Below are 72,089 nucleotides of genomic sequence, written 5' to 3' on the forward strand. Positions count from 1 at the left end.
TTGATTATAGCCTGAAAAGCCATCCATAAAGGAAAACAGTTCACTTCCGGCACAATCATCAATAATTTGATCGATATAAGGCGTAGGATAGTTGTCTATAGTCCCTATAGTCGATACAGATTCTTATTGTTCCTTGTTTCTTGTTAACCGGAACAATATTCGATACCCAATCCGTTAACGGGATCGGATAAATGAAACCTGCTTTCAACAGCTTTTCGACTTCTGCTTTAATCGCAGCCGCTTTTCGAGGGTGAATCTGACGCAACCGTTGCCGGACGGGTTTAGCATCCGGGTAGGTTTTTATTTCATGAACAACAATGGCAGGATCAATTCCTGGCATTTCCTCGTAAGACCAGGCAAACACGTCGCGGAATTCTTGGAATAGGGCCTTGTAAGTTTGGATTTCATCTTCTGTACAAGCGGCACCTATATGAATGTTTTCCTCGATTCCGGGCTTCACTGAAATATCAATGGGAATAGTACGAGAAATATTCCCTAAATTCAACTCTGAATCAGAATGTTTCGTTGGATCCTGAGCGTCTTTGACATATTCAGCGGTAAAGATAGATGAAAAATCATTTTCAAATGCATCATCCTTAGGTAAAAACGAAGATCTGTGATGGAGATCCTCCCATGGTAGATCATCTACACTTAGGATTTCGCGAAGTTGTTCGTCAGATGACACGACTTCGGGAAACGCTATCCGTTCTAAGGTTGAGGTGAAAAGTGATTCTTCACTGACCACATTCATTTGGTCGATTTCGGTTGAATGCGAGTCGGTAAAAGACACGACAGCTTCATAAGCAATTTCATACGGACTCAAAGGCATAACATCACCGAATGAGTCTATCTCAGAGTCAGATGGGACAATCCAAGGATCGTCATAAATAATGTTTTCTGATGTAATCATATGAATTGTTGCAAATGAAGGGTCTACGTTGAGTGGAGGGAGAGGAAAAGTTCCCAGTAAACCGGAATCCTTAACTAAACCTACACCAACGTCCCTATAAGGGATTGTCGTCTTACCGACATGCTGGATAGTCTCTGAAGAGGCTGGGTCGGATGAAAAGTATGTCAGCTGATCAATAGTCACGATCTTACCGTTATATGGAAACTTAATTACTCTGAAGACCGATGAAACGACCGCTGTCATAGCATATGACCAACTTCGACCCAAAAGAAGGTTGTAGTCTAGAGGGGCATCAACCACTTCCACATCCAGACTAACGGTTTTACCTTCTACCCCTATAGGCAATTCTTGTAAAATACCAAACGGACGGAACCCACGGCCATCAAAGGCCTTAAGGATGGTGGGGGATTGGTTCAACGGAGGAGAACCAAGCGATCTCCAACATTGAATCGACATAATACACGTAGAAGCTCCCTCATCAATCACAGTCCGATGAATAGGCCTGTTTTTGACTATCACTGGAATTTGGAAAGCCATTTGATGGGGGAGACGTGGCGTACTATTTTCTAGATCAAAGATCATTAGGTTCGGGTCCTGAACATCGACAGCTCCGATAGCCGACAAAAGCAATTTCCGTTGTGCTGGACATGATTGCAGCACTTCGAGTGCCGACATTGCTGAAGGTGAAACAGCTAAGTCCTCAACAATGTTGTAATTCTGGGCTGCTCTCGCATGTGGATTGAAAGCAGACCTTCGAAGTACACCCTTGGCGGGCGGCTTAATCACTAAGTCTGGGTTAGGTTTTTCGATCTGTAGTGGATCGGAACCAGGAGCTGAGGTTGATGGGTTAGAGTGAGAAGATTCTGCTTCCTTACCATCAACAGGAGCCTTACTACCATAATCTTGCGATCGAGTCGCAATCCTCACATGAGACATCATCAAAATGGGTTCTTCACTGGCATTCGAAGAAGAACCTATCATCTTATTCTCCTGCTCCAGAAATGGATTCTTTAACACAGCAGGAGTGGGAGAACCTTTGACTATTTTCACAACCTCGGCCCGATGAGGGCAATCTCTCGTAAAATGATCCTCTTCACAAATAAGACAAGGATATCGAGGTTTGCGTTTTTCGTCATTGGTTTCCGACTTTTCAGTTTTCTCCTTTGGAGCCTTGTCTGCTTTAGCCTTCTTCTTTCCTTTCTTCTTTCCACCGTTTTTTGATTTGGCCGTAGATGATTCTACAGCGTGAATGTCGGCGGTAAGTTCAGGAGGAGAAGACTCTCCTGTCGGAGAATCAGGCAAAGTGATAATTGGAGTATTGGAAGCCTTGGAAGACTTCTTCTTGCTCTTTGTATTCACGATACCAATCATACCATCAGCGGCATGAGATCCCGAAGGAGCAGCAGCGATTTGATTCGACTTTGGAAGATCCGGAATCTTCTCGTGTAACGTACCCGACTGAGTGTAAACTAAGTCAAGGTATTGCGCTTGAGCAATGACTTGCTCCTCAGTAACTACTCCGGCCTTAGCTACATCTTCAGTAATCTTCGGTAATAATGATTTGACAAACCATTCAGCTAAGATTTGGTCCGGGATAAAAACTTTCACTAACCTCCTACGACGTCTCCACTCATGAATGTGATCAGAAATGTACGTGGACGTCGATTGTTTTAGCGAAGTTAATAATTCCGTGCCGTTATCGTATCTGACCGGCAACTGAAAGTGAGTTAGGAACGAGGTAGCTAACTGGCTAAAGTTGTAAAAAGAGGCCCGTGGTAACTCAATGTACCACTTGGCCGCGAGACCAATGAGTGTACGTTGAAAAAGACGTAAGCGGATGGAATCATCTGAGATAGAATTCGAAGCACACCAGAGGTGGTAAGTCATCACATGATTGGACGGATCCTCTCCAGACTTACCTTCGAACTTGGGTATATCGTTGGGCAACTTATTTGGCATTGGCGGCCAGAACTGAAGATATTGAATTGGATCGTTCGTTAGGCGCGTCAAGTCGAGTAAATCCAAAGTTGCGATAAATGGTAACTGCCGATTAGGATCTCTAAAACTCTGGGTCACAATACCAGCCCCAGGAGGAGGATATCCAGGATAACTAGGAACAGGAGTCGCATTTGGGATATTATATCCTCCTGGAAAACCAAGATTAACCGGACCGTACTGGGGTTGTTGAGGTTGTTGATAAGTGTACCCAGGATACGGTTGATACTGGTAAACCGGTTGTTGGACAGCTTGCCCATGTTGGTACTGTCCCTGGTACGGAGGTTGAACAAATTGAGGTTGAGTAGTGACAACCGTACTTATACCAGGCTGACCTACAGGCATCTGGACCGTGGTTTGAATCGTAGATCCAGACAACGGTAAAGATGTCTGAGGTGTGGTAACAGGGACAGTAGAAACTGGAGCCGTCGATACTCCAGAAGTAAGTATGGTAGATGTAGCGGTAGTTGCAGCAGCCGTTTGAGATGGAGTACTAGGTGCAATTGACGGCTGAGTAACTACCGAAGTTACAGAAGTTTGAACATTTGGCTGGACAGGTTGCGGTTGCTGGGTTGGACCAGAAACTACGGGTTGTCCAGCTTGAGGAACCATCTGTACACTTGGCTGCAACACCTGTTGACCCTGTGATGGATCCCACACTAACATTCCAGGGTATTGACCCATAACAGGTTGAGGATACTGAGATCCATAACCAGATTGAGGGTAGGATTGATAATTGTAAGGTGCAGTTCCCATACTTGGAACATATGACTGACCTTGAGGCGGTTGATAACCTTGACTTGAGTATTGACCTTGAGGTTGATAACCTTGAGGTAAATACTGATATTGGGGTTGACCTTGACCTTGAGGTTGGTACCCTTGAGGTTGATAACCTTGGGGTTGATACCCTTGAGGTTGCCATCCTTGAGGTTGCCATCCTTGAGGTTGATATTGATACTGAGGTTGACCTTGGGGTACATATTGAGGCTGAGGTTGACCTCGAGGCACATATTGCACCATAGGTACATACTGACTTTGAGGTTGTCCCCCAGACACGATTTGTGTACCTTGAGGTTGCCCCCCAGGCGTTAACTGCGGTTGCCCCCCAGGCGGTAATTGGCCACCTTGAGGTTGGGAAACGGGAGCTGAACCTGACATCATGTAAATGTCTGCTACACCCAATGGTACATTACCACTGTTTCCGGCAAATAACCCATGATCAACGGGTTGAGGAGATGCCCCCGCAAAGGTACCAGAAAGTGACTGATACCCAGTGGGAACAGAAGGACCGCCGTGTAAAAAAGATTCAGGACTTTGAGTAAACACGGATGACTGACCAGACATATTTACAGGAGTATAAATACCTCCAGGTGGAAAAGGAGTACGAGGTGTAGAAAAACCTACTGAGTTGTCTAAAAAATTGGTTAACGCAAGGTACCAAGAAGTACTTCTAGGAGGACTGTAAAAGATGGATTCACGCTCCCTTAGATCAATAGTAAGTTGACCTTTAAGGTGAGAGACACCTATATCCTCTTCTGGAGCAAGTTCTTCTATAGCAATCAAACCAGAAGGAAGATTTTCAATGATAATTCTTTCTATTCTCGGTGAATCAGGGACACTAGAAGTTGGAGTAACAGGTTCGGAAATTTCAGGTTCTTCGCCTGTTTCACTGGCAGATCAAAAACTACCAGCAAGCTCGGAAACTGTAACAGTTTCGGGATTGTAACCTGTTTCTAAACTTTGGTAATCTGGATGGACTACCAAGGAATATTCTCCTTCTTCAAGTGAACCTACTCTACTGTCACTAGGAGGAGTTACAAGGACCTTTAACCCTTCGTACTAACCCGGAATGTCTTCAGGAGATTCACCCCGCGATTTACGGAGTTTTCTTAACAAATCTATTCCGGTAACAATCTCATGAGACTTGCCCCGAAGTCTACGGGACTGTCTCGGTAATTCCGCCACAATTAAAGATTTTTAACTACAACACACGAAAACAAAGTAAAAAATTCAAATCAAACCACCTAAAGTCTTCTAAAGAAGCAAACAAATTTGAAGCACACGCCTAAATAATCTAGAGCGTCAAACCAAACACAAACAGTAGTCTTTCGGACCAAAAGAGCTAGTTGGTGATTAGGCCCAACCTCGCAGGATTCAGTACAGAAATGGTGGGTGGAACAGTTACCCCGGCAACCTGCTTAATGAATAGACCGGCACAAGTTCCTCCACTTTAACCATCTCGAAGTGAAGTGAACCCCCTGGAAAATCCAAGTGAGTATAACCGATGTCTGCTCCAGGTACAGTGGGACCTTCCCTCCACCATCACCTCGGTAGAACCCTAAAGATTATGGTCACTAAAGTTACCAATCACAACAATTACACCCGGGGGAACAGTCTAAACTCCGACAGCACGCAAGGGCAGAGTAACAAGCTCAATCCCCTTACCGGCTCCTTGACAATAATCCAAGGTTTACCGATAAGTGACCCCTGGCTCCTCGACAATGGTTAATCCGAGGTTTACCGTTTGTAATACGTACTGTCTGGCGTCGTTCCCAACGAGGGGGGAATGATCCCCTCACTGGTTCGGACACGAGCTCGTGCTTCTCCTTTAAGAGGAGCTTTCCCAGAGTGTAACTGAAACAATTGGATTTATTCTACTCAAGATAAACTATCTGTTTGGTTTTGTAGTCTTGGAGAGTTAAGTACTCACCTACTCCAAGACCCTAGCCTAAGCTATGTTGGTGTTTCAGAGCCCTAGAAAAATAAAAATTACTAGATTGATTTTAATTTAAGCGTTACTTTTAAGGTTGTTTCTTAAGTCAAAAGGTGATGGAAGTGAAACCAGTGGTGTGTTGACTCGACTCGAAACCACTACAAAATGCACCTAGGATGATTTACCGACTACTTTACTTTTTCGATGAATTGCTTAACTAAAAAGTTGAGAGAATGAAATCTTTATAAAAGCAACTTCTTAATTGAAGACAATCAAAGAAACAATTCGTTTGTCTTTTCCAAGCATAAAAACATGACCGCTCTTTACATGCACGAAAAAACTCTTTTTCTCTTTCAAAAACAAAAAGCTACTTGAAACAAGACTTTTAAAGAAGATGTTTTTGTATTTTTCTTTTAATAAAGCAAATTAATCTAAGGTAACAAAAAATCAATCTTAACAACTATTAAAATCTACGAAAATTCACTCATAAGCAAACTAAAAGGTAAATTTACTCTAAGCAATCTTAACGAGGCCAAAACTAACAATGATTATTCTAAGGTGTTTTACTTGATCACAATCAAATCAAGGACTAGCTTATTGCAGAACCAAAAACTAGTCAAAACAAAACTCTAATCTTTTTGTTCTTTTGTAAAATGGAAATCAACACTTTATAAACAAGTAATTCGAAATTTGACCCAAAACAACTTAAATGGCAAGCTGCTCACACAAGGAGACTTTACGACAGGCCCGACTTCTAAGAAGGCTGACAAACCAGAGAGATCTAAGGCTGGACAACTTTCTACCGTCAAAGTCACTACAGGACCTATCCAAAAATCAAACCCTAGGCCTAAATTTTGTTGAAATCCACTAAAACACTCAAAGCTCACAAAACAAGTTCAGGTGAAAATTTTTGACAGGGTACTAAAGGATCTGGGCAAAAAACACTAAGAAAAATCAAAATCTAAAAGCAATTAAAGCAAAAAATGGAATTTTCCTAAATTTTACAGGAAGACGCAGGCAACCCGTTATAACAGGCGCGGGCCCGCTCTGTGCAAAGGGCAACAGCGCGTCCAAAGACGCACTGTGTAGTACTCAGAGGGTGCGTCCTTCTGGAAAAGTTAAGAAAAACCAAATCTAACTAAATCTAAAGCTAAGCCACCCAAATACTAATTCTCACAGTCAAAAACCAGAAAATAAAAATGATTTTCTCAGAGCAAAGTTCACACAAAGGAAAAGACTTTCTCATTAATGGATTCCCCAGTATGGTCGCCAATTTGTCGTGGCGGAAAAAGTCGTTTGTGCGGACACAACTGACCTCCCTAGGAGTCTAAACTCTCTAGCGACAAACAAGACAAAATGGAGTGATCTTTCTCTAAATATACCTTTTAAAACATGAAAACTACAAGTGTTTAGGCTTACCTTATTCCAAAACGCTGTTGTTGTAGTCCGTCCTTGCCGATCCGGATGAGCTCCTCCTTCACATCAATTCCTGCAACCACAAACAATCAAACAATTACCAAGCACTTGCATCTCATATAATAAAACATATATTCAACATGCAGACCAAGGAACACATGAAATAACTCATTAACACAAGCTATTGAGAAAAATAAACCAGTTTGTATTAATAACGAAACAAAGAAACTCTTACAACCTGGCCTTGGTGTTGTGCAAGTTCCTCCCAGGGTCCATCAAGGGTTTTCCTCTACTTTGACAAAGCTCACCCACTTCCAAGTAGAATCAAGCAAAGACAATCTCTCCTCACAAGGTTCTAAATGGGAGTCCTAATTCCTGCAGCATTTACCCAAAGAAAATGTATAGCTTCAACCTCCTCTCCTTCTGGCCCAATGCCTTATTTATAGTGCTGTAAAGAGGTTATTCAGGTCCACCATCAATGGGATAATCCCCCTCTTTGGGTGGGATAGCTCCCTTATTGATGGGATAAGTTCCTCCTTAATAGGGATACATGAACCAACTGGAGGCGCATCCATTTCATCAAACCGACCTCTAGAAAGTTCTAGAAGTAACCACAAGTAACTTTTTTAAGATGAAACTTGCGCATTTTGCCTTTTACAGAAGGACGCACCTGTCCCTTAACATACAGAGCGTCCAAGGACGCAGCTTTTGTGAACATTGTGAGCGTCCCCGCAGGTAAGGCTAGAGAGAACCTGCGTCCCCAGAGATAAACACATTTTTTACAAGACTTTCTCTCTTCTTTGAGTTTGAGATGGATAGCAGAGGCATAAGACTTGCCTAAGAGGGTAGCATGACTGTTGATTGAGCCATACTAACTGTAAGTAGTCATGGTGACATTTTTTAGTGTAACAGGAATAGGAGGTGATTATGTTCCGTTTAAAATGAATTTTATTATGACGACGCTTTTAGACACAACTTGCTTTTTCACTTTTTAAGAGTCGAGAAAAAGCTAAAGATGACTCTAGTCTCCTTCGATGTATTAACGAGCCCGAAGTGACAAATGCTCGGATGGACTTTTTCAGTTATAGAGTTTGAAAAAGGCCAAAAGAAACTACTCTGGAGTTCTAGGCAAGGGTGTGCCAAACCTTTCGCGAAACCACAGAATACGTTTTACGGTACGAGTGGTCGATCTTCGTGAATGCTGTGTTCACTGCATCGCGATCAGTAGGGCGGCCGACACGGCTTCCTATGGATAAAGGCTTTGTTCCTATAGGGGTCCCCCAATATACGCGACGGTACGCGGGGGCACAAGTCCGTATTAGTGCTATCGTCCCTCAGGAGGAATCACCCACCTTCGTAGAGATCGAGAGTCACTATGTTTAACGACGCCGGTTCGCGTCTCTACCTAGACCTCTATTGTGTTTCGTTATGTTTCAAAGCGTTGTTAGATAAATTCAGTTCTTTTTAGGTTGATCTTGCTTAGCAGTTTGCCTTTATGGATCACCACGTGATGTATGATACAACTCCTAAATGCAGTCTAAGAATGATAACCAAGCTTTTTCAATTCTTTCAACTTATGAAAACCTTAACTACTGAAGGAAAAGAAAGACATCATCTTTTCAAACAGATCATAGAGCACACACTGATGCACTTTTCCTAAATCGACATGCAAACTGTCAAAATGCACATGCACAATGCAAGTATTTCTTTTCTTCTTCCTTAATGTTGGTGTATTACAAAAAGAAAGCTGTTGTATAATTTCGAATTCGATTTCAAGCATAAGCAAACAAGTTTTGTCCAATAATCAAAAGAACACCTTAAGATTCACTCGTTTCAACACAAGAAATACTGAAATTCGAACCATATAACGAAAGAAAATGTTCAAGCAGCTATGAACAGCAATAAACTAGCTCTTAGAATCAGAACGACACTTTCTCACAGGTCTAGATCCAAGAGGTCATAGCAAGACTAGTTCACTTTCGCTATGGGAAACTGTGAATGACAGCAAGAAATACAATAAGAACAATCACGGTTTCTTCATACAACTGAGGCCGGAATTTTGTGCAGAGAATTGCTGTTGGTTTACAGTTGAGAGTATTGGGTGATTGCTTGAGGGAGGTGAAGAAGAGATTTCTCTCCGTCGGGAAGGTGATGCTGGATTGGACCTCTCATGGTTGTATCACCGCCTGAACCTTACTTCCATATATTAATAAAGCATTTGAGGTTTCTTCTATTCGCATGTGTTTCAACAGTGTATTGTCTTACTTTCGTCTTTGATTTATGCTAATCCTTGAATCGATTATGAATGCATGCTTCTTGTAGTTTCCTTTTCTTGTCTTATTTGCAGGATCTCGTGTAGCCGGGCCCGTGAAAAGACTTGGAGCTGGGAGCAAGCGGCAATCAAAGGAGATTGGATCGACCATTTGCGCAAGACATCGGTAAGTGGATCTCTTCCTTTTATCTCTTGCATGTCATAAAGAAGAAACTTTAGATAGATTTTCTTTCAGCTGTTGCTAAGGAACTGTCACCCTTAGAGTGGGATAGGGTCATTCCGCACACACTGATCATAGAGCACACACTGATGCACTTTTCCTAAATCGACATGCAAACTGTCAAAATGCACATGCACAATGCAAGTATTTCTTTTCTTCTTCCTTAATGTTGGTGTATTACAAAAAGAAAGCTGTTGTATAATTTCGAATTCGATTTCAAGCGTAAGCAAACAAGTTTTGTCCAATAATCAAAAGAACACCTTAAGATTCACTCGTTTCAACACAAGAAATACTGAAATTCGAACCATATAACGAAAGCAAATGTTCAAGCAGCTATGAACAGCAATAAACTAGCTCTTAGAATCAGAACGACACTTTCTCACAGGTCTAGATCCAAGAGGTCATAGCAAGACTAGTTCACTTTCGCTATGGGAAACTGTGAATGACAGCAAGAAATACAATAAGAACAATCACGGTTTCTTCATACAACTGAGGCTGGATGAAGGCAAAGAGAAGTGGTTTCAGCTGGGTATACAGGTTGACAACAGGCTGCAAAAAACAATACTGAAAACTGGGCAACAGACAGTGGGGAATCCCAGTTGCACAAGGCAAAACCGGATCAGCACAGGTGCTGCACTGTCAATCTGCGATGCAGCGCAGGTAGCCCCTTCGGGACCTGCGATGCAGTGCAGGTAGCCTTTGTTGCAGCTGCACTGATGAGACAACTCTCGTCTCTCTTAGATTCCGGGTCACAGTTTGCTCAAAAATCAACAATTTTTGGCCAAATCAGAAGCTATCAGTCAAGTATACTCTAGAGGACGATTGAGGAAGATGAACACTATCACAAAGAGCTAAAAAGAGTCCTTGTGGATCAGCTCTTTAAATCATGAACATGCCCAGCACTGGGCTAGAGTAGCTGCCCTCTACTTTGCATTCGAAGGATTCGAATGCAGTTCGATTCGGTACTCCCTTTGTTCAAGAGATAAATAGCAAGAATACACAAGCTACCAACAAGACACGATTCCCCAGCGGAGTCGCTAGTCTGTTGTGGGGAAAAGTATCCAACACGGAATGACCCTATCCCACTCTAAGGGTGACAGTTCCTTAGCAACAGCTGAAAGCAAAGCTATCTAAAGTTTCTTCTTTATGACATGCAAGAGATAGAAGGAAGAGATCCACTTACCGATGTCTTGCGCAAATGGTCGATCCAATCTCCTTTGATTTCCGCTTTCTCCCAGCTCCAAGTCTCTTCACGGGCCCAGCTACACGAGATCCTACAAATAAGACAAGAAAAGGAAACTACAAGAAGCATGCATTCATAATCGATTCAAGGATTAGCATAAATCAAAGACGCAAGTAAGACAATACACTATTGAAACACATGCGAATAGAAGAAACCCCAAATGCTTTATTAATATATGGAAGTAAGGTTCAGGCGGTGATACAACCATGAGAGGTCCAATCCAGCATCACCTTCCCGACGGAGAGAAATCTCTTCTTCACCTCCCTCAAGCAATCACTCAATACTCTTCACTGTGAACCAACAGCAATTCTTTGCACAAAATTCCGGCCTCTAGATCCCATGGGATGAGATCCTTATATAGAGTTTTGGAGTGAAGATAAGTCAGCTTGATGTGTGACTTGTTGTCCTCTTCAACTCCAGTTGTTCTTCAGTCCTTCACTCAGAGTTTCTGCCATCCACTTGGAGTTTTAGAACCTCTTAACTCATCATTAGGCGAATCTTCTGATCCAAGTGTCAATTTAGAAGCTTCCTGGGCACTGGCACATTGAGAAAAGATTCCTCCACATGTCCAAGTACGCTCAGCGCAGGTAGCCTTTGTCCTACTTGCTCTACAACGCAGGTAGCCTTTGTTGTACCTGCTATGCAGCGCAGATGCCTAGTGGAGCAGCTGCAATGATCCAAAACTGACCTGTTTTTGAGTGTTTTTAGTGGAGAACTGAACTGTAGTGCTGTGGTTTGCTGACCTTGTTCCTCTAGGGGTAGGAACAACATGTTTAGGGACTTTGGATCCCTCAGATTATTGACATTTCATGGTCTATGCTGTAAGGCACAAAAATGTCTATAACACATGTGGAGTTGTTGACCTTGAAGATAATGCAAGCATCCAACAATTTCTTGAGTTCCTTTTAGATGAGGGGTTCTAACGCAGGATGCACCTTCCTCAATTTTTGCTGAAATGGTTTGGCCCCTTCTTTGGTAGGGATGACATGTTGAATAATTCGAGTATCATACATCTTCAGGTCATCATATGTCCAAGCAAAAACATCGCGGTATTTTCTAAATAAGCTGATGAATGCCTGTCTTTCCTCTGGGGTGCACCCCACCCCCAAGTTGACATACTTGGGGTCAGACTTGGTCCCAAGGTTGATTTTCTCATGCGAGAGAGTGGAACTATGAGTTTTGGTATTCAGAGGACCTCTGAAATGCTCTAGAGGTCAAACAATTTCTCTAACATCACCACCCCCTTAGGTAAGGGGTTTCGTTTCCGCAAATCTACTTCTTCTTGTAGCGATCTCTCATGTTCCTCTTCATCAATAGTTGTGTCTTTGAACACTTCCACATTTGTCATGAACTCCAGAATTTGTTGGTCATCATTGAAAATGCACAAGTTAGTTATGTTGTCGGGCACTACTGGTTTATACATAATTTCAATAGAAAATCCATCTCTAAGGGGTGTGAACCTAGCTGCAGCATTAGCTAAAGTGTTAGCAGTAACATTATTAAATCTAGGAACATAAATGATATTGAAAGCTTTAAATGAATTTATAAGATGCCATACCTCTTGTTGGTAGTTCTTGAGGTGCAGGTACAAACAGTGAATGGTATTGCGTACTTGTCTTGTAATGATTTCAAAATCCCCAATTACTTTCAGACAGTCTACTTTTGGGTCAATGACCTTTTTGAGGCCGAGGACCAATGCCTCATATTCTTCAGTGTTGTTGGTGCATTGAAACTATAACCTGCAAGAGATCAAGAATCTGTTCCCCTTGGGGCCTAATAGGATGCACCCTACCCTTGCTCCATCGTGAGTTATAGATCCATCGTAATATAACATCCATGTCTTGGTATTGAAGGAAGGTAAACTTACGTATGTAAATTTAAGGCACAAACTTTGCTATCGAGGCTTGGGGCTTGCATGGGGATTTCAACCTAGGTATCCAGGGGAACGGTTGATGTTTGAGGCTGATAGCAGCCGAATAGGGACTCTATGAGGCACACTCGCAACTCTTGTTTGGCATAGCTAATTAGTTCATTAGAGCCTTCCAGGTCAGTTATGGTGTGTTTCATACAAGGATCACTATTGACCCTAATTTGGTTATTTCTTCCCTTGTAAGGTAGCCACAAATGGGACCAGTCTATGGTGAAGTAGCCCTGAAGCTTACAGGACCAATCTCTATTGAGAAGAAGGTCGTAGGCTTCTGAAATTTCTACGATGATTATGTCAATACACTGGTGAACTCTAGAATCAGAAGATAATTGCATGATGACATTATTTAATTCTCCTACAGCCGGAACTTGAGACTTGTCGAGTTGGATGATTTTGGCATCGGTTTTTTCTAGTTGAATATTTATCTTCTTGCATATCAACCAGGGCAGGACGTTGGTCGACGCACTAGAATTGATGAGGCAGTTGTGAACATTAAAATTGAACATCTCGAAGGTTAAGAGGAAAGGAGGATTCGAGCCTATCGATTTTGTGTTTGCAGCGTTCACTATAGCTTGGAGGTCGACCACAGCTAGGGATCAACCTGTAGAGTTCCCCTTGTTTGATGTGGAGGGTTTTGTAGGGGTAGGAGAAAAGGTGAAGGCTTTGGCAATTAAATCACGTTGACTAGCCAACTTGCATAACTCGTACAAAGAGATATTAGCTCGAGTTTTCTTCAAATCTGCGATTGAAGGTTTTAACCCCGTACATAAATTACCTACATACGAATTCTAAAACATATAAAATAAACAATGCAAGAGCATAACACATAAAACACATATACACAGAGATTTTCCCACTGGATCACAAAACTGGGACTACCAGCTTGATTTTTCATTATATTCCTTTCAATCTTACAATACATATTTATACATGCCGAAGTATGCAATACCATGGACCGAAAACCATCATGTCCAAAACCATGGACCGAAAACCATAGGTAGGTTCGCCCAACCTAATATAGGGTCCAAGAAAAAATTTCTCGGGGCGCTGCCTCGGACCCGTAGAGGGGGACTACCTGCCCCCCTCAAACCCCCTGTGACCCCCCCACTGCGCAATCGGCACAACGAAGGGGGGGATCCGCCCCCCCTCTAACCCCCCAGTTTACTACGTCTATTAGTCGTGGAAATAATATAACACAACCCAAAAATCTCCCACTTGTTGTTTTCTTTCCACAGGGGGCCACAGGAGAGCTTAGTCATTTTTCCAGCCCTGAATTGCCCATTGTTTCTCTACACCAAGAGAACTTCTCAGAGCTCACAAATTTTGTCAATGCATCTGCAGTATTCTTCAAAGTGTCCACCTTTACCAGCAACACCTTTTTTTCTTCTATCATATCCCTCACAAAGTGATATTGAACATCAAATTGCTTTGTCTTTGAATGGTAAGCAGGGTTCTTTGCCAAGAAAATTGCACTTTGGCTGTCACAGTCTATCCTTATAGCTCCCTATACCAACCCCATATTTGAACACAATCTCTGCAACCAAACTGCTTCCTTGCTTGCATGAGTGGCTGCCATGTATTCTGCCTCTGTAGTTGATAGTGCCACTACAGATTGTTTCTTACTCATCCAACTGATTACACCTCCAAATAGGTTAAACACATACCCACTTGTAGATCTTCTTTGATCCAGATCTCCAGCCCAGTTTGCATCAAAAAAGCCACGAATATCCAACACTCTGTCCAATCCTGGTCTTCCTTGGTAGCACAAACCATAATCACTAGTGCCACGCAAATACTTGAAAACCCGCTTCACTGTTGTCCAATGCTCCTTCCCTGGTTTTGACATAAACCTGCTCAATACTCCCACTGCATGTGCAATGCCTGGTCTAGTACAGACCATTGCATGCATCAGGCTACTGACTGCACTTGCATATGGAACACGGGACATGTCCTCTTCCTCTTCTTGTGTCTTGGGACACTGTTCAGCAAATAACCTCACACCTACAGGAATAGGAACCTTCACCAGTTTACTATCCTGCATATTAAACCTTTGTAGTATTGTCTCGACATACTTCCTCTGGTTTAACCAGAGCTTCCTCTTTGCCCGATCTCTTTTAATTTCCATGCCCAAAATATAGTTTGCAACACCAAGATCTTTCATGTCGAATTTGGAGGACAATTGGGTCTTCATATCCTAGATAATTTCTTTGTCATTTCCAACCAGCAACACATCATCCACATACAAGACTAGATAAATAATACGGTCACCAATTAATTTAAAATACACACAGTGATCTACTTTTCTTCTGGTGAAGCCAAGTCCCTGTATAAATGTATCAAATTTCTGATACCACATCCTTGGTGACTGTTTTAACCCATACAGAGACTTCTTTAACTTGCATACCAGTTCTTTCTTACCCTTCACCGCAAAGCCTTCAGGTTGCTTCATGTAGATTTCCTCTTCCAAATCCCCGTGAAGAAATGTTGTCTTCACATCCATCTATTCTACCTCAAATTCAAAATCAGCAGCAACAGATAAAAGTAATCTAATAGAAGTTACCTTGGCAACAGGAGAAAAAATATCACCAAAATCAATTCCCAGCACTTGGGAATATCCTTTTGCTACCAACCGAGCTTTGTATTTCTCCACCTTCCCTTCTGCATTTATCTTCTTTTTAAACACCCATTTGCTGCCAATGGGTTTCCTTCCAGCCGGCAACTCCACCAGATCCCAAGCCTCATTTTTGTGCAAAGATGCCATTTCATCAATCATGGCCTCTTTCCAGAGTTTTGCATCCTCTGAATCCACTGCTTCCTTCACAGTTCTGGGATCATCATCAGTAACAGACAAAGCAAAATTTGAACAGAAAGCAGATGAAATATACCTTTTTGGCTGCCTTCTTTCTTGAATTGATCTTCTCACAGACGAAGTTTGTGGCTCTTCATCTTCTAATTCCTCCTTTGCTGCAGAGTCTAATTCTTCCTCCTTTAGTTCAAACTCTATCTTCTCAGGTTCCTTTGGTTGGACTTCATGTTTAATAACATCTTTCACCTCTCTGAACACCACATCTCGACTGTACACAACCTTCCTTGTTACTAGGTTCCAAAGCTTATAACCCTTTAAACCATCCTTATACCCAATAAAGATGCACTTTTCAAATTTACTATCCAACTTGGTTCGTTTCTCCTTTGGAACATGTACATATGCATCACATCCAAATACCCTCAGATGTGAAAGAGAGGGTTCCTTACCAGTCCATACTTCTTGTGGAGTCTTATCCTCCAACGCTGATGAAGGTGACCTGTTGACCAGGTAACATGCAGTATCCACTGCCTCTGCCTAGAATTCCTGTCCTAACCCGACACCACTGAGCATGCTTCTTGCCCTTTCCATCAACGTCTTGTTCATTCTTTCTGCAACTCCATTTTTCTGAGGTGTATATGGAGTAGTCTTCTGTCGTGCTATACCACTATTCTTACAAAATTCTTCAAATTCCTTGCTGCAAAACTCTCCACCATTATCTGTCCCCGGCACCTTTATCTTCTTCTCTGTCTAATTTTCCACCAGAGCCTTAAATTCTTTAAATCTGTCAAAGACTTCAAATTTCTTCTTAAGGAAATATATCCATGTATTATGTTATCACTCAGGTTGTCCTTAAGCTCCGGAAAGGATACGGCCGAGGTAACCACTAACCAACTTTGGACTGCAGGTTCTAGCCCACCTGCAGTCAGAGAGGGCTCTCTCTTTCAGATTTAGCTTTGTTGATGATGATTTTAGGCTAGGTATTGGGTTCAAGGGGTTTTGGTTTGTAATTTGGTGGGAAGGAGAATGCTTTCAAACAGAGAGGCAGAGCATACTCTGGTAATTTCAAACCATTGGGCGTGGAGTCAAAGAGTAAGACTGTTGGTGCGTTTTCTTGGTCACAAGACAAACATGGAGCAAGATAGCTGCATATGAAACAACATTTAAACTTAAAGGGATGGAGTGAGAGCTAAGGAAAAGAGAGGCAATTAAGAATCTCTCAATTAAATTAGCAGAAAGAAGATGAATAAACCCTACCTAGGAGCAGTTAAGAATTCCTAGTCAACAGTCATTCATTTGTGAAATAGAGCAAACATGAGCCATAAAGGAATTCATGTTTATGCCTAAATCAAGAAGAAAACATTAAGAAGTCACAGAAACTGAGTATAGAGTGCATTTAAGCAAATTCTAGACTAATCTTTTGTTCTGCAACTTGAGCATACATGAAATTGAAATACAGAGGTAAGAAACACTTATTGATTCATATCACAGCACATGAATTCCATATTCATTTCTTCAAAACCAGTAACAACACATCAGACAGTCGGTACTCCAAGCTTTAAGCAATCTTTGATTATAGAAAATAACAGGTATACAGTGCGAGTCTCTGATGAAAATTATCAACCAACCAACCCTTGAAATAGTGCAGAGGGTGGTATATATAGAAAAATAGCTACAGAATCCCCTTGAACAGGTGTCAAGGGGAAAATATCTCAAAAAATATCTCTCAAAACAGATCAAAGAGATCTGCACAGTCAATGTCATTGATTCTAATCTATGCTGGAAATAAATGCATAAAACATATTAAAACAGCTACCCATGAGGCAGTAGCCTTATAAAAGGGGGAACAGTGGTCCTCGAGCCGTGTGTTAGCCTCATGGCCATAACTGAGCATGGGTTGAGCAGTGCTACCCAAAAAGTGGCTTCATACATTGCCTTTGCAATAAATCTGCTTCGAAATCCTTTCTCTGTGTTTTCAAGTGGTCCTGCTGCTTTAAATGGCAAGACTGCAAGTAGGTGAGCCATTATAGCTCATTGATGCCTTGCTAAACCTGCTGGGGCCCCTTCTGCCTTCATCTACTTTGAAAAGAAAAACTGATACTTCCCGCCGCTTTCCTAATGTTCTTTGGTACTGAATCTGGGCCTTTCTCCCTACTGATACTCTTTAAACTGTCCCATCGACCCATTCTGCCTATTAATGCAAAAATTACTGCTACAAAGGTTCCCTTGGCCTTTGGAATGCTATCAGTGCTCTGGCCGATCAAAAATAGCCTTAAACTTTGAAAAATGGTGCAAAAGGAGGAATAAGTGTTATTGACTGTGCCGAGGTCGAGACTGGCCCCTTGGAGAAAAAACAGGGCTTGGAGCGATCCCAAATGGCTTAAGGATGTATGATTTCCCTTATTGGTTGTGGTGGGCGGGAGTGTTGCACACAAACCTTAAACAATGGCCATTTTAACATAATACGAAAATACTCTCAAAACACTGCGAAATAGTGAAAATTGGGCGCTTAAGTGGACACTGTAGCAATCATTAAATCCTAGCCGCTGGATCCGGCGCGGGCTGATCCAACGGCCCAGATCTCATCGCAATATCGCATCGGGGCGGACCATTAGTCCCAAAACATAAAGCCTCCAAAAACCTGCGGACCCGAAATGCTAATCGCGCTGCGCTTTTCGTTATTTTGGGCTCCGCCGGATGGAGCGATACATGGGGAGAGCCGTGAAGAAATCAGGACCGTTGATCTGGGAGCGCGATCCGACGGCTGAGGTTGAGTCGGAGGTTCGCAATCGGCGGGGACATGGGGCTGCCACATAGAAACGCCGAAACCCATCGGACCCAAAAAGTTATACAGGCCCTTTATTAAATGAAATCGGGTCAGGCCAGGGCTTTCGGCAATACACCATAGAATAAACACATTTCATCGCCCGACCTCCGACAGCGATATCGCGTCGGAGGGAGGGTACATGCCTTCGGAGAAATGCCAACTATGCTTGTTACATGCCACTTCCCCCTCCCGATAGCGATATCACATCGGAGGGGGAACAAATAGATCCTTTTCTCATCGAAGCATGCATTTTATTAAAATGCAAAGGAAAAATGAATTCGGAGGGGTAGCCTTTGGTGTTTCGGATGGATTCTAAGGCATCGGAAGGGGTGTGATAGCCAAAAAGGGAGAATTTTATCATTTTTGAAGGTTTTTCATGCTTTGGAAGGAGTCCAAAGGCAGTCAAGAGGAATGTGATGTGCTTTGAGAGGTTTTAGTGGCCAAAGAGGGTTTCATGCCTTCTAAAGGCAAACCAAGATCAAAGGGGTGATTTTTTAAACATGTGAAGGAGAATTATGCAAAGGAATGAGTCCTTATGCACTTGGAAGATAGTTAGGGGGGGATGAAGGGTTCTATTCATTAGAAAGGGTCCAAAATGCATGAGAAGATGGTTTGAGGGGAGCAACGAGGATTCTTGCTGAGTTTCAGATAAACTTAGCAATTTCCAAGGATGTATATGGTTATTTTTCAACCAGGGGGAGGGATAAATATATAGGGGAGTTATATACATAGTTTTAGTAGGGGAAGGGTAAACAAATAGGGAGTTACATAATAAAGTTAGTAGTTAACATGACAAATGATCAGATAGCGCTAAGTATGCAGATCTTAGGCTATTAAGGGGGAAAATGACTCATAGAAGCAGTATGGACATTCCTTGAGTGAAGCAGATCTTCACCAAGGTAAATGATATGGAGAATGATGAAACTAAGAGGTACCAAGCAGATCTTGACCTATTTTTAGGGAAGTTAGTGAGTGATTTGGGGGAGAGGAAAAAAGGGGGAAGTTAGACATGCATTTCTTGAAGTCCTCCAACTGAAAAACCGCCTTCAACTTGTGATATGATAGATATAACACTTGACAATATGAAATGGATCACAAGCCATGATTCTGCAACCACAAAGCTACCTACCCGACCTACTCACCTAGCATTTTCTCTTCTTTTTGGTTTGGGTGCACTTGAACTAGCATACCCAGCTTTTCACTCTTTTCTTCTTGCTGTGCTCCTATCTAATTCTACACTTATTTCAGCCAGGGGCTCAGATTAAGCTGTTGAGCACCCTTGTTTCTCTACCTATCTACAAATCTGCCAAGATTAAGCTGTTTGGACAAATATTTATTCTCTATATTCTACAACATGAAATTGAAACCTAGGGAAGCCAAGATTAAGCTGTTTGGCCTCCCCATACTTGAAAACTGATCAAAATGGATTACTCATCAAGACTGGAACAAAGCAGTGGCATTTAAATTAGCTTACTTTCACGGATACTTCTCTGGCCATCTGTAGCAAATATGGAGCATTACAGCAAACAAAGTATGAAATATTTGGCATGTAAAAATGTCAATCATGAAAGATGATTAACCTGCTGCAGCAGGAGGCTAACAGTGGCTCCACTTGGGGATGGCTTTTCCTTGTGAAAATCCAAGAACAGCAGGTCAAACTGCATTGATCCTCTATAGTTGCTGTTAACTGGAAATTTCTTCTGTGCTAACTGCTAAATGACTGGAACTTTGAGATCTGAACAACATTCTCCTTCAACTGAAATATTGTGAAAAATAAAGCATCGCCTGCTTTCTTCTGCGTGCTTGATATTGCATACACTTTTGCTTGAGAACTGCCTGTTGAAATAAACACAAAAAGGGAACCAACTGGAGCAACTCCTCTTAATCTTATCTTTGGACAGGCTGTAGATGTAACACTAAAAAAAACGCTCCTCTGTTTTGATACTATTGACTGAAGAGCAGGAAGCCTGAATGCAGCTTTTTAATTGAATTCGTTGTTATAAATAACAGCGCTGCCCCTTTACCATTGAGTGTATTTTAAAATATATCAAAACCTGCCTTGTGCACCCTTTGAAGTAAGATCATGACCGGGGCAAAATTGATGTGCTTCTCTTTGAACTTCACTTCAAAAGAACAGAGGCTTCGAATGTCACGCTCCTTTGGCTCTTTTCTTCGGGACTGCGCTCTTTTCCCAAAATCAATGCAAAGACAGAGCTTTGAAATGGGGGATTTGCGTGGGCTGCGCCTTCAAGCTTTGCTGCGCTGCTCTGCTGTAGTCAATGCTTATGGTAGATTGTTAAAACAGAGGACTTGCACTGCTTGGTTCCAAGAAATCGGATTGCTTATACAAACATAAAAAGAAAGCGCTTATATGTACACACATTAATATACAAATATATACACCAGAACCCTGTATCCCTTAGATCACTGGATCAAGGTAATGCTTCAGCATGCGGCCATTCACAGGGCCCTCTTCAACTGCGCAGGCATCTAGAGTTTTGAGAAAATATGTATTATTGCCTTGAATAGTGCTGATGACAAATGGGCCTTTCCACAGAAAGTCAAACTTGGCATGATTTCCCTTGTCTTCTCGTCGTGAGTCCCACCTTAAAACTTTATCGCCAATAAAGAAATCCTCAGCCTTGGTCCTCTTGTCAAACGCCTTCTTCAGCCTTTCTTGTAACATTTGAGCTCTGTCATACACCTGCTCTCTAGTTTGTTGAAGATGAATAGTCTGATTGATCCTTCGTTGAATATCATTTGGTTCAGCTTGAACCTCCTGCAACAGCTTGATAACAGGAATGCCTAAAGAAGATGGAAATCTGGCCTCCATGCCATATACTAGCTCATAAGGGCTCATCCCAATGGATCTCTTTGTTGAAAGTTTGTCTGCCCATAGGGCATTGGTGAGCTTTTTGTGCCAGTTCTTCTTGTTTTCTTCTAAGGTCTTCTTGATAATACTAATCAGGCTCTTGTTAGATGACTCAGCTAATCCATTACCTTGAGGGTAATAGGCTGTGGAATGGCCTAAAGTGATATGGAATTTATGGAAAAAATTTATCATCTTTTTGGATTTGAAAGCAGCGGCATTATCAGTGATGATCTTTTCAGGGCAGCCAAATCTAGAAAGGATATTGCACTCAAGGAATTGGATAATGATGGTGTCATTGGCTTGCCTACATGGGATGGCCTCAATCCACTTAGTGAAATAGTCGGTGGCTGTTAAGATCCACTTATGCTGGCCTGAGGAGGAGGGATGGATTTCTCCAACGAAGTCAAGACCCCATTGTTGAAAAGGCTTCTCGGTTGAGATGGGTTTCAGAGGCAAAGGGAGAAACTTTTTCTTTCCTTCAAAGATTTGGCAATTGTAGCATGAGGTGGCAAACTTCTTTACATCTGCAAACAAAGTGGACAAATAGAAACCAGCTCTCAAGATTTTATCAGCTGTGGTCTTCCAATATAGATGTCCTCCATAGTCACCTGCATGAAATTCTTTCATGACATTGTTAGTTTCATTCATGGTTAAATAGTTAAGAAATATACCTTCATGATTTCTCCAAAATAATGCACCATCTACAACACAAAATTTCAAGGCCTTCATTTTCAAAAATCTGTTCTTTGTCCTGGATAATCCTGGGGGAGCACACAGGTTTAACAATACAAAGCATATATCAGTGTACCAAGGGCATTGCAGAAATATTTCACTGACCTGTGGAGTCACCAGCTCCTGTTCATTGTCCAGTTGGTTAATGTCTAAGGCCTGAAAATTTGTTTCGGACATTAGTTTAGCTAAACCTTGTCCCTTTATCAGCTTGGTTGGTTTTATTTCGATGTCATATTCAAGGATGCTTGTGATCCATTTGCCCCGTTTGCCTTCTAGTCCGTCTTGGGTCAATATGTCTTTAATAGCAGCGTGCGGGACGTAGGCAATCACATGTGAATACAAAATGTAAATTCGGAAGTCCTTGATTGCCTTAACCAGGGCGTAGGCCTGTTTTTCCATTATTGGGTATTTCAGAGGGACATCTCTTAAAGCACGGCTGAGAAATGCAATCGGTTTTTCAGCTCCCTGCTCATCCTTCTGCAAAAGGATAGCGGCTATTGTGTGTTCAGATGCAAATGAAAATATGATAAAATCTTTGTCAAACTGTGGGCTTGTGAGAACAGGGGTTTGGGTCAATGCAGTTTTGATACTCTCAAAGGCCTGCTTGGTTTCTAGAGACCATCTTACCTTGGCATCCTTTTTTAGCATTGTTGTAGGGAAAAGTATCCGACTCGGATGACCCTATCCCACTCTAAGGGTGATAGTACCTTAGCAACAACTGTAAAGAAAACTACTTAAGGTTTACTTCTTTATGAAAGCAAGAGAGAATGAAGAAATGCACTAACCGTTGCCTTGCGCTTAATGTCGAATCCAGACTCTTCTCTTTGCTTGCTTGCTCCCAGCCCCTTGCTCTTTTGCTGGCCCAGCTACAATGAGATCCTGCAAAATAACCAAGAAAGAAACTACAAGAAGCATGCAATCATAACTGATTCAAGGATTAGCATAAAACCAAATATACAATCATCACAACATAACATTGAAACAAGTGCATATAGAAGAACCTCAATAGCTTTTATTAATAGAAGAAGTAAAGTTCTGAGAGGGTTACAACCGTTGAAGGCTCCAATCCAGCAACACCTCCCAGCAGAAAGAATTTCTCCTCTTCACCTCCTTCAAGCAATCACCCAATAGCTCTATAGTGAAACCAACAGCATATCATTACTTTGCACAAAATTTCAGCCTCCTGAGCTCATAGGAGAGAGCCCAATATATAGATGAATTGAGAAAGGATGAGTCAGCTTGAAACTGATGTGTAGCTGCCTTGTGTCCTCTCTCTCTTCAGTTGATCTTCAGTTCTTGAGTCCACTTGGTGAACCTTGCTTCCACTTGGAGAAACAAAGCCTCTGACTCATCACAAGGCGAAATACCTGATCCAAGTGTCATTTTTGGAAGATTCCAGAGCAATGACTCAGTGTGCCACTTGTCCCATCTCGCTCAGCGCAGGTGGCCTTTGTTCTACCTGCGTTGCAAAGCAGGTACACCATGGAGGAGTTGAGTTTCAGCGCAGAAGCCTAGTGGAGCACCTGCTTTGATTTCAGGATTGCTTGTTTTTGAGTGTTTTCAGGTGGAGAACTGATCTGAGAGCTGTTGGCTTGCTGACCTTGTTCCTCTAGGGGTAGGAACATCATGTTTAGGGACTTTGGATCCCTTGGATTATTGACAATTCATGCAAGGCACAAAATTGTCTATAACAGATGCCCCCTAAAGTGTGAGGTCGTTTATCGGGTGAAATGCTTTATTAGGAGGATCCGAAGTTCATTCAATCTACTGAGAAGTGTCCTGTAATAAGATACAATACAATACATTATTTTTCATACTTTTTCATGATCTAGCTGAGGCGGGCATTCCCATGCTCAGCTTTATAAATTCATTTTGGTACATAGAACAGACGATCGTCTGATGGTAGACTGATAATTCTCTGCTGAAATTATCATCCTTTGAGAAGGATGATCATCTGCTGCAATGATATACATATCAAATGTCTTTACATCTTGAATATATATCGCAGCCCGGATGGATGAAACTAGATCCGGGGTCTTCAATCTCTTCCGATCTTCACTCGATGTACAAGTCGATCCATGTGAGAATTTCTTGAAGTCGAACATGGAAAGACATCGCTTGATTACCGGTCAATGATGTAAACCGTTAACAAGCGGGAGAGGAATCACCGATAAGGATGATGACCCTCAAGGTACAACAGTACAATTCACATGGTGGGAATAAAGGACTTGGCGTCGACCACCATGCAAAATCTCCTGGTCGAAGGTCATTGAGGTATACCTGTCGCCAGAAGTGAGAAACTTGCCATTAAGGCATGCAAGCTTCAAAGCACTGGAGGGGTTGTTCCTAGATCAACTCCTTGGATAATGAGCTGATGTCGACAAGGAGCGATCCGTCAAAGGAGGGCCTTAATGAATCCCACATCATTGACACGGAACGGAGCTAGTGATTGTGATGAGGTGAAAACAAACTGTGATGTATGATTCAGGGTGGCGGTCATGAAATGGATGAAGGACAATGTATGGCAGTGGATGGGGCACGGTTGACTCTTTGCAGAACAACATCTCTTGAACATATAACGACACTGATGTGATGGATCGGTAGCATTACCCCAACTATGGATGGTGTGGCGAGGACCATGGTGATGAGACCGGTGAATGAAACAACCCAACCCGATGTGATACGGAGGACAAAGTGTCATGTTCAAGAGCGACTTGCTACCATTAAAGCTGTGAGGTTCTCCCAATTTTTCCCTAGTCATTGCTGACCAGTACCTCTTTATTTTTGTCAAGCTTGAGGAGGATAACATATGCTTGTTCTATAACCTACCCTTCGGGCAAGCCCATCGCTATGTTTTAACGAGCCTAGCGATAGGGAAACTCGTTCTTGTCTAAAGACAAGTTTGTCGCTATTTAATAAATTTAACGAGTCTAACGACAAGGATAACTCGGTCCTTTTCATTTTTAGAGAGTCTGAAAAGGTACATAAAGTCAACTCCAGAATTCCTTTTTCGTCAGCTAATCCCTTAGGTCCGAAAAAGTATAAAACAATACAGAAGGGATGAGTTTTCGGTACTTTTAACGAGCTGAACAAACAAGCGCTCGGTCTTTTTGTGCAATAATCCCTCAGGTCCAAAAAGATTAAAATCTAGAAGAGGGATAGCTTTCCGGTCGCTTTAACGAGCTGGAAGGCCAAAACTCGGCAAACTTTTCATATTTTACGAGTCAGTGAAAAGAGCTCAAAGAAGACTCGCCTTTTGAGGAACGAGTGATAAACAGGGTAGCAGCAGATTCCAGGTACAGGTTGGAATATTCCAATCACGGCAGTGTCACAAGGATGGCTTAGTGAAATCACTCTTCGCAGCTGTTCCTCAAAAGAAGGTAAACAATCATATGGAGATGAACGATTGGCCAAATGAACGGATGGAGGTGATGGCATATAAACACGACCAAGGGCTTTTAATATGGCAGTCAAAGGTTACATTTTACCAAGGTTATTTACCGGTTCATTTTTTCTGGGTGAGCTTGAACTCTAGAGAAAGATTGCTCACAACTTATGTTTATTTTTTAACGAGCATGAACTACGTCAAAACTGCTCGAATCTTGCGTTTATTTTTTAACGAGCATGAACATTGCTAAAACTGCTCGAATATATGTTTGCATGCCCCCAGCATAATAACGCAAATCGAGGTGCATGCTCCCCAAGCTTCATTGCATTCAACTTTGTTGGTTGGAATGAAGGTTTACCATTGAGATCTGGAAAGGGGATCGTTTCATTTTTTAATGAGGTTGACATAGTAAAAGAACTATCCTCATTGCCCACTGTATTTACAGTACTCGATAGAAAATCGAAAACTGAAGGATGATAAAGGTTATTTTGAGTATCTTCCCCACAACCCGGGAGAAGGGAACGATGGTGGGAATCATTCCATGGTGCCCCGTCAATTACCATTGATTGGACTATTCCTTTGTCAGTTCCATGCACTCGCGACCAAGGACTTAAAGGGGTGCCATATTCTCTAGACCTATCTATCCAAACGCTTGATGAGCGTTGATTTGGGGTTGCCCCCCAGGCCAAGAAAATTGATTGCTACAATACTTCCATTGGGCTTGGGGACAAAACCTTTGCATGATCCATGCTGATATCGTTTTCTGACATCTTTTGTGCGGAAGATATCATATTGCAGGTTCCTACTGTCGCCACTTCTCCTACAATGAACGTTGGCGGAAGAGTGAAAGTTCCCATTAATGTAGGATCTTTTAGTAGGCCTACTCCGATATTTTGAAACGAATGGTCGCTTCCATGGATTAGAGGAACGCTTCCTGTAACTTGTGAACCATTAGGGAGGAAATTTTGTTGGTCAATGATCGTAATCCCTCCTTGAAAGGGGAATGCGATTTTCCTAAAATAGGTCGACACAACAGCTTCCATGGCATAAATCCATGGTCTTCCCAGTAGGATGTTATAGTCAATATTGCCATCGATGACTTCAACATCTATTTCTACTGTTTTGCCTCCTAGTTCAACTTTCAAGTTACTAAGGATACCGTAAGGGGTATATGTCCTTCCGTCGAATGCTTTTAATGTTGTCGATGATCGCGACAAGGTTGGAGATCCTAAAGTTTTCCAGCAACTCATCGACATAATACATGTCGATGCCCCCTCATCAATAATTGTTCGATGAACAGTTTTGTTGAGGGCTTTCACTTGGACGAGGAAAGCTAGTTGAGCTGGTAACTGAGGATCATATCCTTTGTGATCAAAGGATACAAGATTGGAATCTTTAGGATCCACCCCACCAATTGCTGATAACAATGCCTGCCTTTGGGATGGGCAATTTTGTAGTACTTCAAGAGTCAACATAGCAGACGGCGATTGCGCCAAATCTTCCACTATATTATAATGTTGTGCCGCTCTGGCATGAGGATTAAATGTCGACTTGTGTACTACTCCCTTTGGCGGTTTTATTGTCAATTCATGTGTGATGGGGGGTACAACTTCTGCCGAAGTTGTTGTCGAACTGCTAGGTTGATCTTTACCTTTATCGTTCGACACCTGTGGATTCCCGTAATCTTTGTTCCTTGTCGAAATCAAAGCATCATTCTGTTGCTTCGATATCGATAACATAAGCACTTGCGACGGAGAAGCATTTCCACTACCAACCAGATTTTTTCCTCGATCGGGAAACGGATCAGTTAACACAGCTGGAGTTTGCGAACTCTTTAAGAATCTTTTTAGATCAGCTTTGTATGGACATTCTCTCGTCCAGTGATCCTCATCACATATCTGACACCCATAAGGTGGTTTCCTATCTCGAGGAGGGCTTGAAGAAGTTTTTCGAGGAGATGACTCTCCTTGTTTCTTCTTCTTCCCTTTGTTTTGATTCTTCTTGTTTACTGGTTGATTGGTTTCTTTTCCCTTATCTGTCGATATGGCATTTACTTCCGAAGCAAGAACTTCCTCATGCGCATTTTGATTCGAATCCTTACGGGCTTTCTTTTGATTGGCCTTTTTCGGATTCGAGTTTGCTGTGCCAATCACGCCATCGCCGGCATGAGAGTCACTGTTCGATTTAGGAGGAGGAGGGATTGAAAACTCTGGTCTAGGGGCGTCTGGTATTTTGTCGTAGAGCGTGCCGGACTGAGTATATACTAAGTCCAAATATTGCGCACGAGCAATAACTTGCTCTTCTGTTACGACTCCTCCCTTCGCCACATCTTCCGTTATGGCCGGAAGTAACGACTTTATAAACCACTCAGCTAAAAGCTGATCAGGAACATATGTTTTAACCATTCTTCGTCGACGTCGCCACTCATGTATATGATCTGATATATGAGTTGCGGTTGTCTGTTTGAAGTTGGTCAATATCTCTGTTCCCGTTTCATACCTTATCGGTAATTGAAAGTGGGTTAAGAATGTCGTGGCAAGGGAGCTAAAATTGTCGAACGAAGCTCTTGGCAATTCTATATACCATTTTGCCACTGGACCTGTCAATGTCCTCTGAAAGAGGCGAAGTCTTATCAAATCGTCATTTAAGGTGTTCGATGAACACCATAGATGAAATGTCATCACATGATTCGACGGGTCTTCACCTGGATTTCCATTGAATTTAGGAATGTCGGAAGGAAGTTTATGTGGAATCACTGGCCACCAAGGGGCGTAGGCGATCGGATCGTTGGTCAACCGATGTAGATCAGGCAACTCTAAAGTCGCCACGAATGGTAACTGTTGATTCAAGTTAGGTGAAACGTAACCAGGATACGATGGAATCGCTTGAACAGTTGGTCTTTGCATGCCAGCATAATGGAGTTGATGCTGGTATGACTGATACGGTTGGTGGATACTACCACTATAAAGTGGTTGATTTTGACCATTTTGGATATATGGTTGTCCACTATTCACAAAGATTTTCTGTTCAGAACCTTGGTACACTTGTTGGAATTGTGGTTGTTGGTACTGCACTAGCCACGGTTGTGAGACCATGGGTTGTTGTGCTACACTAACCATTGGACCAAGATGTGGGGTTATTGTACCCGATTGTACTTGTGGCACCCCACCAGTAGGCGATTGTGGTCGGGTCGCAGGGTCAAGGGGCTGTGGCATGAGAACCTGAGAAATCTGAGGTTGACATACAACAGACATCGTTTGAACTTGCGACACGGTTACAATGGCCGGTGTAGTTGGGATGTTCGTCACAGGTACACACTGTTGCATAGAATATACAACTCTTGGTTGTTGGGGTAGCATGGGTACCCAACTACCTGTTGCAATTCCACCATAACTTAAATAAGGTTGAGAACTCCCGTATGGGTACCCTTCTGGAGGGGGTAATGAAAAAGCATACTGCCCCCCATACGGTGGTAATCCAGAACTCAAGGCAATTGATTGCCCTGGAGGACTGGATGGCCTAAACTGATTCCCAAAAGGGTCAATTTGATGAGTCTCACCATAAGAGTTACCAGACATTATTCCGGAACAAACAGGAACAGACCATACTGCCGAAATAGTCCCTTGGTGGACTCCTTCTAGCGGTTGAGAGCTAGTTGGGATAGTTGGTATGCTGGCGACCATTGTCGGATTTGCAGCAGGTAATTCTGCTGTCGTCGTGTCATTTGACACAGTCCTAGATGTCGACGGTTGTTCAGACATTTTGAGTCTATCCAATTGATTGCCTAGTGATTCTACAGGAACTTCCACTGGTGATGAACAAACTTCTGTTGTAGCAGGAAATAGAGTGACCCCTACTCCAAAATGAGTTGGAGTGGATACTTGCGGTTCCTCTATAATTTCCTCTATCGCAATCAGACCAGGTGGAAGAGCAAGACCGTCAGGTCCGTAAAAGATTTCCGGTGCCGAAGAAGGGGTTGTATCGACAGCGACAGATGTTTGAGGAACAAAACTCTCTGGACCGGTTACAGATGGAACTGGTTCAGTTATGCAAGTATTTGCCCCCAGACTAGGATCAGTATTACTGTCCTTCTGCTGCGGTTGAACTTCTTCTATAGAGGCAGGATTTCCGGAAATGTTTGGAGTCACCAGAATCTCAGATGTTGTTGGAACACTTGTTCTAACTTTTAAAGGAGATTTTGAACTGGTTCGGCGAGCTCGCTTTGCCCGGATTGTTTTCGATTCCGGAGACAAAGACGGTTGGCTCGCAAGCCTCCGCGAACGACGGATATTCAATTGACTTTCTTCCACGATTGCGGATTACTCGATCAACTAAAATATAAAGGGGAAAATTTGTGTTTCCGATTTGAATGAATTTTATTAGACGCTTTTAGACATAACTTTGCTTTTTCATGTTTTAAGAGTCGAGAAAAAGCTAAAGATGACACTAGTCTCCTTCGATGTATTAACGAGCCCGAAGTGACAAATGCTCGGTTGGACTTTTTCAGTTATAGAGTTTGAAAAAGGCCAAAAGAAACTGCTCTGGAGTTCTAGGCAGAGGGTGTGCCAAACCTTTCGCAAAACCACGGAATACGTTTTACGGTACGTGTGGTCAATCTTCGTGAATGCTGTGTTCACTGCATTGCGATCAGTAGGGCGGCCGACACGGCTTCCTATGGATAAAGGCTTTATTCCTATAGGGGTCTCCCAATATATACGCGACGGTACGTGGGAGCACAAGTCCGTATTAGTGCCACCGACTCTCAGGAGGAATCACCCACCTTCGTAGAGATCGACAGTCACTAAGTTTAACGACGCCGGAACACGTCTCTAGCTTAGACCTCTATATGTTTGCGTTATGTTTCAATGCGTTGTTAGGTTCATTCAGTATATTTTAAGTTGATCTTTTTAAAGTTTGCCTTTCAAGGTTCACCACGAGATGTATATGACAAATTCCTAAATGCAGCCTAAGATGAGAAGCAAGCTTTTTCAAATCTTTTTGACTGATGAAAATCTTAACTACTGAGGGAGAAGAAAGGTATATCTTTTCACACAGTTCATACAGCACAAACTAATGCACTTTCTCCTAAATCATCATGCAAACTTTTTCAAATGCAAAATGCACAATGCATGTATTTTCTTTTCCCTTTCTTAATGTTGATAGGTACAAAAAGAAAGTTGTTATATAACTTTGATTTCGATTTAAAGCGAAAGTAAACAAGCTAGTCCAAAATCAAAAGACACCTTATGATTCACTTGCTTAATCACTGGAAATGCATGAAATCAAACCATAATGACCAAAGTAAATGACTAATCAGCTATGGACAGCAAACAAGCTAACTCTTTAGACCAGCAAAATGCCTAACACAGGTTCAGATCTAAGAGGCCAAAAGCAAGACTAGTTTACCCTTCGTTATGGGAAATTGTAAATGAGTAAGAAATACAAAAGAACAAGTACAATTTCGATATATAACAGAGGCGGAATGATGGCAAGTAATATTGGTTTCAAAACAGGCACAAGACTGACACCTAGCAGCAAAACTAAGTGAAAACAGGCAAGAGAAATGAGGAAACCCCAAATGCACTAGGCAAATTTGGGCCAACGCAGGCTCTGCACAGCCAAACTGGCTCTCAGCGCAGGTAGCCCCTTCGGGACCTGCGTTGCAAAGCAGGTAGCCTGTGTACTACCTGCTTTGGAAAACAAGAATTTCGTTTTCACAGTTTCCGGGTCATAATTTTCTCAAAAATGCATAGTTTTTGCTCAAATCAGAAGCAATCAGTCAAGCACACTCAAAGGGATGATTAAGAAGGTGCAAAGCTATCACTAAGAGCTTACAAGGATCTTTGTAGATCAGCTCTTCAAATCATGAATTTGCTCAGAAAATGAGCAAGAGTAGCTGCCCTCTACTTCGCTTTTGATATAGTCAAAAGCTTTTCGATTTGGTACTCTTTCGTTCAGGAAATGAATAGCAAAATACTACAAACACAATCAAACGGATACGATCCCCAGTGGAGTCGCCAGTTTGTTGTAGGGAAAAGTATCCGACTCGGATGACCCTATCCCACTCTAAGGGTGATAGTACCTCAGCAACAACTGTAAAGAAAACTACTTAAGGTTTACTTCTTTATGAAAGCAAGAGAGAATGAAGAAATGCACTAACCGTTGCCTTGCGCTTAATGTCGAATCCAGACTCTTCTCTTTGCTTGCTTGCTCCCAGCCCCTTGCTCTTTTGCTGGCCCAGCTACAATGAGATCCTGCAAAATAACCAAGAAAGAAACTACAAGAAGCATGCAATCATAACTGATTCAAGGATTAGCATAAAACCAAATATACAATCATCACAACATAACATTGAAACAAGTGCATATAGAAGAACCTCAATAGCTTTTATTAATAGAAGAAGTAAAGTTCTGAGAGGGTTACAACCATTGAAGGCTCCAATCCAGCAACACCTCCCAGCAGAAAGAATTTCTCCTCTTCACCTCCTTCAAGCAATCACCCAATAGCTCTATAGTGAAACCAACAGCATATCATTACTTTGCACAAAATTCCAGCCTCCTGAGCTCATAGGAGAGAGCCCAATATATAGATGAATTGAGAAAGGATGAGTCAGCTTGCAACTGATGTGTAGCTGCCTTGTGTCCTCTCTCTCTTCAGTTGATCTTCAGTTCTTGAGTCCACTTGGTGAACCTTGCTTCCACTTGGAGAAACAAAGCCTCTGACTCATCACAAGGCGAAATACCTGATCCAAGTGTCATTTTTGGAAGATTCCAGAGCAATGACTCAGTGTGCCACTTGTCCCATCTCGCTCAGCGCAGGTGGCCTTTGTTCTACCTGCGTTGCAAAGCAGGTACACCATGGAGGAGTTGAGTTTCAGCGCAGAAGCCTAGTGGAGCACCTGCTTTGATTTCAGGATTGCTTGTTTTTGAGTGTTTTCAGGTGGAGAACTGATCTGAGAGCTGTTGACTTGCTGACCTTGTTCCTCTAGGGGTAGGAACATCATGTTTAGGGACTTTGGATCCTTGGATTATTGACAATTCATGCAAGGCACAAAATTGTCTATAACAAGCATGTTGCTTAATAGTCTTATTAATTCGGCCAGGTTTGGAATAAACCTCCTTAAGAAGTTGATTTTCCCAAGGAATGCTTGTAGCTCTTTTATGTTTCTAGGATATGGAATTTGGAGGATGGCTTGGATTCTTTCAGGATCAATTCTGATCCCATCCTTTGATATGATGTGGCCAAGTAATTTGCCTTCTTCAAGACCAAATAGGGACTTCTTGGGATTCAAGGAAATGCCATACTTCCTGCATGTCATGAAAATTTGCCTAAGATGCTTGAGGTGTTCTTCATCAGATTTGGAAAATGGGGTTAAGTCATCAAGATAAACAACTAAGAAGTCATGTATTTCTTTAGCAAACGCAATATCCATTGCTCGCTGAAATGTTGCACCAGCGTTTTTTAGACCGAACGACATCTTTACATATTTAAATGTCCCCCAGGGTGTGGTAAAAGTTGTTTTGTCTTGGTCATCTGGGTGAACAAGTATTTGGTTGAAACCTGAAAAACCATCTAGCAAAGAGATTCTAGATGATCCCACTACTCTTTGCAGGATGTGGTCCATTTTAGGCAAAGGATAATGGTCTTTTAAGGAAACTTGATTTAAATTTCTGAGGTCTACATAGAGTCTGATTTCACCTGTCTTTTTTCTTGTAGGAACCAGATTGGACACCCATTCGGAAAATCTGATGGGTGCTATTATGCCTGCTTCAAACATCCTCTTTACTTCCTTCTCAATTGGGGGAAGAAGCATGGGATTAATTCTTCTAAGTTTCTGTTTGAAGGGTTTCTAATTAGGTTTTAAGGGAATTGTGTGTTGGATTACTGAGGTGTCATAGGATTTCAAATCCTCATAGCTCCAAGCAAATACATCTTGGAATTCTTTGAACAAATCAACGTACTTGGGCTTCTGATCAAGTGGCAAATTTTTGGACAGTTTGATCATTTTTGGGTTCTTGGCTGTCCCAATGGTGTGTTCTTCTATGTCCGTGTTTATGGGCTGCAATTTTGGTTTTCTGGGGACATAATTGGCGTCAAACATGTCTTCTAGTGGGGTTAGACCAGCAGGCAAAAAATTGTCTTTCAAGTAAATGACCTCTGCCTCTGTTTTGTCTGCTTCTTCCAAGCGCATTTGTTTCAGCTGTTCGATGTTTTCGCTGTCAAAAATAGTTGGTTTCAGGATCTGTTTGGCTGTTGCAGTTGTTACAGCGTGCTGATTTTCATTTGTTTGTTGTTCTGGATCTGTCATGGCATCCATGTCAATGTTGATGCCTGAAAACTCATGCTCAAGGGTGAGGAAATTGTTAATTTGGGCATCGTTTTCGAATACTTGCCAATCTTTAACGTTATTTGGGACAGAGGGCCTATGTTTTATTTCAGCTGGGAAGTGGTGGTTTGGATCGAAAGGAAGCTTACATGTGCTTGCAAAGGTGTCTAAGCTGTGTGCATGAATGTTGTGATTCCTTGAAATCTTTTCAAGCTTGAACTCCGTGAATGCGTTGAGTATATTGGTAGCAGCAGTCCTATAGGCTCTCATCCTGTTGTCGTTAGTAACAAAGTTACCTTTCATCTATTGTATTACCAAATCGGAGTCACCTAGGATAGATATTTTTACAGCACCTAGAGTTTTCAGCAGTTTAAGGCCTAACAACAGAGCCTCATACTCTGCCATGTTGTTCGTGCATTTGAAATTGAGTCTGTAGGCATGTCCTTCTGCATGGTTGTTATATGTGTTAATAATCCAGACACCTGCCCCTGCTCCTAACTTGTTAACAGAGCTGTAAAACTCTAGGTACCATGTGATTTTTGGCTGGTGGATAGTGCTAAGAGTTTGAGCTAAGTTAGGATTGGGCAGATTTAAAAATTTTGTTTGGGGATGTTCTTCTAATATGCTGGCTGCAATGACTGTTGTGACAGTCTCATGAGTGTGTACAACTGATTCTTCATTGATGTGTGCTTGTTGTTCTAGAGTCAATATCTTATCATTAATTGGAGGATTTGTGTCATCATTGAACAAAATAAAGGAATCCATATCAGAATGGACTGAGTATATGGGAAAATTTTCAGGCTTGCTCTCACTACTCACTACGTATTTCATGAGCGTTTCTCTGTACAGTCTCTTTGGTTTCCCAAAGACTGAGATGGTAGCGTAGGAGAGATCTAATTGAAGGGATCCTTGGAGCTTTGCTCCCCATGATCTTGACAAGAGCATACCGTACTTTGGTGGGATATCAGCCACCACTACATCCGTGAGGATGGTTTTATTTGGATATTGGACTAAGGAGACACACAAGTCTTTGATGAGGCCTAAACATTTCACTTGACTTGAGTCAAACGAGTACAAATCTTTATAAGGTCTTGTGATATCAAGGTTCAGCTTTTCCATAACTGCTTTGGGCATGAGATTGTGCGATGCCCCGGAGTCGAACATAGCGTTGTGCAGAACCTTGTCATGTATGTGAAAACTGATATAAAAGGGTGGGACAGGTCCTTGTGTTGATTTTCCATTAACTTCTGGGCCAAATAGCAGTTCAAGAGTATCATCCAAAACATTTACATCATCTTTGTTTTCTGGGAGTTGGAGTGATCTTTGAATTTGTTGCCTATACACATCATGTTTGGCAAGTTCTGAAAGAGGAATGGCTATCTTGAGTTTTCCTATTTCTGTCTCCAAGTTAAATGGCTTTTCCAGTGGAGTCTTGGTGTTGACAATGGCAGTTTTTTCTTTTTCATTTGAATTATCAGCGGTTTCTTGTTTATCAGCGTTATGGGAATTTTTAGCTTGCGGTTTTACAGCTTCAGGAATGCTTTTTGGGACGCTGTTTGAGCTTTCTTTAGGGGAAGAAAATGGCAGAGGCTGATTAACAGAAGGCTGCGTGTCTGTTATGTCTTCTATAGTCACTTGCTGTGAGTTTGGGACAGTTGTATCAGCTGTTTCTGTTATGACAGCCTTGCTTTTAATCTTGTTGGGTTGTTTGCCTTCCTTTGTTTTACTAGGTTCAGAAATGTCAACGGTTCTAGTTCTCAGCTTATATTGTTTGTGTACCTCATACACAGCAGTATCATAACCCTGTTTAAAATCAAAGGACTCACCAGTTTTAGTCTGAAACTCATTACAGTCATGCTCATTTTGGTCTTCTTGGCTTAGAAATGTTTGATGCTCACCCTTTAGATCCATCAGGTTCATGTGAGAGTCCTCTATGGGTTCACTAGAAGTAGATCCTTCAACATAGTTATCTTGGAAAGGGGGTCTTATGTCATGGTCTGGGCCAGATCTACCAGCATTTGTATTCTGTGTTTTCCTAAAATTTGGATTCCCCAAGGTATTGGACTGTTGTCCTTCCCATGAGGCTTTTCTCTCAACATTTTCTACCCTTTCTCCCAGTCTTTGCAGGCCGTTGATAATAGCATCAAGCTTCTGGTCAAAGGATGAGGGCTCTTCCTTAAAGGTGGTTCTTCGTTCCATTTTGGCTCTGTTTCTTTTGGCAATTAGGTTAGCTTCTACGGTGACAGCAACATTCTGTGCGTCTCCAAGGGTTGCAGGGGCTCTTTCTTTTAACTGGTATGCCATATCAGGATCAAAACTGTCAGGAAATTTGTACAAGGCAAGGTCAGGTGGAGGCCTTAAATTCTGTGGTATTGCATTATAGACATTATTGAATCTTGCACAGTACTCCAAAACAGTCTCTTGAGGACCTATTTTAATTGTATCATATTCAGCTAGTATGTGCAAGGGATCCTTCTTCTTCTCCCATCTAGTAGTAAAGGATTGGTACAGCTCATCAGGAGTGGTTATGGAATTTGCAGCAAGAGATCTAAACCAAGTTCTTACATCACCTGTTAGACTCTGAAAAAAAATTCTCATTCTTACACTATCATCATCTATTTCGTAGTTTTCGAAATAGTCTTGCATCTTTTTGGTATGCTGAAAAGCTGTGAAAGGATCGGTGGAATCGAAATATGTGATTTTAGATTGGTAATCTTGAGGTAAAGCCCCAGCATTGGTAGGCAATTGCAGGGGTACATATCTATTAGCCATATTGATGGGGATAAATGGAACAACGGGGATAAATGGTACAACAGGAACGACTGGGATAACAGGGATAACTGGGGTAACTGGAACAACAGTAGTGGTAGCAGTGAATGAGGGTGTGGAAGGAGTGTTTTGAGATGTAGATGATGAAGAAGGGGAGGCAGGGGTTGACCGAAATAAGACCTTCACAGGAGTTGGAACAGCACTTGGCCAAGCTGTTTCAGGACTCAAATTAGCAAAATCTTGTTGACTTTCTCGCTTCCTAAGGATCTTCAGGATTAGGTTGGGATTCTCAGAAACAGCTGGAGGGTCTGGATCTGGGTTTGACCTTGTATGTCGTGGGTTCTTTTTAGGAGCCAGCTTCTGAATCCTATTTCTGGTTTTTGAGCAAATGACTGATCAAAATTTGGGACAGCTATCTGCAATTTAAACTAACATGAAGATTGACTGAAGCAGCGTTTATTTACTTCTGTTAATGCAAAGCAAAGAATAGTTTCAAAGGCTTCCTGGCTGGCATTCAGGCTTCATCTATAGTTTAAAGAGTGGACAGTGATTGGAATTGAAAAGTTTGATTTATGGTCTCAGCGGAGCTTTCTTACCTTCTTTGTGAAACCTTGTGAAATTATCTGAGGAAATTCCCCAGTGGAGTCGCCATTATGTTATCACTCAGGTTGTCCTTAAGCTCCGGAAAGGATATGGCCGAGGTAACCACTAACCAACTTTCGACTACCGGTTCTAGCCCACCTGCAATCGGAGAGGGCTCTCTCTTTCAGATTTAGCTTTGTTGATGATGATTTTAGGCTAGGTATTGGGTTCAAGGGGTTTTGTTTTGTAATTTGGTGGGAAGGAGAATGCTTTCAAACAGAGAGGTAGCGCATACTCGGGTAATTCAAACCATTGGGCGTGGAGTCAAAGAGTAAGACTGTTGGTGCGTTTTCTTGGTCACTAGACAAACATGGAGCAAGATAGCTGCATATGAAACAACATTTAAACTTACAGGGATGGAGTGAGAGCTAAGGAAAAGAGAGGCAATTAAGAATCTCTCGATTAAATTAGCAGAAAGATGATGAATAAACCCTACCTAGGAGCAGTTAAGAATTCCTAGTCAATAGTCATTCATTTGTGAAATAGAGCAAACATGAGCCATACAGGAATTCATGTTTATGCCTAAATCAAGAAGAAAACATTAAGAAGTCAAGGAAACTGAGTATAGAGTGCATTTAAGCAAATTCTAGACTAATCTTTTGTTCTGCAACTTGAGCATACATGAAATTGAAATACGGAGGTAAGAAACACTTATTGATTCATATCACAGCACATGAATTCCATATTCATTTCTTCAAAACCAGTAACAACACATTACACAGTCGGTACTCCAAGCTTTAATTATAGAAAATAACAGGTGTACAGTGCGAGTCTCTGATGAAAATTATCAACCAACCAACCCTTGAAACAGTGCAGAGGGTGGTATATATAGAAAAATAACTACAGACTCCCCTTGAACAAGTGTCAAGGGGAAAATATCTCAAAAAATATCTCTCAAAACAGATCAAAGAGATCTACGCAGTCAATGTCATTGATTCTAATCTATGCTGGAAATAAATGCATAAAACATATTAAAACAGCTGCCCATGAGGCAACAGCCTTATAAAAGGGGGAACAGTGGTCCTCGAGCCATGTGCTGGCCTCATGGCCATAACTGAGCATGGGCTGAGTAGTGCTGCCCAAAGAGTGGCTTCATACGTTGCCTTTGCAATAAATCTGCTTCGAAATCCTTTCTCTGTGTTTTCAAGTGGTCCTGCTACTTTAAATGGAAAAACTGCAAGTAGGTGAGCCATTATAGCTCATTGATGCCTTGCTAAACCTGCTTAGGCCCCTTCTGCCTTCATCTGCTTTGAAAAGAAAAATTGATACTTCCCGCCGCTTTCCTAATGTTCTTTGGTACTGAATCTGGGCCTTTCTCCCTACTGATACTCTTTAAACTGTCCCATCGCCCCATTCTGCTTATTAATGCAAAAATTACTGCTGCAAAGGTTCCCTTAGCCTTTGGAATGCTATCAGCGCTCTGGCCAATCAAAAATAGCCTTAAACTTTGAAAAATGGTGCAAAAGGAGGAATAAGTGTTATTGACTGTGCCGAGGTCAAGACTAGCCCCTTGGAGCAAAAACAGGGCTTGGAGCGATCCCAAATGGCTTAAGGATTTATGATTTCCCTCATTGGTTGTGGCGGGTGGGAGCGCTACACACAAACCTTAAACAATGGCCATTTTAACATAATACGAAAATACTCTCAAAACACTGCGAAATCGTGAAAATTGGGCACTTAAGTGGACACTGTAGTAATCATTAAATCCTGGCCGCTGGATCCGGTGCGGGCCGATCCAACGGCCCATATCTCATCGCAATATCGCATCGGGGCAGACCATTGGTCCCAAAACATAAAGCCTCCGAAAACCTGCGGACCCGAAATGCTAATCGCGCTGCGCTTTTCGTTATTTTGGGCTCCGCCGGATGGAGCGATACATGGGGAGAGCCGCGAACAAATCAGGACCGTTGACCTGGGAGCGCGATCCGATGGTTGAGGTTGAGTCAGAGGTTCGCAATCGGTGGGGACACGGGGCTGCCACATAGAAACGCCGAAACCCATCGGACCCGAAAAGTTATACAGGCCCTTTATTAAATGAAATCGGGTCTGGCCTGGGCTTTCGGCAATACACCATAGAATAAACACATTTCATCTCCTGACCTCCGACAGCGATATCGTGTCGGAGGGAGGGCATATGCCTTCGGAGAAATTCCAACTATGCTTGTTACATGCCACTTCCCCCTCCCGATAGCGATATCTCATCGGAGGGGGAACAAATAGATCCGTTTCTCATCGGAGCATGCATTTTATTAAAATGCAAAGGAAAAATGAATTCGGAGGGGTAGCCTTTGGTGTTTTGGATGGATTCTAAGGCATCAGAAGGGGTCCGATAGCCAAAAAGGGAGAATTTTATCATTTTTGAAGGTTTTTCATGCTTTGGAAGGAGTCCAAAGGTAGTCAGGAGGAATGTGATGTGCTTTGAGAGGTTTTAGTGGCCAAAGAGGGTTTCATGCCTTCTAAAGGCAAACCAAGATCAAAGGGGTGATTTTTTAAACATGTGAAGGAGAATTATGCAAAGGAATGAGTCCTTATGCACTTGGAAGATAGTTAAGGGGAGATGAAGGGTTCTATGCATCGGAAAGGGTCCAAAATGCATGAGAAGATGGTTTGAGGGGAGCAACGAGGATTCTTGCTGAGTTTCAGATAAACTTAGCAATTTCCAAGGATGTATATGGTTATTTTTCAACCAGGGGGAGGGATAAATATATAGGGGAGTTATATACATAGTTTTAGTAGGGGAAGGGTAAACAAACAGGGAGTTACATAATAAAGTTAGTAGTTAACATGACAAATGATCAGATAGCGCTAAGTATGCAGATCTTAGGCTATTAAGGGGGAAAATGACTCATAGAAGCAGTATGGACATTCCTTGAGTGAAGCAGATCTTCACCAAGGTAAATGATATGGAGAATGATGAAACTAAGAGGTACCAAGCATATCTTGACCTCTTTTTAGGGAAGTTAGTGAGTGATTTGGGGGAGAGGAAAAAAGGGGGAAGTTAGACATGCATTTCTTGAAGTCATCCAACTGAAAAACTGCCTTCAACTTGTGATATGATAGATATAACATGACAATATGAAATGGATCACAAGCCATGATTCTGCAACCACAAAGCTACCTACCCGACCTACTCACCTAGCATTTTCTCTTCTTTTTGGTTTGGGTGCACTTGAACTAGCATACCCAGCTTTTCACTCTTTTCTTCTTGCTGTGCTCCTATCTACTTCTACACTTATTTCAGCCAGGGGCTCAGATTAAGCTGTTGAGCACCCTTGTTTCTCTACCTATCTACAAATCTGCCAAGATTAAGGTGTTTGGACAGATATTTATTCTCTATATTCTACAACATGAAATTGAAACCTAGGGAAGCCAAGATTAAGCTGTTTGGCCTCCCCATACTTGAAAACTGATCAAAATGGATTACTCATCAAGACTGGAACAAAGCAGTGGCATTTAGATTAGCTTACTTTCACAGATACTTCTCTGGCCATCTGTAGCAAATATGGAGCATTGCAGCAAGCAAAGTATGACATATTTGGCATGTAAAAATGTCGATCATGAAAGATGATTAACCTGCTGCAGCAGGAGGCTAACATATTCCTTGAGAAGTCATCTATAAATGATACATAATACACAGACTTACCCAATGATGGAACCTTCATAGGTCCAAACACATCACTGTGCACAAGCTCTAATATCTTTTTTGCCCTCTTACCACCAGAGGGGAAACTCACCCGATTCTGCTTCCCATATACACAATTTTCACAGAAATAAAAATCCAGAGAGCTATTACTCATACCTTCTACCATACCTTTACCATGAAGTATTTGAAGGCCCTTCTCTCCAATATGTCCAAGCCTTTGATGCCACAACATGGTCTTCTCTCCAGAGACCACTAGATTTTCAGCTCCACTTTCAGGAACCACAGAACTGTTGCACCCATCAACAACAGTGCTACCTTGTAGCTTGTACAGAGTTCCAGTCTGAACTCCCCGCATCAATACTAGTGCTCCCAAACCATCTTGCAGGTATCTTTCTCGAACATTGTTTTTACACCTGCATCATCCAACTTGCTTACAGAAATTAGATTTCTGGCCAATGCAAGAATATGCAGAACACCCGAAAGTGTTCTAACCCTTCCACCTTGCAACTTCAACTTTACTTTTCCGTGACCAACGATTCTAGCCTTCCTATCATCCCCCAAGAAGACATCACCACCATCGTATTTCTCATACTCGCAGAACCACTCTCTATGGGGAGTGAAGTGAAAGGATGCACCTGAGTCAATCAACCATGCCTCATGATCTACATGTGTACTTGAAGAAGCCAAGTACACATCCCCACCTTCATCTGAGGTGGTTCTCGCCTCTACAGAAGGAGCATCATCAGATCCCTTTCCTTTATCAGGAAATTTAGATTTACAGTCCCTTTTGAAGTGCCCTTCCTTTCCTCATTTCCAGCACACCACCTTTACAAGTTTTCCTAGAGATTTAGATCTCCCTCTAGATTTAGATCTCCCACTCAATGACTTATTTTTGTTTCTATTCTGGGACCGTCCTCGTACAGAAAAGGCATCACCATTCTGGCTCTCCATATTTTTCCGTCTCATCTCCTCCGTCAACAAGGATGAGACTATTTCATCAAATTGTAAGGCAGTTGCATTGCTACCTATTGCAATAACTAGACTATCCCATGAATCTAGTAGAGAACACAACAAACTGATGCACTTATCTTCATCTGAAATTTTAATATCAACAGATGCTAACTGACTTACCATAGTATTAAATGTGTTCAGATGCTCTGTCACCGAGTCTCCATCTTTCATCCTCAGGTTATACAACTTTTCCCACAGGAACAGTTTATTCACCAAAGACTTAGATTGGTACAAAGTCCCTAACTTGTCCCACAAAGCCTTTGCCGTAGCTTCCCCTGATACATTCAACAATACTGAATCTGAGACACACAATCGTATTGTGCTCTTTGCCTTCTGATCCAACTTCTTCCATTCTTCATCGGTCATTCCCGTTGGTTTAGTACCTAGATCTGCCGCGATCCACTGATCTTTATCCACCAACAGATCCTCCATCTTGAGTTTCCACAACTCAAAACTCTGACCATTAAACTTCTCAATCTCTATCTTTCCACTGCTCGCCATCTTCTTTCACCACCAGAATCGATCCCGCAGATCTCCCACTAAACAGGGTCTACCACAGGCCCGAGCGAAACCCCTCAGCAACAAAGGCGTCCCCTTGAAGCCAAAACAACTCTGATACCAAATGAAGGTTTTAACCCCGTACAGAAATTACTTGCATACAAATTCTAAAACATAGAAAATAAACAATGCGAGAGCATAACACATAAAACACATATACACAGAGATTTTCCCACTGGATCCCAAAACTAGGACTACCAACTTGATTTTTCATTATATTCCTTTCAATGTTACAATACATATTTATACATGCCGAAGCATCCAATACCATGGACCGAAAACCATCGCGTCCAAAACCATGGACTGAAAACCATAGGTAGGTTTGCCCAACCTAATATAGGGTCCAAAAAAAAATTTCTCGGGGCGCTGCCCCGGACCCCGTAGAGGGGGGCTACCCGCCCCCCTCAAACCCCCCGGTTCACTACGTGGGTTATTTGTGGAAATAATATAACACAACCCAACATCGATGATATTGTAATCTAAATCCACGGATGAAGATTCTTGTGCTAAGCACTGTGTTGCCGAGGTGGTTTTAGCCGTAACCCCTTTGGAAAAATTTATAGGTGTGGATGAGTCTCCTTTTGTACTAGTTGGTGACTTGTTCAGGCTTACATCATCCATCCCTCTAGGTGCAGAGGTGGATCGCTGGCTAATATTGGTGGGGGGAAGGATCCTTCGTAACAATGCTCTTTTCTTGTCTTTCGATGTAGTGTCCGACATAGTACCTTTACTCTTGAGGCTGTAACTTTTGGGGGGTTTGGGGGGAGCATATCCAACAATGACCTCTTGATCAGTGCACACTTCCCCGTGATGGATGACTTCGAAGGTTAACACAATAGACGAAGCATCATCACTGGGAGGGGAGTTGTACTCTTCAGAATCGTTAGTTTCTTCTTCCCCTTCCCCGACGACCTGATCTTCTAATAGCTAGGTGACTACAATAGTCATGTTATGGAGCCAATGTGGGTAGGTCTTCTCAGAGTGGGAGAACTAATGGAAAGTTTAGAAGTTATCTTTTCCTAACTCTTCCATGTTGAAGATTGAGCTGGAAGTTTGCGACACTTTAGGGGGGAGGTTGTTGGTCTTCCAGAAAAAGGGCTTAGCGGGTTTTTCTCCTCTCGAAGCATCATTGGTTCTTTACTTTAGCTCAGACACTTCATTAGTTAATTACTTTAGGGATTTGGCCAATCCCTCGAAATTGAAGGAATCTTTATCCGTATCTACGGATTTACTTGAGGAGGCCTAATTTTTATTCCCGGAGGGCTTTGCATCCTCCCAGGACTCATGTTCTAAGGCACCAATAGAAAGAAGGTCTTTTTGACCTCGAGCACAATAGCAAAATTCTCTACCAGGGTGAGTTTTGCTTCGCGTTTAACAAACATGGAAATATCCTATGGCAGGGCCCTGGTGTAATAATCAATCGTGATGGAATCATCAAGGGCTATGTCCATAGGGAACTTATTCAAAATGGTGGTGAAATGTTGATTGAAATATTTCACCTTCTCTTTCTTATGGCATTTCAATGTGCTGAGCTCAGTGAGGAGCATAGAAGGTGTCTTGTCTTCTGAGAATTTATCCAGGAAAATTTTCCTAAACTCGTCCCAAGTTCGGATGGAGGCGACAGGTAGCGACCGATACTAAGTGGTCGCTTTATTTTCAAGGGTGTGTGGGAATAAACGACATGCTACATCGTCGTACTAGACCTTCATCATCTGCAAAGCTAAGTAGAAATTGCTAATGTGGTCAGGTCCCTTTCTCAGGGTCAAACTTTGGGAGGTGTTTCTCAAAATGTCGAGGCATATCATGGAGTAGGCCTCTAAGGCTTAATGGGGATTGAGCCATCCAGGGCAGCGATAGTGGGCGTAGATTTTCTCTAGGGTTGAAAAGGAGGCAACGATCATTGCCTTTTAATTCACTATCTATGCCTGACCCCCCACTGGTGCGAGGGGGTCACCTGCCTTCTCCTCGAGGCACCCTGAGGTGTCCTAGATCTCTAGTGTTTCTCATGTTGTTGGTATTCCTCAGATTTATCAGGATATGCTAATTGTTTTACAAGTTTATACGGTCTCTAAGGTAATCCTCAATTCCCTGTCCCAGGATCCCATGAGTGCCCCCAGTGAGAGGTTGATTGTTAACGAGGGTCTCTTTAGTGATACGTCGATCGTTTCCGTGTGTCTCATCCCATTATGACTGGTTATTTTCGACGGTAAAGGTATTCCTAGGGTCACCTCCCTCATCTTTAGGATGGATTTCCAACCCTTCGATAGATAGTCTCTCAACAACATCTGCATATTCATCTAACGCTAGGACGATTAACTGTGATAGAGAGTTAACAAGGATGCCTTGACGTGTATGATGAAGCGTGGAGGTGCACGTATTGGATAGGGAGTTAGTGGTGGGAATTCATTTCAGACCCCTGACGAACTGTCGAGTAATAGGGTGCAAAGCCCAGAGTTGTTCACTGGTGACTTCGAACATGGGAAGTTCCTCTCCTCCGGGAGAATCTTCGAGAGGGGGAAGTTGGGACTATTCTTGAAGCGGCCTCGTAAAGGTTGGCCCAAAAGGGGGATTGTATGGTATTTCAGGGGGTGTGGGAGGCCGAGGTTGGTTACTTCCTTGATGGGAAATTTCGATGTGAGGGCATGGATTAGTACTTTCCATCGCCCTCCTTCTAGCGCCAAATCTATTGATGGGCTAGAATCTTACACCAACAGTCAAGGGGATCTCCCTGATGTAGGTTACCAACTAGAGACTGCACCATTTGTGATAGGGATCCCTTCTAGTATGTAGGCCCCACTGTCGTTCAGTTTTGTAGAGCTTGCTTCGGATGGAGGTGAAATATAGACTTAATTGAAAGCATGAACCTCAATAAATATAAGGAAATAATTGACAAATATCTTATGCCACATAAACCATGAATAGCCAAACCATAAACAACATAAACCTTATGTAAAGTTACTGTTAGAAGGCTTTAGATAAGACTTATGTATTCTAAGATAAAATTCTTAACAATTGTAAATTAGTTCACAACAATCAAACATTTACGAGCATACATAATTGTGCAGTCAAAAACAAAATATACCAATACCAAAGAAATAGTTCATCGACACAAGTATAGAGTTAGCGAATCAAATACCATTCATACAAAGCAACACAAAGTTTGGAGTGTGAAACAACATGTGAGAAGACCGCACATAAAATAGCTTTCAGGAAGATTCGATCCATCAAGTGAAGAAAATACGCATGATATTAGCACATAAAATATTTGAAGAATCCAATAGTGGAAACGTACAATCACTCCTTGCATAAATTAGAAGGACATAAATTCTCTCAAGCAATGTATATATCTCCAAAATAGTCCTCAGCAAAAGGTCCTTACAAATGAGGCATGAGGGTATATTTATAGGGTGGAGTGACTCTTGGCCTACCCTTGACTCTTGAACTTCCTCATGACTCTTCATCTACCTGGTGACTTTTGGTATTTCGTATGACCTTTCATATTCCAAAAATGACTTTTGGTATTCTACATGACCTTTCATATTCACAGAGTGTTCTATGTTACTGTAGAAAATACATCACAAAAATAGCTATCAATCTCATTCACTAATTTAATAATGGCAAGTTCTGGAATGTCAAGGTCAAGATATTCTATCAAATATTGCGCCAAAGGTTGTATTTCAGTGTAATGGGAGTGATCTGCAGCTGATATTCATCATGTCGATGCAGGCACTCGAGCACATCTAGGATGTGGGTGGTCCATTTGGCATGCCCCTGATTGTTCAAGGTTACTAGTTTGGTGTAGAGCCTCACTATTTCTACCACATAATGCGTGATATTTTCTCTGGTGATTGGCATGTCTTTCATAAGGGCTACTTGTTTGTATGTCTCTATGAATGCCTGTACTTCCATAGAGATCTCATCCTGCTTCCTTACCTATCCAACTTCCCCTACAGAGGGAACCCATTGCAATTGGATCACTGATTCCAAGCCGCTGCACAGATGCCTGTAGGATGCCAGTACCCTTTCCACATCTTTGGTGAATTTTTCCTTAGACTGAATTTTGATGCAGAGTTGAACCTTCGTATTCTACATGGTGATCCAATCCTTCTTAGGGACCACTGTTGGTGCTCCTAGGTACTTAACTGACCATTTGTGTATCTTATCCAAAGCAGTCATAGCCTCCTTAAGCATCGCAACTTTTTCTTTTGTGTGGGCTTAGATGGCCACAATTGGGGCTACTATGTGGTGTATCTTAGACATCTCTTCATAGAATACTGCCATGGCCTCCCCCAAAGTCTCCATTTCTACTTCAATTTCTTCCTGGAATTCCACCGCACTTGTGTGTACTAAATAGAGTGCCACGTTCTTTTCCTCCATCTTCCTTTTCTCATGTTCTGCCATGGCGACCCTTTGTTCAGATGTATACAACCTATTCTATAGATCGAAAATCTGTTTGCTCATCCGGACTACATTGTGTTATGTGGCGGCAACGAAAGCTGTCCCGGACGAGGAAATCTTTGCGGATTTACTGTAATGTTAAGCACAATATCTTTAGCCATGGTTACTGATAAAGGTTCGGCTGGATTCCTGTTGCAATACTTTTTCCTTTCTTGTACAATCTTGAGGTTTATTTCATCGAAAGTGAGTCTGGTGAGATCTAAGACTTCCTCGTCCTGCTCCTCTGAGATACCCAACTCTTGAAGGGGGAGTTGTCAGTGAGGGGAGTAGTAGGAGGCACATCTAATGGGGGAAGTTCACTTTGTCCTATGCCTAGATCAGCTACTCTGCTAGTCTCACCTTGTTCATTTTCCTCGAATTCCCTGTCCTTGTTCCTCCTTAGCTCTTCTTCTTGTTGTCTTTTCTCTTCCTCTGCAAGCACTCGTTACCTCTCTAGCTCATCTTCCATCCTTTTAAACTCTTGCTCTAACCTCTTGTTCTCCTCCTGCCTTCTCTTCTCAACTTCTTCCTCCTATTTTTTCTTCTTTGCTTCTTCCTGCCTTCTCTTCTCTGCTTCCTCCTGCGCTTTCTTCTCTGCCTCTTCCTGTGCTCTCTTCTCTACCTATTCCTACACTCCTTTTTCTTCTTCCTGCTACTTTTCTCATAGATGTTTCTCCTTTTCTTGCTCTTCCTGCTTTCTCCTTTTCTCGCTCTAGCCCTGTTTGCTCAAATATTTGGGTCGTTTTCTCTCTAACTCCCTTTGCCTTTTAAGCTCTTTCTTTATCTTTTCTAGGTTGGTGTTCCTTTCTTCCACTGTAGTATCTTCTTCTTCATGATTGCTCGAGGCATCTTCTACTTCTTTTCCTTTCCACCTCTAAAATTCCCCGGTGCCTTTTGGTGCCTCGTGCTGCTTTTTCTTTATGGTGGAAGCTCTTCCCTTGAGGCTCATGTCCTCCTGGGAATCGTCGAGGAGCTCATCTTCTTTGGCTTACTGCTCACTTGGGTTGAGTTCCCTTGTAGCATTATACCAATTTCTAATCCCATCCTTGAGGTCCTTTTCGGTATGGGAATAAGACCAGCTAAATTTTTCTTTTTTTCAATGGGAGGCCACGAGTTTCTCAGGATCATATGTTCGGTAATTGAGGGTCACGAAGTGGCTTCCGTTCAATGCCTTAGATTTTGCCTCTACCTGTTTGAATTTTTCCACCACATATGCCCTCCTAGTGAGAGGGAAGGAACACCACGGTTTCTTTTTGCCTTTGTTCAATATCTTTGAAAAACCATGCATCATTTGCTAGCAGACCTCTCACATGAGTGTCTTGTCCGTGACGAACCTGGGTAGTGCGTGAGGAGCTTTGTGGGTATTGAACACTCTGATGAATGTTCCTTCTTCAATAGGAAACTAGTGCACTACCTTGACCACAGTCTTCATAGCCCTCTTCGACATGCATGGTGGTTCTTCCCCAAAAAGTAGCTAGTACAACGGGCTGATGAAAGTTTTAGAGATTACATCTAGCATGCCTTTGTAAGTTGTATCCCAGAAAACTTTGTAATGGTAGTGAATGGGGCTAGCTGTTGATGGGTCCCAGTTGCAGCTCCAGTGCTCGAAGTAGCATCTCGATTAGACATCATCGAGAAGGTAAGAATACATATAGAATTTTGGAAGTTGTTCCGGTTATGGGAGCTTGGCAGTAGCTATGTTTATTTTCAAGGACAATGAGGGGATGCTTTCCCAATTAAAAATGGTTCTTCAAGTGGAAATGACATACATGAGGGGGACCCATGTGCTGTAAAAAAACATTGTAGTCTACCTTGCCATATAACCGACACTTCATTGCAGCAACTAACCAATATACCTTGCGCAATCCCTCTGTCCTATATGCCTGATCTGTTTTGACCCAAAATTTTGATGGGTCTTGCCACCATTCCCTTAGGATGTCCTTTGTTGGGGTCACGAACTCGACGAGCCACCTGGTATTAAAAAGCTCATGTATCTTAGGGAGTCTGTAGTAGTCACTAATATCCACTGGGGAGATAGTGGCAATGGGTGCCCCGTCATGGCCTTTGATCATCTAGGAATCTGTGTCTGTACACTGCAAGATCCATTCAATAGTTTCTGTGCACAGGAAGATGGGGGATGCACTGCTACCTTGTGTAGCCTTGAATTTTTAAAGTTTATGTATACTTGGAAGTCCTCATGGGTTTCTAGAATGTCTTTATTCACAAACTCTTCATAGATTATGTACCAGGAGAGCCTTGTGGTTTTAATGATGTTGCAAGTAGTGTCTCCGAAGATGGGTGGCTCCTCTTCTTGGTCAGCCTCCCATGACCCGCTTCCTAAGCCCCTATGAGCAACCTTAGTGGTAGGTGGAGTCATTTCATCCTCGAAGGAAGAGATGGATATGCACTCTAGATCTACATCACCTGGCATGTCAAAAATACAGTTCCACGATTAGAGAGATGACATGTAAATCAATTAAAACTGCAAAACAAAAAGGGTTTTAGCAGGTGGTAGGACAGTCGCAGGGAAGGCAGGTCACAAGGTCGTAGGAATAGGAATGTGACTAAGCAAATGGCTGTGTAGGTCACAAGGTCGCAAGTCGAGAGGACAGGCTGCATGGTCGCAAGTTGCAAGTCGATGGGGGTCGCAAGGTCGCAAGGTCGTGGTCAAAGGGGTATAGCGGCCTCAAGACGTGCGACTTAGGTTTTGAGAGGGTTAGGAAGATACTGAGTGGCTTTAGGAGGCCAAGTTTTCTTCCAATCAAGGAGATTTAGGCTTACTGGTTAACATTGGGAAGCTCAAGGTTGAGAGAAGGCCGATGTTTGGGTCCAGGAAGAGTGAAAGTAGCCAGGGCAACCGGTTTAGGAAAGTGATGAGAAAAACTAAGCAAAATAAGTTAAGACCCCATGGAGAAGGGATGCCAAAGGTTGAGGGAAGTAGAGGTAGACACCTGGGAGAAAATAATGATTACTAGGAAGGTAAATGACCACTTACCTAGAGAAAGACAGGCGCGCACCCAAGTCGGAGACTTTCCTAGCTCTCTGTGCAACCAAAGGAGCAGTTAAAAATGAGGTTGGGGTGACCTCCCTTATATAACTTGGGTCACACATGCGAGGTCACATGGGTCTGGCATGTGACTTCGTGACCTATGTGACCTTGCGACCAAGCAATCCCGAAGTCGCAAGGGTCACATGCCCGTATGCATGAGGAAGGTGTGACCTTGCGACCTATGCGACCATGCAAGTCGCGGAGTCGCAAGGGTCACAGAGTCACATCTGTGTGTGAATGGGGACTGTGCAACCTTCCAACCTATGCAACTCTGCAACTAGACGGTCACAAAGGTTGCATGGTCGCATGGTCGCATCGATGTGCAAGAAGGAGGCCACAACCCCACGACCTGTGCAACTGGTGAGTTGCAATGTTCGCATAAGTCGCGATGGTCACTAGGTTTAACTTTAGTCATGCTCCGACACAATGACTAAGTGAATTAGCTTGAATTAGTAGAAAACTTAGACTTTTCCAAGGCTCTTTGAGATTGTTGAACTCTTGAGCAGATTCTGGCGGTGCCGGTGGCTTCGCCCAGTATAAGGGCTCTGAAAATTTTAGGGTTCTTGGATTTTTGGAGGGGTTGTTGCAGCAACTATAACAAATTGACAATTCCCTGGGAGACTCCAGGATCTCTAACGCCTTCTGGCCTAGCTTAAGGGGACTTAACTAAGTATTGCTTCATGGAGCTGTGGTTCCCACTAATGGTATTCGGGCCTCCCCTTCGAACTTGGTTGGTTGTCCCATCTTGTATAACATGGTCTTTACACACGAGATAGGGTGCTACCTCCTGCTCGTAATGGCCAATGGAAAAAAATAGGGCTTTTCTTATAAAAGGGCTTCTTGCCCCCATATCCAATTCATTTGCACCTTGAGCTATTAGAGAATTGGGAGAGGAGGACAAGGCCCTAAATCTTGGCAAGATCATAGTTAAAAAACTGACCATTGGAATATGGATCTAAGACTTTCAGGCAGGTAACCATACTTGTCTAAAATGGCCTTAATGCTTCTTAGAAGGATTATTCTTAGTGAAGAATCAAGGTAAGAAAGGAATAAAAGGATGAGCTACTAAAGAGTATCAAGGATCATCCCCACCCATCAAGTTAAACATGGGGACTGAGTGGTATGTGTGGGATCACATAGAGTTGTAGGCTTTAACCTTTTACAAAAATTACCTGCATACGAATTCTAAAAACATAAAATAAACAATGGCGAGAGAATAAAACATAAAATAGATATACACAAAGATTTTCCCCTAGATCCCAAAACCAGGTTTACGAGATTGATTTTTCATTATTTTCCTTTCATTGTTACAATACATATATATACATGTCGAAGCATCCATAAATCCCAATCTATTAACCATAGATTAGAACATAACCATAGTTCCCTTGGTCGGATCTACCAAATTCCATGGACAGAAAACCATCATGCCCAAAGCCATGTGTGAAATCCATGAACAAAACTATTGGTAGGTTCAAAAAAAAAAAATATCGGGGCACCACCCCAGACCTTGTGTAGGGGGATTACCGTCCTCTTGTCGCGCCCGACACAATGTACAAAGGGGGATTCCCCCCCCCGTGACCCCCCTGCGGGTGGGGTAGTTCTGGAAATAATATAATGCACACCCAACATTCTCCCACTTGTTGTTTTCTTTCCACAGGGGGCCACAAGAGAGTTTAATCATTGGTCCAACACCCATTGTTTCTCTACACCAAGAGAAATTCTCAATTCTCACAAACTTTGTCAATGCATCTACAGTATTCTTTAAAGTGTCCACCTTTACCAGCAACATCTTTTTATCCTCAACCATATCCCTCACAAAGTGATACTGAACATCAATGTGCTTTGTCTTTGAATGATAAACAAGATTCTTTGCCAAGAAAATTTCACTTTGGCTATCACAGTCTATCCTTATAGCTCATTGTACTAACCCCATACTTGAACACAATCTCTGCAACCAAACTGCTTCCTTGCTTGCATGAGTGGTTGCCATGTATTCTGCCTCTGTAGTTGAAAGTGCCACTACAGATTGTCTCTTACTCATCCAAATGACTGCATCTCCAAATAGGTTAAATACATACCCACTTGTAGATCTTTTTTGGTCTAGATCTCCAACCTAGTCTACATCAACAAAGCCACGAATGTCTAAAATTTTTTCCAATATTGGTCTTCCTTGGTAGCACAACCCATAATCACTAGTGCCACACAAATACCTGAAAACCTGCTTCACTGTTGTCCAATGTTCCTTCCCTGGTTTTGACATAAACCCGTTCAATACTCCCACTGCATGTGCAATGTCTAGTTTAGTACAGACCATTGGATACATCAAGCTACTGACTACACTTGTGTATGGAACACAAGACATGTCCTCTTCCTCTTCTTGTGTATTGCGACACTGTTCAGTAGATAACTTTATGCCTACAAGAATAGGAACCTTCATCAATTTACTATCCTGCATATTAAACCTCTGCAAGATTGTCTTGACACACTTCCTCCATTTTAACCAGAGCTTCCTCTTCTCCTATTCTCGTTTAATTTCCATGTGAAAAATATAGTTTGTAGCACCAAGATATTTCATGTCAAATTTGGAGGACAATTGGGTCTTCAAATCCTGGATAATTTCTTTGTAATTTCCAACTAGCAACATATCATCCACATACAAGACCAGATAAATAACACAATCACCAATTAATTTAAAATACACACAGTGATCTACTTTTCTTATGGTGAAGCCAAGTCCCCGTATAAATGTATCAAATTTTTGATACCACATCCTTGGTGACTGTTTTAACCCATACAAAGACTTTTTTAACTTGCATACCAATTCTTTCTTACCCTTCACCACAAAGCCTTCAGGTTGCTTCATGTAGATATCTTCTTCCAAATCCTTGTGAATAAATGTTGTCTTCACATCCAACTGTTCTACCTCAAAATAAAAAGTAGCAGCAACAGATAAAATTAATCGAAGTGAAGCTACCTTGGCAATAGGAGAAAAAATATCACCAAAATCAATTCTTGGCACCTGGGAATAACCTTTTGCTACCAACCGAGCTTTTTATTTCTCCACCTTTCCTTCTACATTCATCTTCTTCTTAAACACCCATTTGTTGCCAATGGGTTTCCTTCTAGCCGACAACTCCACCAGATACAAAGCCTCATTTGTGTACAAAGATGCCATTTCATCATCCATGGCCTCTTTATAAAGTTTGCCATCCTCTGAATCTATTGTTCCCTCACAATTCTGGGATCATCATCAGTAATAGATAAAGAAAAATTTGAACAAAAAGTAGATGGAATATACCTTTTTGGTTTCCATCTTTCTCGAATTGATCTTCTCATAGCTGGAGTTTGTGGCTCTTCATCTTCTGATTCCTCTTCTACTGTAGAGTCTGATTCTTCCTCCTTTAGCTCAAACTCTATACTCTCAGGTTCCTTTGGTAAGACTTCATGTTTAATAACATATTTCACCTCTTTAAACACCACAACTTGGTTGTACACAACCTTCCTTGTTTCTGGGTTCCAAAGCTTATAACCTTTTAAACCATTCTTATACCCAATAAAGATGAACCTTTCAGATTTAATATCCAACTTTGTTCTTTTCTCCTTTGGAACATGCACATATGCATCACATCCAAATACCCTCATATGTGAAAGAGAATGTTTCTTAACAATCCATACCTATTTTGGAGTCTTATCCTCCAACGCTGATGAAGGTGATATGCTGACCAGGTAACATGAAATCTTAACTACCTCTATCCATAATTCATGTCCTAACCCGACACCACTGAGCATGCTTCTTTCCTTTTCCATCAATGTCCTGTTCATTCTTTCTACAACTCCATTTTGCTGAGGTTTGTATGGAGTAGTCTTCTACCATGCTATACCACACTTCTTACAAAACTCTTCAAATTCCTTCTTGCAAAACTCTCCACCGTTATCTGTCCTCAGTACCTTTATCTTCTTCTCTGTCTAGTTTTCCACCAAAGCCTTAAATTCTTTAAACCTGTCAAAGACTTCAGATTTCTTCTTGAGGAAATATATCCATGTATTCCTTGAAAAGTCATCTATAAATGATACATAGTACACATACTTACCCAGTGATGGAACCAACACAGGTCCAAACACATAACTATGCACAAGCTCTAATATCTATTTCACCCTCTTAGAACCAGAGGGGAAACTCACCCGATTCTGCATCCCATATACACAATTTTCACAGAAATCAAAATCCATAGAGAAATTAGATATACCTTCTACCATACCATTACCATGAATTATTCGAAGGCCCTTCTCGCCAATATGTCCAAGCCTTTGATCCCATAGAATGGTCTTTTCTCTACATACCACTAGATTTTCTACTTCACTTTTAGGAATCACAAAACTATTGCACCCATCAGTAACAGTGCTACCCTGAAGCTTGTACAGAGTTCCAATCCAAACTCCTTGCATCAATACTAGTGCTCCCTGAACCATCTTGCAGGTATCTTTCTAAAACATTGTTTTTAAACCTACATCATCCAGGTTGCTTACAAAAATTAGATTTCTGGCCAATGCCGGAATATGCAGAACATCTGTAAGTGTTCTAATCCTTCCACCTTGCAACTTCAACTTGACTTTTCTATGGCCAATGATTCTATCCTTCCTATCATCCCCTAAGAAGACATTACCACCATCATATTTCTCATTATCACAGAACCATTCTCTATGGGGAGTGAAGGAAAATGATGCATCTAAGTCAATCAACCATGCCTCATGATCTACATGCATACTTGAAGAAGAAGCCAAGTACACATCCCCACCTTCATATGAGGTGGTTTTCGCCTTTGTACAAGGAGCATCATTATATCCCTTTCCTTTCTCAGGAGCTTTAGATTTATAGTCTCTTTTTAAGTGCCCTTCTTTTTTGCATTTCCAACACACCTTTACAGGTTTTCTTGGAGATTTAGATCTCCCTCTAAATTTAGATCTCCCACTCGAGGAATTATTTTTGTTTATGTTATGGGACCATCCTCATACAAACAAGGCATCACCATTCTTTCCTTCCATATTTTTTCATCTCATCTCCTCCGACAACAAGGATGAAACTATTTCATCCAACTGTAAGGCAATTGCATTGCTACCTATTGCAACAAATAGACTATCCCACGAATCTGGTAGAGAACACAACAATCTAATGCACTTATCTTCATCTGAAATTTTAATATCAACAAATAAGAACTGACTTACCATAGTGTTAAAGGCATTTAGATGCTCTGTCATCGAGTCTCGATATTTCATCCTCAGGTTATACATCTTTTTTTGTAGGAACAATTTATTCACCAGAGACTTAGATCGATACAAAGTCCCTAACTTGTCCCACAAAGCCTTCACCGCAGCTTCCCCTGATACATTCAACAATACTGAATCTGAGACACACAATCGTATTGTGCTCTTTTCCTTCCGATATAACTTTAACCAGTCTTCAAATGACATTGTCGTTGGTTTGTACCCAAATCTACCATGATCCATTGATCTTTATCCACCATCAGATCCTCCATCTTAAGTTTCCACAACTCAAACTCTGATGATTAAATTTCTCGATCTCTATCTTTCCATTGCTCACCATCTTCTTTCACCACAAGAATCGATCCTACAGATCTCCCATTGAGCAGGGTCTACCATAGGCCCGAGAAAAACCACTCAGCAACGAAGGCGTCCCCTTGAAGCCAAAACAACTCTAATACCAAATGTATGTTTTAACCCATACATAAATTACTTGCATACAAATTCTAAAAATAGAAAATAAACAATGGCAAGAGCATAAACAATAAAACATATATACACAAATATTTTCCCCTGGATCCCAAAACTGGGACTACCAGATTGATTTTTCATTATTTTCCTTTCAATGTTACAATACATATATATACATGCCAAAGCATCCATAAACCCCAATCCATTAACCCTAGATTAGAACATATTCCTAGTTCCCTTGATCGAATCTACAAAATACCATGGACAAAAAACCATCATGCCCAAAACCATGTGCGAAATCCATGCACAAAACCATAGGTAGGTCTGCCAACCTAATATAGGGTCCAAAAAAAGAAAAATTCCAGGGCGATGCCCCGTACCTCGTGCAGGGGGGCTACCACCCTCACTATGACCCCCCTGCACATGGGGTAGTCATGGAACAAATATGAAACACACCCAACAAGAGTAGAATATTTAAATATATGGTATCAAGCATCTATGATATATGATGTGTATATGGCTTACCGGTAAGACAAAATATCCAAGGAATGAAAGGATAATTGACCATACCTAGATCATTGAGTTCGAGGCTTAAAATGATATTGATTGTGAGAAGTTGGCCAAGGGTGCCATCATGCTCCCAAGCATAAGATATTCCTCACCAACGTATGATGATGGAGGGGATTTATTGGGTATTCAAAGGCGGTAATGATGCCCCTAGTAGTATGAGTTTATGGAGCACCATTGTGGTCTAAGTGCTTGAATAACGGATTCAAGCATCCAACCCTACTTGAAACAAGATCCTCTAGAGGATGGTGAGTAGATGTAGGAGAATATATGCCCCCCAATTTTGGATGTATGGATATTATGATACATAACATGATTATGCATGATTTTTGATGATGTGGTCACCATTTGTTTGTTTATGGTTTTCTTCTTATGGGAAGATTGGAGGTGCAGTGAGAGAAAAGAAATGGTGGATTGTCGATCTCATTTGTTATTGCATGTGTGAGCCAAATGGACTAAATTTCTAGGTTCACATACATGGTGTCACCATACCAAAGAGCGTCTTTAGATATAATGAACTAGTGCTCACCTAGATGACACTGGGGTTGAACAACAACAATGTCTAAGGAATTAGGTTGTTGATGTAAGATATAGGAATGATTAAGTGGATCATTGATAGGGTGATATGGAGTGACATTAGACTATGGGGAAGAATAATGGCACTAGAGTTGATACTACCATATGCACTAAGAGGCTTGGGGAAAATGACTTCTCCTAGACTCTCAAAAGTGGATGCCCCCTTAACCAAACATTGCGTGACAATGTAACCGTAACAAGGTGGATGTGGTTCAAATTCTTGGGTTAAAAGTAAGGGGTGATGGAACCAATCATCATCATGGGAGAAAAGGTTCACATATGCAATGTCAAAAATATTGGATGGATGACTAGTGGATGTGGCATCCACCAATGTTGAGACTGGAGTCTCTTCCAAGGATGGTTCAAAAGAGGCACAATAAGAAACTGCAAGAGAGTCCAAATAAATTGATCCCATGGATGATGACAGGTAAAGGATGGGTGCTGAATTATTTATCATCTCGACACCAAGAGGAATAATCACAAAGGTGGTTTAAGAAACCTCATGTTCTGGTAAAGCACTGGCGCTAGAACCCGTAGGTAGAGGAGAAGTAGAGTCACTAAGAGAGGAATCTAACTCGCGAAGCACATGAAGTGTATCATGAAAGTATTCAAGATGAGGACAGTGATGGGAATAATTTCTATAATAATAGCACAAAGAACAAGGATGGTCCATGTGTAATGATTTGTTCTTTTTGGAAGACTCGGGTAAGGTAACATGGACCTTCAAAATGTTAGGATATGGTAGAGTATTTGAGACCACACTCTTTGTTGGAAATACTAAGAGAGGGGTGAATCAATATTTCTTTTCAATTGTTACTTTTACCAGTTAGATCAATTATATTTAGAACACAAAATTAACATTAAGAATAAATTCTTTTATTAATTTATTCAATAAATCAAGTAAAATATATGTAGGGCTTCAACCCTAGGTGAAGACATTGATCTTCAATCTCCCAAGCTCCAACCTATATTTTCCAAGCACCGACTTGGACGTCCAAGGCTCCAACCTTGTCAATTTTGAGGCACCAACCTCAAGGTCTCCAACCCTATATCTGGTTCAGGCTCTGACCTGGTTTCTTGAGGACTCCGATCCTCTAGGGCTCCAACCCTATCTTATCCAAGGCACCAACCTTGAGTTTAGGAGCACCAACTCCAAAGACATGAACTATATTTTCCAAGCACCAACTTGGAATTTCCAAGGCAACAACCTTGTCATTTTTGAGGCACCAACCCCAAGGGCTCTGTTTGGTCTAAAATGCAGATGCAAATTAGAGTTTCATTTACTATCAATCTAGGTAAGTAAAATTCGAGGATCATCCAATATATATGGACATAGAGACAAACTAAACTAAGCTAGGTGAAGAAATTCCAAAGCTCCCTTACAAGAGGTCTTTCATTGGGATCTCCAACACCTATTTAGTCATTTAAAAAAAATGAAATCTAAAAATTAAAAGACATTATGACAAGTGTAAGAAATATTGAAGCTCCCTAACAGGAGACTATTCATTAATATTTCTAACCATCTTAATCAATAAACGAAGAAATGAAGGCATTTAAACATAATTCAAATTGATTACAGGAAATATTAAAGCTCTCTTACAAGAGACTATTCATTTATATTTCCAGCATGAATATCTTTAAACTAATGAAATTAAAAACATAAATGAAAGCTTACTATACCAAAACAAGTATGCAAGTGAGGCAATCCAAGTACACCTAGAAAGAAGTCAAATGTAGAAGAAAATCCAATCCACTTTATTTATCACCAATTGAAAATTTCAATTACAAGCTCCAAGTTCTACATTCCAGGAGGTCCTAAACTATACATTACAATGATTCTAAAATCGAAAATTACAAATGAAGGACTAAGTTTCTAAATTAAAAATTAAGATTACAAATGAAGGATATAACACTCCTATTTATACAAAAGTTATGATAACAAACTCATAAATGTGGATCCACTATTCCCTCTTCAAATCCACACATCTCTCAACCATTGGTGACACATAACCCTATCCTCCATGATCTTCTCCATGATGTCCATGATCTTATCCATGAGGTCCATGATCTCCTCAAATTCGAATTTGAACATAGAGTTCCACATAAGGGTGCCTTAGAAGCTTCCTTTTTAGCTACACATGTCAACATACTCATTCTAATTGTTAGGTATAAGTATATGGATATTATTTTCTAAAGTTTAACCACAAATTCTCTTAAAAATACTAAGAATTAATCATGTTTTGGAAAACACAATGGTAACCCATTTAATGATGAAAGTGAAGCTAATGTGATGACATGGTGATGGAATACAGGTGAGAAAATATGTGAATGAAGAGAAAGTGAATGTTGAATGGAGTGAAAGTGGATGAATTTTAAGGATAATACTTAGGCCCAACATACCCCCAAGCTGAAGGTATTGCATGTCCTCATGCAATCTTTTACATTACTTTTGATACTTGAGCTTTGGATTAAACTTTGCATGATATCATTTACTTAACTTTTGCAAAGTGTTTTTGATGAATTGCAACTTGGCTGGTTCTTGTGCTTCAACCATATTTTATTTGTTTCATTCAATTTTAATGTATGATCTTTGCATAATGATTATTTGATTTTTATTGCAAAGTATTTTGTCAGAATGCATCATGGTTGGTTCTTGTGTAACAACCATGATTGTGTTGCATCTAATTAGCTTTTAAGTACTTTTTTACAAAGGCATTTATAAGCTCATGTAATAGTGAATATATTTTGAAAGTATGCGGGTTTTAGAATGTGATATATGAATATGGAAAAATATGAATGTGACAAAGTATAAATGTAAATGTATATGCCCCCCACCCCCCCCCCCCCCCAAATTGATGGTTTTGGCAATTTTATGAAATGAGGAAAGGAAGTTTTTTTCCAAAAATTATCATTCTAGCTTTCAAGGAATTAAATGGTTAAAAGTTAGAAAATATCATACCGCAACTTACCCTTTAAAAAATGGATAAGAGTTGTAAGTGTGTGGCTGCAAAATTATGAGCATAGTCTTCTTTACTTGGCTGTGAAAATGGTGGATGAAGTAAAAAAAAAATGAATCTTTTATTGCTACATCTGCTGCTAAATCTGCTCCTGGATCTTCTGTTGAATGTTCAGAATCTGCTGTTGAATGTGGATGAAAATGTATAAGGCTTGGAAGGTATACAAAATTTATAATTTACACTTTCCCTCCCAGCCTTATTTATTGACTTGTCCTCAAGTCATTTACATCAAGAACTGAAAAGTAATGAAAGTAAATCTGCTTCTTCTACTACAAATTGATGGGTCTTCAAGTCTTCTACACTCGTTGGCACAGTTCTTGTCATGTGAATAAATGTGTTAGTGTCGAACATAACAAGAAATTGTTAACTTAGTGGCCATTAATGGATGCCACTAGTCAACACGAGAGCTCCCATCTTTGATGTGGATGAGAGTCAAGATGCCCCTAACACATCTTTCTAAGTATGAATGAATTTGTTGTTGTTGAATACTTAAAAGATCCGATGAACAAGGGACATTGGTGTATTCCCTTTGTTTATCGACATGATAGCTTGCCCTTAAGGCATGCAAGCTTCAAGATGTTTATAGAAAAATATTTAGACTCAAGGACTATGGACTCAATGGTGTATGGAAGCAAGGTGTTATTTGCAAGGGTAGGAAAAAGGAAAATGACAATGAATATGTAAAGTGGAACAAAAAGCTTGTAAATGAGCTTCGTTGCTTTTATTGGTGGGTTAATATTGATGAAAATGTAATGAAGTGTATGTGGATTGTGAGGAATGGATAATGACTCTTGCTAGGAAAAAGTGAATTATGGCATGCAAAATCTCAAAAATAGCAAATCTGCTCCTTAATTCTAGACTTTCTGCTAAAATAGCTGAGTTTGACCAGTGTTGACCAGCCACCTGTAGACGTCAAATTCAAGTGTGGATAGGTATTTCACCATCCTTGTACATTTAGGAACAAACCCCAGCTCTTCGAATTTGCTAATCTGTCATGCAACATGTCAAACCATTAAGCTATTACAGGAAGTTGCAAGAACTTGTAATTTTCTGGAAATTTCATTTATGTTCGTGGACTTGTTCTTTAGAATTTCTCATGAAATTAGTCTTTTAAAGACCAATTGTGCGCACAATTAGTTTCCTTAATGATCAGTTGATCATCTGAAATCTGCAAAAAAAAACTTGGCATAAAGAACATAAGTATGTTCAAAAAGAAATGGTCAATTCCTTGATGATTCTTACGCAAAAATTAATGCCAAATGAAACAGTTTAAGGAGAATCAAGAGTGTAATTTTAGTCTAATTCTTGATGTTGATAACAGTCCATTTTTAATAAATACCCATGAAAAATAAATTACTTACTTGTGTCAGACGGTCCATGGAATGTGCATGGCAAAAAGCTTGGCATTAGAGATTTGTTGTGTCCCTTTGAAATCTGCACTTTTCACCATTGATGTTTGATATACAATATGGTATTGAAGCCACGAATAAGATCAACAACATTGTATGGCTCACATTGGAAAAAGTCTTTGGATTTCCTCAAAAACATCTTGTTTGACACAATAAAATATAGGGTACTTTGGCACAACCTACACAAAAATCTACTTCTGATCATATGCATAGTTCATATTAAACAACTGCCCACTCAAAAAATGATGGAATTTGATTAAATCTTGGAGCTGGTAAACATGTAATCAAAATTAAAGATTTTGGTCATAGGTGCAACAAAATTGCACACTTATCTTTATGCTGGCACCAGAACTGGTATTGACTTCAATGCCGGTGACAACAAATTGGAAACTCTAATAGTCAATTATTAGTCCCTAAATATATAATTAAATTCCATGACCATGGATCAACGTTCACATGTGGTAAATGAGCCATATAGCATAGCCAAAGATACTATTTCCAAGCTGAACTCAGTGAACCATATTGTAACCTGAGAAATGTTGAAAGGAAATTACTTGCCCTTTTGCATTCATTTCAGCGAAATGCAATTCATATTTGTTTTGAAGTTGCCACAAGCCCCTAGATTTTAACCCCTGATAATTGAGAAAATTGTCGATGAATAACTATGATTCTATTTGTTTGCTATGTTGAACCATTCTATGAATTAAAAGTCTAATACTCAGGTTTTTGTTCTAGCAAATCACTCATATTCATCAAATACTGATGCAAGGCACCAATTTTGCATTTTACGTAAACGTCCTACCAAACAACTTGTAGGGCACTGCACAAAATCAAATTGTTAGCATGCCCTAAGTTTTGGAAAGAATATTGTCAAATAGGAAAATCAACATGCTCTTATGCACAACACACACATGTTATTCATGCACATTATCAATGGTAGTCGAAAGCAAAAGAGAGAAAGGTCTACTAGCTAATGCAGTTCCATACAGCTTCCCTGTTTTGCAATGAATTAATAGAGTATGGTTTCTTATATCAAGTAAAATATTCAATGCATCGCGTATGTCATCCTCAAATATATCCATTTTAGGCTCTTGGCAAGAAGAAATATAAGTTTGAAAATTACCATACAATTTCTCTAATCCACTAAAGTTAAAAAAATAAAAATAAATAAATAAAAAAAATTGAAAAAGCAGACATAAAACTGAGAAGATTGATGGATCAGAAACCAAGTTCATAACAATGAATTCAAGCTTTAACTAATGATTAACAACTTAGGAAACGTTGGAGTAGATGGTGGCTCCCTTACTTTTTCTTAAGATCAAGATATTGACTACAAATATTTGCCGATCGAATCTCTATTCTGGTGAAATGGCAGAAAATCTGCATGCAATCACAAAATAATTAATAGCTTCATAAAATCTGCATGTAATCCTCAAATCACTAAAATTGTGCCCCAAAATCTGCATGCTCAAATCGCTCAAATTGCGGCTGTAGGTTAGATGGATTCATGCCACTATTTTAGACGTTATAAGGATAAGAGTGATTGCGTAGCAGCAAAGAGATAGTTTCCAGATTTCCAATTTGAGATTTTAGTTGCATATTCTATTTAATAGACAAAAGTAGTGGTTTCCATCATGCCTTTGGCCTTCATCCACTAGTGTTAGCCTACTGCATGTCAAAAGCACCTGGAGGAAAGTATTCCCTATTCAGTCTCACACTTGCCTCTTTCATCTACCTAAACAACTCGCAAGCACAATCTTGTTCAACAATTTATCAAACACTTGGCACACTTCCTTTACGTTTTTGAAAAGTTCCATGGCTTCATTCAACTTTCCTTCCTTAGACGCAATCCTCAAGTCCTTGATGGTGGCACTGGTTTCTCGGGTACCTCCACTGTAAGAGCTCCCAACGTGACCTGCATCATAACTTAGGCTTTAAGTCATTAAAAACAAGCCTCATCACCCTGTAGCGAGCAGAGTAGCTTAATCAACTTGAGTCAATGTAAGAAACAACATTAACTAGCTCTATGGACTCCTTCCCCACCACACAGTGATTACGCTCTACCATGATCTTTTCTTCTCTTGCGCACCACTCCTGGGGTACTCTGTCACTTGTGTTCTTTGGGAATGAGTGTCCACATCCCTGTGCAACGTCCTCTTGAGCAAACACCAGAGTGTAAACGAAATTGCACCTCTTTCATGGACAACATTTCTCTCCTTGCACATCGCTTTCACCCATTCAGAGAATCGGGGAATAATGGCTACCTAACAATGTTCCCCAAATTTTTGTATTGTTGGCTCCCTTGAATGGTGTCATCCTGTAAAGCAATGCGTATGAAAATATCCAAATACCTCTTAGTCAACGACACTCTCATGGGCCTGCCTCCAAACAATTTCAGGTGCCACTATACTCGTGAGTGTCCCCAATCGATATAGATCGAGCACTGGTCGAGTCGGCTTTCCCACTTTCAACACACTCAAGCCTTTCATTCTTGGTATTATCAACAAACTTGCATTCAAGAATCCTTGCATCTGCACCCATGCTATCATTGGATTTACCACTAACACTGCTTGTAACACTACTAAAAATGGTAATGGTGCTACTCAGACTTCACTTGAAACTTACATTAATATGACTGCACATGTGCCAGCACTCTTCTCTCTTTTTGTAAGCTTGTCCAATAGTAAACTCACTGTAGCTCTCAGGTCACGAAAGCGCCATTGAAGTTCTATAATATGACCTCCACCAAGACTTTCTCGAAATTCCCTCGTTGAGGCACATAACAGGGCAAGTCTATTCACAATTTCAATGGCGGAGAGATGACCATTTTGCATCTAACCATCTGCTACAACGTGACACCACGATAGATTGAAGTGCACTGGCCAAACGCATCAATGGATTTTCTTGGGGTAGCTTCTACAACAATGCCTTGTTTCTCTAAAGAGCGTTTCTTACTTTCAGAGGAAGGGCTGTCAGCATTTGTATTCTGGTATTGCGCAGGAAGAGCCAAGGGTGAGCTGGACTGAGAGCCTGGGCTCATGGAGAGAGATAAAGATTGTAAATTTGTTAGGTTTCCAAGGGACTGATCTTTAGCTTAGGTCAGGGTAGTTGAATTGGGATTCGCATTCATCTTGTTTTCTAGGCATGGTTGGCTCCTCAGCCATGTCTTGATCGTCGACAAACCAATCATGTTGTTTGCCCTGAAATTCTGAGGAAGCTGGAGGCTGCAAGATTGGAACATATATTGATCGTTCGAGTTTTCATCATATGAATCCTGTACGAGGGTGTTCTGGATTGGGTTCATATTCCTCGCTGTAGGATATTGGATGATGATGTGTAAGAATCATGCCACTTATCGTGGCTCCAAGATTATGAATTGTTATCATCACCACAGGTGGAGTCCTATGCTCCAATAGATAAGGAATAGATCCACAATATTTTGAGGATTTTGAGGATTTTGCGCCAAAATAGGTTGGGTATGAAAGAACTATGTGAAAGAGTCTAGCTAGAATAGGTTGGGATGGTTACGAGCTCGAAGGTGCTAATTTCATCGAATTGGGTGAATGGTTTGCCAAAATATGGCCTCACAAAGGATTGAGTCCTCCTATTAGCTCTTTTCGAATCGATGCAATTCCAACAAGGATAGTTCATCCTCTATTTACACTAATGTGAGAAAGAAAACATTAACTCAGATTCCTATAAGTCTCAATTGTCTCTCAACAGAATTAAAATTACGAATCTATATGGCTTGTTTGAAGAAATGGTCCTAGCCACTCTACACTATCCAAGAACTAAGCCACGGCCAAACAGTCAAATCTCACCAAAATAGATCGAATCCCATGCATCCAGATAAGGAAATCGAAACTAAATCCCTATTGTGTTTGGATGACCCTTTCTCCATTACAGAATTCTCAAAAAAAATGTTAAATAGTGTGTGTGAAAACAAGTTTTCATGCAACCAACAACTCCAAAAGGAGAATAATCACCACATACAAAAACTGGAAATAAAGGGAATTATTCTTATCTAACCGTACTAAATTTGGACATTCGTTTCACTTTCCTCATCTGCGTTTTTATTAGAATTCCAATTGAAGTGGGTAAGAAATAAAAGGATTCAAATCTTGGAGGGTTGGTTCCATGTAAGAGTATTCAAATAGCCATTTCTTGTTAACCCAATATTCATCATTGCCCTTATTAAGGTAAACTACAGATTTAATTTTTAAATTTTAAATCGAAAATAAACGAAATTTAAAAAAAAAAAATGATTTCGATTTCTTATTTTTTTATTTATGAAATGTAAATTTACTCATGAGAAGTGATGATGTTTTTTTTCAAAGAAAAAAAGACTAAATACTCTAGCGAGATCTCATTTTATTTTTCTAATCTACACTACCTTAACTTGCTTGAAAGGATTTTCTTATTTCCTAGGTAAAAGAATGCTTCTAGTGAAGCCACCTACAGACTAAGAATTTGAAAATGCTCACATCAAGATTTAAAATTTTTACCTAATTATTTGCAAGGATGTGAGTACCCTATTTTATTCTTGGATTTGGTGCAAGGTTCTTTTGAAACCAATCTTCAATATTGTTCTTGCTCTCCAAGAAGTAGATGAATTAGTAAGAAATAGAGGGTTTGATAAAAAATTGAATTTAAAATCAAGCTAAGTATGAAAAATAAAAAATGCTCCAAGTTTGAACTCCTTTATGAAGATCCTGTTGTCAACAGGTTTCACAAGTTAGTCCATAAAAATAAATTGCAATAAAAATGACTTCCTAAGTCTATCTCTAAATGATCCTCCCCAGCAATGGCACCAAAATGTTTGGTCTAAAATGCGGATGCAAATTAGAGTTTCATTTACTATCAATCTGGGTAAGTAAACTTCGAGGATCATCCAATATATATGGACTTAGAGACAAATTAAACTAAGCTAGGTGAAGAAATGCCAAAGCTCCCTTACAGGAGGTATTTCATTGGGATCTCCAACCCCTATTTATTCATTTAACAAAATGAAATCTAAAAATTAAAAGACATTATGACAAGTGTAAGAAATATTGAAGCTCCCTTACAGGAGAATATTCATTAATATTTCTAACCATCTTAATCAATAAACTAAGAAATGAAGGCATTTAAACATAATTCAAATTGATTACAAGAAATATTAAAGCTCTCTTACAAGAGACTATTCATTTACATTTCCAGGATCAATATCTTTAAACTAATGAAATTAAAAACATAAATGAAAGCTTACTATACCAAAACAAGTATGCAAGTGAGGCAATGGATGCCCTCCACAGCTCCACAAGCACACCTAGAAAGAAGTAAAATGTAGAAGAAAATCCAATCCACTTTATTTACCATCAATTGCAAATTGCAATTACAAGCTCCAAGTTCTACATTCCAAGAGGTCCTAAACTCTACATTACAATGATTCTACAATCTAAAATTACAAATGAAGGACTAAGTTTCTAAATTAAAAATTAAGATTACAAATGAAGGAGATAACACTCCTATTTATACAAAAGTTATGATAACAAACTCATAAATGTGGATCCACTATTCCCTCTTCAAATCCACAAATCTCTCAACCAATGGTGACACATAACCCTATCCTCCATGATCTTCTCCATGAGGTCCATGATCTCCTCAAATTCGAATTTGAACATAGAGTTCCACATAAGGGTTCCTTAGAAGTTTCCTTTGTACCTACACATGTCAACAAACTCATTCTAATTGTTAGGTATAAGTATATGGAATATGGATATTATTTTCTAAAGTTTAACCACAAATTCTCTTAAAAATACTAAGAATTAATAATGTTTTGGAAAACACAATGGTAACCCATTTAATGATTAAAGTGAAGCTAATGTGATGACATGGTGGTGGAATAGAGGTGAGAAAATGTGTGAATGGAGAGAAAGTGAATGTTGAATGGAGTGAAAGTGGATGAATTTTAAGGATAATTCTTAGGCTCAATAGGCTCCAACCCTATAGCTTCACTCTGTCAAGTTATGTTTGGTTATACTTCACGGCTCCCAAATTTTTCTTCAACAAGCCCTATCAATCTTTAGCTACACCTTCACTTAGTCTCCATGTCGCATCATCAATGACAACCTTGTTCTTCACATGAAGGTGTCACCACTGCTCTTCATGTTACCCAAACATAACTTCTTCAAGATCACCTCATAATGGCTTCAATGCATCATGGTCTTCAATGATCTCCACAAATCTTCAATATGCTGCTTCACAAAGTTCTCCAACTCTGCCCTATTCTATTCTCAAGATAAGGCTTCAACAAGCTCTATTTGTCCAATCCTAATAAATCAACACTTCGAGCATGACAACTATGACAACTTCAACCATGGTAGCTTTAACCACGGCAGCTTCAACCACGGAAACTATGATAGCTTCGACCACGACAACTTCAACCATGGCAACTACGATAGCTCCAACCACGGCAACTACGAAAACTTCGACCACGACAACTACGATAGCTTCGACCACGAAAACTATGGCAGCTTCGACCACAACAACTACGACAGCTTCGACCATAGCAATTACGACATTTTCGACCACGACAACTATGGTAGCTTCGACCATGGCAACTACGACAGCTTCAACCACGACAACTACGGCAGTTTCGACCACGATTTTATGCCCAAATAGAATTATCCTTTTTTTCATCCTAAACAACAGTCTCCTTGTTCTCCTCGGCCTTCTATCTTCTCTTATACTTTGTATCTCTGAATTCTTGCCTGAATTTCTGATCAAAATGAAGTGTTTAGGCGTCTATTTATAGAGATTTCATTTATAACTTAAGGGACACATCTATTTGAAGTGAGGCTGGCTTGTATGACTGAATGTAGGTCGGCTCATTTCTAGGAATAATTTCCTTAACTTAAAAATTCAATATCTCACAAACTATTGGGAGTTTCGAGGCAAATAAATGCTTGTTAGAAAGAGGAAAAAAACCCTCTTTAAGATGGTCTAGGATCCATTTTCGAAGGATTCCTCCAAGGTGTCCAAAATAATTTTTGTTTGTGACTTTCTTTAAATTTTATGCATAAAAAGTTTGAGATAACATGAGGAATGTTTGGGACAACGTGGCTTCTTCATTGTTATCAATGTCATCATAGGATCATAGATTCATTATGTAGGAGTGCAACATCCATGTAGCATGACACATGAACAATGTCATGATATAGTAGTGCAGTCATAGTGCAACATCATTAGGATAACTCCAAAATAATCTTCCAACCATGTTATCAAGACCTCATCAAGTGCCATCATCAATTGTGGTCATCCATCAAGAATATGACATCATCAAATGTAGTCCTCCATATGTCATCAAGGGCTTCTAAATACTTGGCACTTTGCACTTTTTAATGCTTCGTGATTAGTGACTTGACATATTAATTGATGACATTCTTATGAAACGAGTTATGACATCATCATTTGGAACCAGGCATCTCAACAATATTTTCCATGTCAGCTAGTCCCATATTGACATCAATGAAAACCTAGATTAACAATCTCCCCCTTTGTCATTGATGGAAATATTCTTTCCCTTTCAACATTCTCTTCCCCTTTGACATCAATGGCAAATGAGGTGCTCAAGTACTCCCCCTGTCAAGCTGCTTCTTTTCTTTACGAATAGTAGTTCTTCATAGGTATGTTACTCCCCCTGTCATAGTGCTCTTCTTTTTGGAAATATGGTCCACGATAGATCTGCTTAAATTCCTTCATGTGATGAACCAACCCCCTCATGAAATATTACCTGCTAATGATCAAGTGGAAGAGATCTTCAATAATAATCCATCAGATGAATAAGGATTATATTCTTCAAGGATTGTTCCTGAGAGATGGACTATCAAAGAATGATTGTCCATATAGCGCATCAAGGATTTCATAAGACTCATTCACGTATGGCTTTTGTAAGAATGCCTAATCATCATAAGATCCCCCTAACTGTATGCATGGTATTCCTTTTGGTAGATTTTCCCCATCAAATTCTTAGATTGTCGAATATCAGGTCAACAACATGTGTTGTTGGCTAGAGAGTTCAAGAGATTTTCGAATTGTATTTGCTTCCTTCTCCATACTTGTGTAAATTTCTTTTCTGGCATAGTTCTATCTTGAGTAGGTTCCCAAGTCAAGTTACAATTACGTGCCATATGTCCAATGTTCTAATACTTGAAGCACTCTATGTTGTTCATCAATAAGAATTCATGACTTCTTGCAAAATTGCTTCTCGGATATTGACGGGGAACATTATAATTATCTTTTTGATATGCCCTACAATCTTTTGCCATGTGTCCAAAGTTTGTACAAGAATAGCAATAACCAAGAAATATACTTTGGTACTTGGGAGAAGAAGGTTTCCTTGATGTACTTCTGAAGTCTTTTTGCCTTGGGATCCTCTGATGATAACCATTTCTTCTTGCATCCTTGATGCCATCTTCATTTCTTCTTGGAGGAAGGTTTCTTCCATAGTTGTCTTGACTCTTCTCCTTGCCTTTGCTGGAACTGGGAGCATCAACATTTTTTTCAGGCTTCCTCACATCCTTGTTGTTTGAAGCATTAGGGTTTGCATTATTCTTGCTTGAGGATTCACCTACATAGCCAAGACCTAATTTATCAAGGGGAGACCTTTGATGATTTAAGATGTCATCTAGGGTTTGAGAGATTTCAATTTCTTATTCAGCAAGTCAACTTCCTTTTTAAGAAAGACAATTTTTCCTTTCAACTTTTCATCTTTCATAACTAGTTGCTTCTTCATTTCTTCGATCATCTTGGTTGATTCACACGATTGGGCCTTAAGAGAAGTGATTTCTGATTTTAACTTGGATATGTCATCATCCTTTTCTTCTAGTTGGCATATCATGGTGTTTCTCTCCTTTTCTGCTTCATGAACTTGTCCTTTTATGAATGTCAAATATTCCATAAACTTCTTAGCTCCTTGTTCTTGTTTCCTTGTTTCTTCTAGTTGAGATCTAAGGGAGGAGACCTCTTCATTGTATTGACCAATCTCTGCTTCAAGTTTGTTCAAGATTTTGTGCCTTTGTTCAAGGTGGCTTGACAAGATATCTTCCCATTTCTTTGCCTTATCCAATTTATTTGTCATGGATAGGACTTCTTCATGATGATTTCTCTTGTTTTGATGAAATTCTTCCTTAATCTTGGCGAGCTCCTCATCTCTTTCTTATACTTGAAGCTTGACAAGGTCAACTTCCTTCCTTGTCTTTTCTTGGTCACGAACTTTCACTTTCTTCTTAAGTTCCTCATTTCCTGTTTGAAATTGTTAATCTATTCCATGGTAGCCATAATTTTAGTGAGGAGATCTTCTTCAAAATCTTTTTCATTCTCTTCATCTTCTAGGTCTTGTTTATCCTTGAGGTTATCACTCTTATCTTCACCTTCCTTGATGGGCTCTGGATTTCCTTCTTATTTTCCATCATTTCTTGACTACAGATCATTTTCAATGCTCCTCTTGAGTGAAGATCATGAATTTTATCCCATATGCCTTTTGCTAACGAACATTTTTCAAAATTGGCCTTCATAGAATCAGGTAGCCCATTCAAGATTGCTTTCATTGCTCTTGTATTATGTTCCTTGGATTCTCCATCCATCATGCTATCAACAATCACCGATTTCCAGACTTCAATGCCTTGAGTCTTTAAGAAATTTCTCATTCTTTCCTCCCATATATCAAAGTTTCCATTGAACAATGGAGCCTTCATAAATTGATTGACTTCAATTTCGGTGGTTGAGGGAGACACATCTTTAGGAGGATTGGAGACTTTCTTCCTTGGCTTCGCCATTTGTGTTCTAATGATCAACCTTCAAGCTGTTAGGCTTTGGATGAAGGTACTGCCTCTGATACCAATTGTTGGAAACATTAAGAGGGGGGTGAATCAATATTTATTTTTAATTGTTACTTTTACCAGTTAGATCACTTATATTTATAACACAAAATGAACAATAAGAGTAAATGATTTTATTAATTTCTTCAATATATCAAGTACAATATATGTAGGGCTCCAACCCTAGGTGAAGACACCGATCTTCAATCTCCCAAGCTCCAACCTATATTTTTTAAGCACCAACTTGGAATTCCAAGGCTCCAATCTTGTCAATTTTGAGGCACCAACCTCAAGGACTCCAACCCTATATCTGGTTCAGGCTCTGACCTGGTTTCTTGAGGACTCTAATCCTCTAGGGATCCAACCCTATCTTATCCAAGGCACCAACCTTGAGTTTAGGAGCACCAACTCCAAGGACACCAATCCTATGTTTGCCAAGCACCAACTTGGACTTTCCAAGGCACCAACCCCAAGGTATGTTTGGCATGGCTCCCATGTTTTCTTCAACAAGCCCTATCAATCTTCAGTTATGCCTTCACTTAGTCTCCACGTCACATCATCAATGACAACCTTGTTCTTCACATGAAGGTGTCACCACTGCTCTTCATTTAACCAAAATAGAACTTCTTCAAGGTCACCTCATAATGGCTTCAATACATCATGGTCTTCAATGATCTCCACAAATCTTCAATATGCTGCTTCACAAAGTTCTTCAACTCTGCCCTATTCTGTTCTCAAGAGAAGACTTCAACAAGCTCTATTTGTCCAATCTCAATAAATCAACACTTCAACCACGACAACTATGACAACTTTGACCATAGTAGCTTCAACCATGACAACTACGACAACTTCGACCATGGAAACTACGACAACTTCAACCACGGAAACTATGAAAACTGCGGCAGCTTCGACCATGGAAACTATGACAGTTTCGACCACAGAAACTATGACATCTTCGACCACAGCAGCTATGACAGCTTCAACCACAACAACTACGGCAGTTTCGATCATGATTTTATGCCCAAACAAAATTATCCTTTTTTTCATCCTAAACAATATTCTCCTTGTTCTCCCCAACCTTCTATCTTCTCTTGTACTTCATATCTCTGAATTCTTGCCTGAATTGCTGATCAAAATGAAGTGTTTAGATGTCTATTTATAGAGATTTTGTTTA

Source organism: Pinus tabuliformis, chromosome 4_2 (assembly GCF_031772625.1).
Source record: "Pinus tabuliformis cultivar Carrire ecotype Pingquan chromosome 4_2, CPIR1, whole genome shotgun sequence".
NCBI classification, from domain to species: Eukaryota; Viridiplantae; Streptophyta; class Pinopsida; order Pinales; family Pinaceae; genus Pinus; species Pinus tabuliformis.